Below are 72,089 nucleotides of genomic sequence, written 5' to 3' on the forward strand. Positions count from 1 at the left end.
TAGATAGTGGTGATGGCTGCACAACATTGTGAATTTACTAAAAGCCACTTAATTGTACACTTTAAATTGGTTAAAATTGGTGAAGTTTATTTATGTGAATTTTATCTAATTAAAAAAAGAGAAGCAACTCGGGGCCAGCCCGGTGGCACAAGCAGTTAAGAGCGCGCATTCCGCTGTGGCTGCCCGGGTTCGCGGGTTGGGATCCTGGGTGTGCACTGACACACCACATGTCAAGCCATGCTGTGACGGCGTCCTATATAAAGTGGAGGAAGATGGGCATGGATGTTAGCCCAGGGCCAGGCTTCCTCAGCAAAAATAGGAGGATTGGCAGATGTTAGCTCAGGGCTGATCTTACTCACAAAAAAAAAAGAGAGAGAGAAGCAACTCATTCATTGTACAACATTCCTGAATAACAGCTGATTTTGCATCAGAGGCCAGAGGCAATGGAATGACATATTCAGAGTGCTGAAAAATACTGTCAGATAAGAATTCTTCATCCAGTAAAACTATCCTTTGAAAATGAAGGAGAAATTAGGACATTCTCAGATAAATAAAAACTGAGATAATTCATTACTAACCAACCTCTTCTTCAATAAAAGCTAAAGAGAGTCTCTTTCAGAGTTAAATGAAAGGACATAACACTAAAGAGTAGTTGAATCCATATGAAGACATAAAAACATAAGTATAAATACATAAGTAAAAATAAAATATAGAAAAAATGTATTTGGGGCAATAACTGCTTTTCTCTTATGTGATTTAAAAGACAACTGCATTAAGCAATAATTATAACACTGTAACTATGGGCATATAATGTATAAGGATGTAATTTGTATGACAATAACAGCACAAAGGATGGGGAATGAGTGGAACTGTATAGGAGCAAATTTTTATAAATGAGTGATATTAAGCTGGTATTAACCCAAACTATATTATCATAAGTTATTAATTGGAATACCCAAGGCAACCACTAAGAAAATAACTCCAAAAATGTAGTAAAATAAGCAAAAAGGAAATTAAAATGGTATACTGGAAAATATGTATTTTACACAAACAAAGGAAGTAATGGAGGAACAAAGGAATAAAAAAATAACATGTAGAAAAAATATCTAAATGGTAGGCATAAATCCTATTTCATCATTAATTATATTAAATCTAAATGGATTAAATCATTTAAAGATAAGATAAAAATTGACAGAAAGGATAATAATATGACCAAATTATATGCTGTGTACATGAGACACACTTAAGATTCAAAGATGCAAATAGTTTGAAAGTGGGATTTATCCCAGGAATGCAAAATTAGTTCAATATATGAAAATCAATCAATATAATATACCATATAAACAGAATAAATTAAAAAAACACATGATCATTTCAATAGATACAGAAACAACATTTGACAAGTTTAAACACCTTTTCATGATGAAAACACTCAAAAAAACAAAGAATAGAAGAGAACTTTAACCTGATAAAGGGCACCTATGAAAACCCCACAGATAAGATCAGACTAATGGTGAAAGATTGAAAGCTTTCCACCTAAGATCAGGAACAGGACAAGGATGTCTGTTCTCACCACTTCTATTCAGCGTTGTTCTGGAGCTTCTTGTCAGGGCAATTGGTCAAGAAAAAAAATCCTAGATTTAAAAATTAATAATAATACTATCTTTATTTTCAGATGGCATGATCTTGTATATATAAAATCCTATGGAATAAACACACACACACAAAATTACTTAGAGCTAATGAGTTCAGCAAGCTTGCAGTATACAATATTAATGTTTTAAAAATGAAATGTATTTTTATACACTAGAAATGAACAATCTAAAAAGAAAATTAAGAAAACAATTCTACTTACAATAGCATCAAAAAAAAATGAAATCCATGGGAGTAAATTTAACAAAATAAGTGCTAGACTTGTACACTGAAAACTAAAAAACATCATTGACAGAAATTAAAGAAGATTTAAATAAATGGAAAAATATCCTGTGCTCATGAATTGAAAGACTTATTTATTGTTAAGGTGTCAATACACCCCAATTTGATCTACAGATTCAACAGAATTCCCATCAAAATCCTAGCTTCATTTTTTTTCTGCAGCAATTAACAGGCTGGTCTTAAAATTCATATGGAAATTAAAGGCACCCTGAATAGTCAAAACAATCATGAAAAGAACAGACTTGGGAGCCTCACGCATCCTGGCTGTGATGTTATTTTGTCCTAACACTTCTTTGGAATTGTGGAAGAGTAGAACACATGAGAAACTTAGAGTCCAATTAATTCAGCTTTGGAGGTACTAAAGGAGCTACTCATTTCAATAAAAGATGTGACAGGCTGAATGAAATTGCTGAAAAAGAAAACCTAGACTCTACTCAACCATCTATGCAAGACTTTCCTGGCTAAATCTGAACAGAATCATAGATTGGGATGAGATAATTTTCTATTTTAATTTCATTGACATATTAATTTCCTTCTGGGGAGAAGAAATTTTATTTTTCACCATAATTTCTCTGTAGCATTTTAATAATTCAAAGTGGTTCATACTCAAAATTGTTCACATTCAAATTGTGGGCCTTTCTATATTGCTGTCAACGTATGATTTGGGCTATGTCATCACGTGGTTCTCATTATAAAACCTATGGTAAAATAAGTTGGACAATATAGTTTGGCAAAATTTTAATAGGAAAATAGAATTGGTGATGAGTTTTTGGTTTTCAAGGCATGACCTTGAAGTTAACTCCTATTTTGTTTCATTTTAGAGTCCTCTGGGAGTCAACTCAATGGGACTGAGGAACTTATCTGCTGGCCTCGTTTTCTGAGAGGCATAGTCAAATCTTTGTTTTCCCATAAGCTTGATTATTAATCCCAACATATTAAGAGAAAAAAATATATTGATAGAATATAAGGAAAAAGGAACTCTCCGAAACACCATTTTGTCCAGACTAGGTGTCTCTCATCTCCCTCTTGCAGCTTTCTCTGCTTCTAAGCCTGAGGGTCTGACTGAGACTCATATTTACTAGCTCTGATCACAATATGTTGAAAGGCAAGAACGCTACTCTTGGCTCACACTCTTCCACATCTGATCTTCTATGGACTTGACTCAGTAAATGGACATGTAGCTTACACTTATCAGGACCTCTCAGTTCTCTTAACTCCTTTATCCATGCAGCTGGCCAAAACATGGCAAGATGCAACAATTTGAATTCTGCTTTTAGGGATATGTGAATATTCTGCTTAACCTTTTACTAAGTTACATACTTCAGCCCATCTTTTAATAGAAATCTCAGAATTGGAGTAATAGGCCCTGGTAGTTTTACGTACTTCTTTCTATATACATAGCTCTTTTTATATATGTAGCTTTTTTTATATACATAGATAGCTCTTTTGTATATATAGCTCTTCTTCAGGATCATCATAGGGATAGCAGATTGGAGAGGATGTAATTGTCAGGGTATGAACCAAACATTCCTGGAATTTGTGGCCAAATACGATCTGTATTAATTTGCTAGGGCTATATAACAATGTACCACAAACTAGGTAGCTTAAAAAATAGAAATTTATTGTCTCACAGTTGTAAAGGATAGAATTTCAAAATCAAAGTGTTGGCAAGGTTGCTTCCTTCTCAGGGCTGTGAGGGAGAATCTGTTTCATGCCTCTCTTCTAGCCTTTGGTAGCCTCAGGTATCCTTTGACTTGCAGATAATGTTCTCCATGTGTCTTCATATCATCTTCGCTCTGTTTGTGTCTGTCTCTTCATCTGGCACTATTTTTTATAAGGAAAGCAGTCATATTGGATTAGGGGCCCACTTTACTCCGATATGACCTCATCTTAATTATGTCTGTAATGACCCTATTTCCAAATAAAGTCACAGTCTTTAGGTATTGGGGTTAGGACTTCAACATATAAATTTGGAGTGGGTACAATTCAACCCATAGTAGTCTGCCCTTTGGCCCCCTAAATTTCATGTCCTTCTCACATCTAAAATATATTTGCCTAATCACAACATGCCCAAAAGTCTTAACCTATTCCAGCATCAACCCTAAGGCCAAAATAATCTAATATTATCTAAATAAGATATGGGAGATACTTGGAGTATAATTCATCCTGGGGCAAAATACCTCTCCATCTGTGAACCTGTGAAGGCAGACAACATGTTATCTGCTTCCCAAATACAGTGGTGGGACAGGCATAAGATAGACATTCTGATTCCAAAATGGAGAAATCAGAAAGAAGAAAGGGGTAATGGGTCCCAAGCAAGTCTGAAACTCAGCAGGGCAAATTCTATTCGATTTTATGGATCAAGAATAATCCTCAATGACTTGATGCTCTGTGCTCTGGGCCCACCAGACCAAGGAGGTGACCTTGCCCTCTAGAACTGAGATGGAGACAGTCCTGGCCCCCAGGCCTGTGCACTCTGGGCCTTCGGTGGCATGAGCAGCCCCATTGGTCTCTGAACTGCATTTAGGGTCATTCTTCCTTTTTCTTGAAGGTTAACACACGCTTGCACTTGAATAGTTCTATCAGCTTGTTTTCTGCCTATAAAATCCCTGAAGCCCTACAGCTTTCACTCATTTCATCCTGTCTCTGTCCCTTTCACTCAAACCCGGTAAATGTTTTTGCTGAGACCTTTGATTAGATCCACAAGTCACGCATCTAATCTCTATAACAAATAGTTGTCCAGCCACATCCTTGGAGCTTTCTTGAGAGCATGCTTTTTCATTTTTTTGTGATATGGATAGGCTGAGAATTTTCCAAATCCTCAAGTTCTATTTCCTTTCTGCTTAAGAATTCCCTCTTCAATTTATCTATATCCTCTCAAATTTTACTGTAAGCAGCTAGGAGAACTCAGGCCGCACATTTACCACTTTGCTTAGAAACCTCCTCAGCTAAATATCCAAGTTCACTGATTATAAGTTCCACTTTCCATCCAACAAAACACAATTCAGCCAAGAACTCTGTCACTTTACAACAAGGATTGCCCTCTTCCAGTTTCCAATACAGGCATACCTCAGAGATATTGAGGGATCAGTTCCAGGCCACCTCAATAAAGCTAATATCACAATGAAGCAAGTCACACAAAATTTGGGTTTCCCAGTGCATATAAAAGTTATGTTTACACTGCAACCTATTAAGTGTGCAATATCATTATGTCTAAAAAACACAATGTGCATACCTTAATTAAGAAATACTTTATTGCTAAAAAATGTTAACCATCATCTGAGCCTTCAGTGAGACATAATCTTTTTGCTGGTGGAAGATCTCGCCTTGATGTTGATGGCTGCTGACTGATCAGGGTGGTGGTTGCTGAAGGCTGGGGTGGCTGTGGCAATTTCTTAAAATAAGACAACAATGAAGTTTGCCGCATTGATTGACTCTTCTTTTCACAAACGATTTCTCTGTAGCATGTGATGCTGTTTGATAGCATTTCACCTACAATAGAATTTCCGTCAAAATTGGAGTCAATCCTCTCAAACTTGGCAGCTGCCTTATCAACTAAGTTTATGTAATATTCTAAATCTTTTGTTGTCATTTCAATAATCTTCATTTCATCTTCTCCAGGAGTAGATTCATGTCAAGAAACCCCTTTCTTTGCTTATGCGTAAGAAGCAACTTCTTATCTGTTAAAATTTTATAATGAGATTGTAGCAATTCAGTCATATCTCCAGGCTCCACTTCTAATTCTAGTTCTCTTGCTATTTCCACCACATCTGCAGTTACTTCCTCCACTGAAGTCTTGAACTTCTCAAAGTCATCCATGAGAGTTGGAATCAACTTCTTCCAAACTTCTGTTATTGTTGATATTTGAATCTTCCCATGAATCACAAATGTTCTTAACGGCATCTAGAATGGTGAATCTTTTCCAGAACGGTTTCAATTGACTTTGCCCAGATCCCTCAGAGGAATCATTATCTATGGTAGCTATAGCCTTACGGAATGTATTTCTTGAATAATAACATTGAAAGTCGAAATTACTCCTTGATCCATGGGCTGCAGAATAGATGTTTTGTTGGCAGGCAAAAAAACAACATTAATCCCATTGTACATCCCCATCATAGTTCATGGGTGACTAGGTGCATTGTCAATGAGTAGTAATGTTTTGAAATGAATCTTTTTTCTGAGCAGTAGGTCTCCACAGTGGGCTTAAAATATTCAGTAAACCATGTTTTAAACAGATGTGCTGTCATCCAAGCTTTGTTGTTCCATTTATAGAGCACAGGCAGAGTAGATTTAGCATAATCCTTAAGGGCCCTAGGATTTTCAGAATGGTAAATGAGCGCTGGTTTCAACTTAAAGTCACCAGCTGCATTAGACCCTGACAAGAGAGTCAGCCTGTCCTTGGAACCTTTGAAGCAAGGCATTAACTTCTATTCTCTAGCTATGAAAGTCCTAGATGGCATCTTCTTGCAATGTACGGCTGTTTAATCTACACTGAAAATCTGCTGTTTTAGTGCAGCCGCCTTCGTTAATTATCTTAGCTAGATCTTTGGGATAACTTGCTTCATCTTCCACTACAGCCCTTGCTGCTTCGTCTTTCACTTTTCTGTTATGGAGACGGCTTCTCTCCTTAAACTTCATGAATCAACCTCTGCTAGCTTCAGACTTTTCTTTTGCAGCTTCCTCACTTCTCTCAGCCATCATAGAATTGAATAGAGTTAGGGCCCTGCCCTGCATTAGGCTTTAGCTTAAGGGAATGTTGTAGCTGTGTTGATGTTCTATCCAGACGATTAAAACTTTCTCCGTATCAGCAATAAGGCTGTTTTGCTTTCTTATCATTCATGTGTTCACTGAAGTAGCACTTTCAATTTCCTTCAAGAACTTTTCCTTTGCATTCACAAGTTGGCTAACTTTTTGGTGCCAGAGTCCTAACTTTTGGCCTATCTCAGCTTTCGACATCCCTTCTTCACTAACCCTAATGATTTCCAGCTTTTGATTTAAAGTGAGAGACATACAACTCTTCCTTTCAATTGGACACTTAGATGTCATTGTAGGGTTATTAATTGGCCTAATTTCAATATTGTCGTGTCTCAGGGAATAGGAAGGCCAGAGGAGAGGGAGAGAGATGAGGGAATGGCCTGTCAATGGAGCAGTTAAAACACACACAACATTTATCGGTTAAGTTTGCCATTTTATATGGGCATGGTTTGTGGTGCCCCAAAACAATTACAATAGTAACATCAAAGATCACTGATCACAGATCACCATAACAAATATAATAATAATGAAAAAGCTTGAAAGATTGTGAGAATTACCAAAATGTGAGACAGAGACCTGAAGTGAGCAAACCATGTTGGAAAAATGGCACCAATAGAATTGCTTGATGCTGGGCTGCCACAAACCTTTGATTTGAAAAAAACAGAATATCTGCAAAGTGCAATAAAGTGAAGCAAAATAAAATGAAGTATGCCTGTAATATGTTCCCCATTTTCAATTAGGACCTCACCAGAAGTACCTTCAACATTCATATTTTTAGCACCATTCTGTTCATGATGATGATAATGATATAGATGTAGATGTAGATGTAGATGTAGATGTAGATGTAGATGTAGATATAGATATAGATATAGATATAGATATAGATATAGATATAGATGGTATAAACATAGATTCTCTAAGATGAAAAAAGCTTCCTCCCCTGCTCTCCTCTGTTCTCTCTGAGTCCTCGCCAGAATCTACTTTAATGTCCATATTTCTACCAATAATCCTTTCAAGGCCATCTAGGCTTTTTCTATCAATCACCTCAAAACTTTTCCAGCCTGTACGCATTATTCAATTCCAAAGCCATTTCCACATTTTAGGTATTTGTTATAGTAGCATCCCACTCCATTTCCCAGTGCCAAAATCTGTATTAGTTTTCTAGGGCTGCCATAACAAGATACCACAAACTGGGTGGCTTAAAGACTGAAATTATCTCATAGTTCTGGAGACTAGAAGACCAAAATCAAGGTGTCTGCAGGGTTGGTTCTTCAGAGAGCTGTGAGGATGAATCACTTCTAGGCCTCCTTCCTTGGCTTATAGATGGCCATCTTCTCTCTGTGTCTCTTCACATCGTTTTCCCCCTTTGTGTGTATGGGTCTGTGACCAAATTTCCTCCTTTTATAAAGACATTAATCAGATTGGTTTAGAGCTCACTCTAATAACCTGATTTTGACTTGATTACTTCTATAAAGACCGTATCTCCAACTAAGGTCATATTCTGATGTACTGGGAGTTAGGACTCCAGCACATCATTTTTGGGAGACCCAATTCAACCCATGACAGTTGCTCATTGCTTATAATCCTTCAGTTGGTATCCACTAACATTAGAAGATTCGAAAGTCATGATCCACTCTATCTGCCCCTCTGGTCTTCTCTCACGCTGGATACCCCACCACATCCACTTCAGCCTTTGATCTTAGATTTGAGGCATATTGAAGTACTTTCAGTTTCACATATATGATGAACATATCACGATATCTCAGACCTCTTTTCATTTTCCCTTTGCTCCCTCTCTCTTTTCTACACTATGTTGGGCAAATATTTACACTTCTTTCAAGAATAAATTACAATGTCATCTCCTTTTTGAAGCCTTTCCTGAAGACATCTATACATTTATTCTCTTTCACTCCCACCATCCAGGGAAATTTTTACTTATTTTTTAATCCAAATTTTTCAGTTCTTACATCTGCTATAAAATGTGAAACCCTTTTTTGTACTTATTTTTGTTCCTTTGAATGTTTTCCCCTTCTAGAATATAAGCACCTTGAGGTCAAGGTTTCACAAACTGTTTACCTTTGTCTCCCTGATTTCTAGAGCAGTTCCTGACACATAATATGTGCTCAATGGATTTTCAGGAATTAATAAATTATTATTTACAGGAGAGGCAGTATGTTTAAGACTCATTGAAAAATTTACATTTTAGTGCCAATGAAGGTCTGAGAAGCAGAATCATTTAGAATATGTTAGAAGGGGGAAAAGAATATTAGGATTCTTGTTGACTGAGACGTGTGTACCCAATTCCAGGCATTGAATATAATATTCCTTTTTATCATTTTTCAGAATCAATCTTGGCAGCAACCTAATAGTGAGTATATTAAACAACAACAACAAATATATATTCATAAGATCAAACTAATAACCTGGCCCCTCAAGTTTGAGAGGTAGAAATCACCCAGTTTATACCATATCTGGTTTACTTCATACTTCTCAAAATATAATAGCATAAAACAGCCATATTAATACAAAAACATCCCCTTATCTTAATGAGAGTTAATGATTTATCATAAATTAAATAGCAGTGCATGAAAATTCTGTAAAGTATAAAGAACACTTCTTAAATCAGTCAAAACACCAATAGTAAAGAATTTGTATGTGGGGAGAGGGGGAATTAACTCAGATTCCTCACACTGCTGTAGTCCAAAGTGAACAAGTCTCCAATAGGCATGGAAAAGCATTACACCTTTAATTTATTTTCAATTTTTTACTTTTTAAAACTTTTTTATTGAGGTGAAATCCACGCAACAAAAATTTGCTGTTTTAAAGTGTAAAATTCAGTGGCACTTACTACATTCATAGTGTTGTGCAACCATCACCTCTATCCAGTTCCAGAATTCTTTCATGACACCCCAGAGACCTCATACCCATTAAGCAGTCACTCACCATTCCTCCTGCCTCCCAGCGTCTGGCAATCTCTAATCTGCTTTCTGTCTCTATGAATTTACCTATTCTGGACATTTCATATAAATGGAGTCAATCAATATGTAAACTTTTGTATCTGACTTCTTTCACTTACCATAATGTTTTGAGGTTCATCCACATTGTAGTATGTTATCAGTACTTCATTCCTTTTTATGGATGGATAATATTCCATTGTGTGGATATACCACATTTTGTTTATCCATTCATCAATTGATGGACATTTGAGTTGTTTCCATCTTTTGGCTATTATGAAAACTCACTAGGAATATTCGTGTATAAGTATCTATTTGAATACCGGTTTTCAAAACTTTGAGGTGTATAACTAAGAGTGAAACTGTTGGGTCACATAGTAATTCTACGTTTAATTTTTTGATGAACTGCCAAACTATTTTTCCACTGTGTTTGCACCATTTTACATTCCCACCAGTGATGTATCAGGGTTTTATTTTCTCCACATCTTAGCCAACAACACTTGTTACCTTCCGTTATTATTATTATTGCCATCTTAGTAGGTATAAAGTGGTATCTCATTATGGTTTTGATTTGCATTTCCTGAATGACCAATATGCTTTTCATGTGCTTGTTGCCTACTTGTATATTTTCATTGGACAAATTTCTATTCAAGCCTTTTGTCCACTTTTTCATTGTGTTGTTTGTTTTTCTGCTATTGAGTTTTAAGAGTTCTTCATATATTCTGGATGCTAGACTCTTATCAGATATGTGATTTGTAAATATTTTGTCCCATTCTGTAGGTTGTCTTTTCACTTTCTTAATAATGCCCTTTGATGCAAAAAAGTTTATAATTTTGATGAAATCCAATTTATTTTTTATGTTGTTGCTTGTGCTTTTGGTTGTCTAAAAATCTATTGCCAAATTCAAGATCATGAAAATTATTCATACGTTTTCTTAGGAGTTTCATAGTTTTAGCTCTTACATTTATGTCTTTGATCCATTCTGAGTTATTTTCTGTATATGGCATGAGGTAGGAGTCCAAATTCATTCTTGTGCATATGTGTATCCAGTTGTCAACGCACCACTTGTTGAAGATGGTATTATTTTCTTATCCTTGTCAAAAATTAATTGACCATAGATGTGTGTTTCTTTCTGGACTCTCAATTCTATTCCATTCACCTATATGTCTATCCTTATGCCAGTGCCACACTGTTTTGATTACTGTATCTTTATAGTAAGTTTGGAAATTAGGAAGCATGAATCTTCCATCTTTGTTATTTTTCAAGATTGTTTTGGCTATTTAGTGTCACTTGCAATTGCATATGAATTTTAGGATTAATTTTTCTAGAAACCATCCTGTTGGGGCTTTGATAGGGATTGCATTGAATTTGTATATCCCTTTGGATAGTTTTGCTACATTAACAATATTAAGTCTTTTAAGCCATAAACATAGTATGTCTTTCACTTTGTCTTGGTCTTCTTTAATTTCTTTCAGTGATATTTTGTAGTTTTTGGTGTGTATGTCTTGTACCTCTTTGGTTAAATTTATTCTCAAGTATTTTATTCTTTTTGATTCTTTTTGATGCTATTATAAATGGAAATTTTCCTAATTTCCTTTTTGGATTGTTCATTGTTGATGTATAGAAATAGAACTAATTTTTGTGTTAATTACTCCTTACTTTTAAAATTAGTGCTATATAAGTAACTGGTCTTCAATTCACCAAGACAACGTAACTGTATTCTTACCTGCTGGTGATTAATTGCCTCATAAAAAATACTTAGACTTTTATCGTTTACACATAATTAAATGGCCAAATTATAGGCAAATGTCAGAAGTAAAATATTTTAAATGTTGTATGTGCACACACCATAATCACTCTTTCAAGGTATGTTAATATAAACCTAAATATTCATTTTAAGATTAGAAGATGAATGAGCAATTTTAATAAAGATCTCCAAGGTTTTAAATTTACTTTCTATATAGCAACTAATAACCTGGTTACTAAATCCTTTTTAAAAAATAAGATAGCCCTAAAAATAAAAGAAGTTAGTCCAATATTACCCAAGATGATCATTAGAGTAGATCATACTCTGATAGCCCCTGTACAGCCCTCATAAGAAGTAGCTGCAAAGTCATTAAGCATACATACCCGTCAGAGACATGATGACCACAAAAGCAGGTAGCAGGAGGAAAATGTTCAAACTTCCTGACATGGTTGGCAATTTCCTGCATAATCTTGCTGTTACCTTCCTCTTGCCGCTCTTTACATCACAATTCACGCTACAGTCAAATCTGTTAGGTCGCAGTTCCTAGAACATGTCATGCTCTCTCTTGCCTAGAGATTTTTACACACATTCTTTTTGCTACCTGAAACACTCTCCTTGACCGTTCTTTCTCTAGCTTCTTTTTATCCTTTAGGTTTCATCCTAAACATCCCTTCCTCAGGGGCATATTTATGTACTCTAGACTAGGTTTAGTCCCCTGGCTGTGTGTTCCCATAGCACTCTGTCATTCCCTAGCATTACACTCATCATACATTATTATAATCATATTTATTGTCTGTCTCCATTAATAAACTACAAGCATCATGAGATCAGACATTGAAAATGTCTTGTTCACTGCTTTATCACTGTCTTGACATGAGTACAGCCATGTTTGGTCGCTCCATTGACCTACAGCCACCAGCACAAAAAGAAATATAAAAGCTGCTTTCTGCGTGGTGGGAACTGGCCCTTCTCCCACGGAGAGAGTTGCAAGTTGTAACATTTCAAGGCTCTTGGAGCGTCGTAGCACAGGATGGACTGGCCATCTGTGCCGGGCTAAGACGATAACCAAAGAGAACAATGCATGTACACAACTACTGGGCTGGGACGTTAGCCAAGGGGCTCAGTGCACGTACGCCACTGATAACCATTTTGTGCGTGGGAACACTAGATGCTTGCTCTGCAAACTCTGTAACTGCTTATATAAACTGCTGGAGACTGAGACCCGGTGAGAGTTCCACCTGTGGAAGGGGCGCCTTGCCCAGGACGTGTGATCCTTGCCCAGCCGTGTCGATTGACAGGACTCTCCCGGCAGTGGGGCGTGGATGTTGTGAGTAATTGATTTACTGTGAAGTAACTGATTTGATGTGTTCTCTTTTCGGTCAACCTGGTGTTTCTCTTTCCAGTTGATTTGTGTCATTTCCCTTCAGTCGATCTGGTGTTTCCCTTTCCGATCGATCTGATGTTTTTCCCTCTTATTATATGACCTATTCGGATCTGCTGCTATCTCAGCCGATGTGGATGTTTTCCCTTTCCAGTCGAGCTGGTGTTTTTTCCCTCTTATTATTGGACCTATTCAGATCTGTTTGTGTACTATCGCCTTTACTATCCTCTATATAATAAAATATGCCTTCAGTCCATTTGTTTGGAGTGGAAAGTTTCTTTTACGTCTCCGATCGAATCCCCGAACCTCTCATAACAATCACCAATGCCTAACACAGTGCCTGGCACATGGCAGGTGCTGAACAAAGAAGTGAATGAATGATAGAATTATATTAGCCCCGGTAACAGTCCTGTGCCAACATTACTGTTCATTTACCCAATAAGAATTTCTGATGAACAATAACTTTGCGCATGTAATCACTAGTTGATAGCTCAGAGAGTCAGATTTTTTATTAAGCAATGTGGTTATGTATGATTAGTAGTAGCATAGGTATTTGTTTTCCCTAAGCAGTTTCTTCAGTGCCTTGGAACCCAAAGACAAAAGAGTTCAAGAGAAAAGTTCACAAATTGAGAATCAAATTCATTTAACATCTAAATTTCCACAAAGCACCACACATGGTGAACAGAATGATTATTTTAGGTAAACCCTTTAAAATTTTAGGAGATATCCTGAAAGTTAATTCCTCTTTGGTCTCTAAAGGCACTGAGTCAAGCTGAGGTCAGAGAAAGGGAAGTAGGCCCTGCAGGTTGCCAACTTTATCTCCCCACATGGGAGTAAATACTTTGCTAGAAATGTTCATGTTAGAAAAGGGCTTGATAGCCCATTTCTTTTTTGATTAAAGAAATAGGAGTGTTTTTCTGGAGCTTTTTAGATACTCAGACTCAAGATTTCTAACTGTATCAGTTGGATCAGTGAGATTTGAGAAGAACATTGCTTACTTCCTGTTCATATAAATTCAGTTTCATAAAACTTTGACAAAACCCCTGAGAGTTTTTAGTTCAAGTTTTAGGATGTAAGAAGGGCCTTTGCTGCTTTCCACTTGAAAAAGCATTTTAAGCATTTATAACAATCTCCCTCACTGGGTTTTGATATAGATAAAGAAGATACATAAAGTGCTTTGGGGAAAAATATTACTGTCATTGCCATTCTTTTCCTGTGTAAAAAATAAATTTTTATCACAGCTGCAGTTTATCTACTGACTTCTGAATTTCTATAAATCTGGCTGCGGACTTTTTACTCTGGGTGACCATGCCTAGAAAGTTGGCCATGTACTTTATTCTTCCCCTCACACAAGCAAATTTTCCTAGAGCATACATTCTGATATTATTTTACAGGTACTAGGAAGACTACCTGTTTAATATAACAGCTACATTCTATTAAATGAGAGATGAATAAAGTAGCCAAAAACCATATCAAGCAACCTTGTTACAGACAGACTTCAGATAATATAATTTTTACCCCTTTGAGGTGTTTCACAAAGTCAAAATTTTGCTCAGAAGCTGAAAGAATAGAATTAAGTCAATGCCTTAGTGTCCGTGGCCTACCTGGTTAGAACAAAGAGGGCATGAGACGTAGTGAAGAGGCAGAGATAAGAGAAGAGTTACTCAGTGGATGTTTAGTCCTCGGGTATTTATCCAAAGAATATGAAAACACGAATGCGTAAAGATATATGCACCTCTATGTTCATTGCAGCATTATTCACAATTGCCAAGACTTGGAAGCAGCCTAGGTGCCCATCAAGGGATGAATGGATAAAGAACATGTGGTATATATACACAATGGAATACTACTCAGCCATAAAAAGGATGAAATCTTGCCATTTGCAACAACATGGATGGACCTAGAGGATATTATGCTATGTGAATAAGTCAGAGGGAGAAAGTCAAGTACTGTATTATCTCACTTATAAATAGAAGATAAAAACAACAACAAACAAACACATAGAGACAGAGATTGGATTGGTGGTTACCAGAGGGGAAGGGAGAAGGGAGAAAGGCAAAAGGGATGATTATGCACATGTGTAAGGTGATGGATTGTAATTAGTCTTTTGGTGGTGAACATGATGTAATCTATACAGAAATCAAAATATAATGATGTACACTTGAAATTTACGTACTATTATAAACCAATCTTACCTCAATTAAAAAAAGGCAAGTTAGCTTGAGCAATCTTACTTTTCTATACTGAATATTAAATTTTATTTCTTTATATTCCAGGACTTCTAGATCAGGCACAGAAACACCATATATAAGGAAATCACAACAGTACTTTTTTGCTTGAAAAACAATGCTTTGACTCTTATGGTTCATTCTGATTATACTTCTTCACCTTTAGCTTCATAAGGATCAAGATAAATGTCTAAATTATTGGCAGAGTGAATAGCAAGCAGTAGGAGAGAATAAAGATAGTGGATAGTAAAATAAGGAGGGAGGAAGAAGGGTGAAACGACTAAAAAGAGGAGGTAAAATAAGGGGAGGATGGAGGAATTAGTGTAATGGAGTGGAGATAAAACAAGAAAAGTGCTGGACCCTTGCTTTTACACTACCTTTAGTGTTCAGGCTACAAGAGTACATTACAAGGAAGATCCTTTAAAAGTAAGAAAATATCAGAAACTATTCTTTGAGACCCTATTCTGGGGTGAAAAATATTATGGTGAGCTTCCTAATCTGGTACCAGATTACTTTTTTGTTTGTTTGTTTGACAGTAAAATTTGCAAAAATATTCTTTCTCCTATACTCTGCTAGTCATCCTTAATTCCCTTTCCTCAACTTTTCACACTAGGCTATGGGAAGCAATCTTATAGCCCATCCTACACCCTATGCTGCTAATGGGAAATCACATAGTTAATGATTATGCAGCGAATATTGTTACTGAAATGTATTATACCCATTACTTGTTTCCAAAGCTATACCATAGTACTATGCTGTAACATATGATACCAAATTCTCAAGGGATATGTATCTGAACCACTTGATCAATTTCATAATTTATCTCATTTATACTTAAAAATTTACTCACAGTATATCTGAATCTTAAATTTTCATTAACTTTCTACAAAGTGGAGGTGAGGTGGCTAAAGCCTCCTAACATTATGCTAAACGTCAGAGGTTGTGCTCAGTGTTTTTCAGGATGCGTGAAAAAAAAATTTTATGTAAAGATTTATCATACTGTACAGCAAAGGAAACAATCCAAAAAATTTTTAAGGAAACCTATGATTTGGGAGAAAATATTTACAATCTCTATATTTGATAAGGAGATAACATCCAAAATATATAAGGAACCCCTACAACTCAATAGCAAAAAAAAAAAAAAATGCACAACTAGCCCAATTTAAAAGTGAGCAAAGGTCTTGAATAGACATTTCTCCAAAGAAAACATACAAATGGCAACTAGGTATATGAAAAGGTGCTCAACATCACTAATCATCAGCAAAATGCAATTCAAAACCACAAGGAGATATCACCTCACACCTGTTAAGATGGCTATTATCAAAAAAACAAGAGCTACTGAGTGTTAGTGAGGGTGTGGAGAAAAGGGAACCGTTGTGCACTGTTGATGGGAATGTAAATTGGTACAGGCATTATGGAAAATAGTACGGGGATCTGCAAAAATTTAAAAATAGAATTACTGTATGATCCAGCAATCCCACTTCTGGGTATATATCCAAAGGAAATGAAATCAGTATCTGGAAGAAATATCTGCATTCCCATGTTTATTGCAGCATTATTCACAATAGCCAAGACATGGAAACCTCCTAAGTGTCCATTGACAGACTAATGGATAAAGAAAACGTGGTGTAACATATAATGGAATATTATTCAGCCTTAAAAAAGGAAATATTTCCATATGAAACAACATGGATGAACCTGGAGGACATTATGCTAACTGAAATAAGCCAGTCACAGAAGGACAAATACTGTATGATTCCACTTAAATGAGGTATCTAAAATAGTCAAACTCATAGAAGCAGAGAGTAGAATGGTGGTTGCTGAGGGCTATGGAGAGGGGGAAAAGAGGAGTTGTTGCTTAATGGGTATAAAGTTTCAATTATGCAAGATTAACAAGTTCTCGAGATCTGCTGTACAATATAGTGCCTATAGTTAACAACACTATACACTTAAAATTTGTTAAGAGAATAGATCTCATATTAAGTCTTTTTACTACAATAAAGAAAAGAATAACTCACGTAAATTATCTATAAAGGAGCTGAGAGGCAAAGTGCTATAGGATAGATGATCATTTCTCTAAGATAAAGAATGCACTACCATTCTCTGGATTCAAAATAAAAATTTAAAATTCTCTTCCCTTGATGGGCAGTAGGTGGTATAACATTCTCCCTTTCCCTTTCTAGACCCCTACCTTCATGTGCTTGTCCCATGCAGATCACTAGATCCCCAAGATCCTAACTGATCTGGTCTGCCTTATCTGGATCTGCCCCTTCTTGCCAGTGACCTCACCCCAACTTCCTTCTCCTCTCAAGCCCCATCCCTCTAATCAAAAATTCCCTGTTCAGTGTCTTGGAGTGGTGAGAGAAGGAGGGGCATTAAGAAAGACGGATTTTTGTCTTTATAAAATCTAGGTGAGATCATTTCTTAACAAGGGAATCTTGACAATATTACGTACTAAAACCTCAAAGAAACCTCAGTGACTTGCCATTGACTATCTAACCATGTACTGACTCCTTATCTTGTCATTTAAAGTCATCTACAATCTGCCCTGACTGATCCTTCTATTGTGAATCCTGTTTCATCAGTTCATAAAGGTTTCTGCTTCAGTCACACTGTTCCACACACCTATACACTCAATGCACCAAGCTCTTTCTCACTCCTGATATCTCACTTCATCCTAATACTACTATCTCTTCCAAGAAGCCTTTACCAACTGCACCAGCTCACTATGATATGGTCATCCATATCAAAATAACCACCTGCGATCTGTTTACAGAAAAGCTAGAATGACAATGACATCACTATAGAAAAAGTTATATGATGGCAGTAGAATACTAGTTCAATCGAACAGGTATTTACTAAGCTCTTTCTATATGTCCAACATATTGTTAGCATCATGGAAGGACAAAAAGTGGTTATTTCCTTCAAAGAGATTAAAGCATCATTAGAGAGAGAAAAAATGTTACAGCATGCCATGCATGTGTCTACTTAAGAGAGTATGTGTGTGACTTATCTATGAAGGAATAGTACCTAGAATGACAGCTGACTTTTTGGCAGCAACAGATGCCAGAAGACAATGGAATCATATTTTCAGAATGCTGAAGGAAAATAACTGTCAACCTAGAATGCCACAACCAGTTAAACTACCATTCAAAAGTGAGAGTGAAACAGACATTTTAAAACAAAAACTTATTTTATCACTTACAAATCCTTGCAGAAAGAGCTATTAACAGATATATTTTAGCAAAAAGGGAAATTGAACTTACAAGAAGAGCTTAAGATGCAATAATACAAATATGAAAAAAGTCTTGATAAATACTAAAGAATCCATGGAATAAAGACCAATTTCCTTAAATAGTTGAATAATAAAAATATATAATCAAATAAACCTATTGCCTTCAGAAAAAAAAGAAAAGTTCTAAGTAACTCATCTGTCAAAGTAGAAATCATAAAAATATAAAAATACTCAAATCTGAATTTTATTTAAAAAGAAAATGCAAAATATATGGAAGTGTAGCTATGGCTATAATTAGAAAGAAATATATAGCTTTAAATGCATGCATTAGAAAAAAAATTAAAAGATTAAAGAACTAATGAGATTGAAATTTTTTTACATATGTATATGTACCTAAATGATATATTGATTAGTTTTATTGTTTTGAGCCTTGGTGTATAATTGTATTGTACACTATTGTAAGTGTAAAATTGTATCTTAGTGTATAATACATAAAATATAAAGTAACAATAAAAACAAAAATCAGGAGAGTGTAGAAGTATGTGTATTAACCATGCTTTTTCATTTCTGTATCTGATATTTTGCCATCATGGGGCCTTGCTGACTAGAGAGGGACTACCTTTCCCAGAGTTAGCAGATTCTTACAGATAACAACTATCTAGTGAGCATGGCTTTCATAAGCAAACTAACCAATCCAGAGCCCATACCCCCAAGACACCTGGTTTATCGTGTACTAACACTTGTGAGACACTAACTTCCTGCCCTAATCACCCTAGGGTCAGGCATCAGACAACTACAGGCAGCTCCTACACCCCTGAGCACGCTGAAATTACTCAAACTAGCCAATGCTAAATCTGGTCAGCCCACTTATACCACCTTGCCCATTCCTTCCCAAGAAAATCATAATAAAAGCTTTCCCACAGTTCTTGCTCTCTCTCTTCCTATGACTGACCTCAGTGTTCTCTCTTGTGACCTTGTGTGGCATGGCATACCCCCCGTCTCTTGGGAACTTTGAGTAATAAACTATATTTTCAATGGTCTTCATCTCTTAAACTGTTGGTCTCACCATACGTGAATGAAACTTGGGTACATTTTAAATAGGAGGAAGTGATGTCACCAAGATGGCAAAGTAGCAGACCCCAGCCTCCATCCTCCCACAAAGATCAATGGTTAGACAGCTATCCACAAGCAAAAACAGCTCTGGAAGAGCTCAGGAGTCCACTTAAGAAACTTCAGCAGCACAATAGAAAAAAAACTCTGAGAATAACAGCACAAAATGGCAAGGAAGAACAGCTTGATTTTGCCTGCATCATCCCATCTCCCAGGCCAGTACTGCTAACCGCCAAGAGGGAACTCCTCAGGTAGAAAGAATTCCCCTCCCAGAGAACGGGAGAGTGGGATGAGTGACCAGGTTCCCCAGCCTTTTGGGGCACTGCACAAAGGACACTCTTGAGTTTCAACCCACCCCGAGACTGACAAAGCTGAGACATAGAGATGGCTAGGAACAAAGAAGAAGAGAAGGGGCTACCAATATCATCCAGGCAGCAGGAGGAAGTGCAGTTCCCAGTGACCTGCTTTGCAGAAGATCCCAGTAACTTTCACCACTTAAGGAACCAATGGCCAGTACAGCCTTTGGGGACCTCCTGCAGATTTCACCAGTTTTCACCCCACAGGTATTCACATTCCCAGATACCACCTGCCTATGTCCCTCCATACTCCCCCCATGCTGTCCCCTCCCGAGCCTAGGATCTGCACCAGCAGCCAACCAAGGGCTCTGCAGTTGCACAAGTGCAAGATGTCAGTCTAGACCCCCGTGGCTGACTCCTATAACTATGTGTGCACTTGAGGCTAGTCTCTCCAGCTGTAGACCTGCACACCACTAGCCTAACAGTTGTCACCAGCCTCTACTGCTGCGTGCATACCAGAGGCAAGATCTTGCAACCACGGAAGTGAACGCTGACAGCCTAGGTCCCCACAGCTAGTTGTGGGCCCAGAATTGGTCCTATCTCCAGACCCTGGTCTACACCACTGGGATCACCTGCAGTTAGCCCCCAAACTGTGCACCTGCACACTCCCAGCCTGACCCCCATCACTAGCATCCATAGCAGTATGCACACCTGTGGGAGATTGCAGCCACAGGCATGTGTGCTGACAGCCAGAGCCCCACAGCTGCTTGTGAGCCTGGTTGCGGGCCCTGTCTCCTGTCACTGACCAGCACTGCTGGACTTGTTTGCAACTAGGCCATCCAATTGTGCACCTGCACCCTGCATCCCAAACCCTGTCACTGGCCTCTACTGCTATGTGTGTGCCCAAGGCAAGACTCTACAGCCACAGGAGTGCATGCCAACAGCCAAGGCCTCCAGAACTAGTAATATACCCACAGTTGGCCTTGGGCCTTGCTACTGACCCAGCCCCTCACCAATATGTGTGTGTCTGAAACCGGACCCTGCCACTACACAGGCACCTGCAGCTGGCTCTGCAGCTGAGTGTGTGCATACCATTGGCTCTTTCTACCACTGCTGCCTACCCTGGTCCCTAGATGCTGGACCTGGAAGCACTGCTGAGGACCCCAGATGACCTTGCAGCCATTGTTGAACCCTCACAGAGCTTGCCAAGTACCTTGCAGTAGTCAATGCTGTGAACCTCAGCAGCCTGAGTCAATGAGACATCACACTCCCCAGAACCAGGGCCACCACATATCCCTCAACTTGGCACTCTGCACTACTATACCTGAGGCCAAAGCATGCTCTGCATGCCACTACCTGCAAGTGAAGGTCTTTCTTTACTGACGTCAGACCATAAAGTCTAGAAGAAGTGACTGTTTCTTCCAATGCACAGATATCTATGCAGGACTACTGGGATCACAAAGAATCAGAAAAACATGAAAGCACCAAAAGAACACAGTAAACTTTAATGACTGACCCCAAAGAAATCGAGGTATATTAATTGCCCAACAAAGAATTCAAAATAATTGTTCTAAAGTTGTTCAGAGAGCTATAAGAAAGCATAGATAAACAATTTAACAAGAATTTATCAAGAATACAATACGAGAACAAAATGAGAAGTTCAAAAAAGAGAAAGAAAAGATGAGAAAGAACAAAACAAATTTTGGTGCTGAAGAATATAATTGAACTGAAGGAGAGAAGTCAAGATGGCGGCATAGGCAGACTCGGAACTCACCTCCTCCCGCGGACACAGCCAATTTACAACTACTCGTGGAAAAATTATCCCTGAGAGAGAACTGAAAGCTGGATAAGAGGAACTTCTGCAACAACGGACAATCCTAACCGAGGGAGAAGTGGCAGAAACTCCCTTCTGGAGAGGAAAAACGCCACCTTCACAAGCCGCAGCGCCTCACGGCCGCCCCAGAAGCCCACAGGTACTCAGCCCTCCACGGAGGTGCGGGGCCCTGAGCCGGGGAGCGCCCCCGCTGGGGGCATTTTGTGGACCCAGCACAATCGAAACAAGTGGCATAATATCTGACTTTGCCTGCTACTAAAACATTGGGGAATACCCCCAGAAAAGCTGCTTCACAAAGACATAAAAACCGGCTCTTAAGGGGCCCACACGCAAACTCACCCATTTCATAAAGCAACCTAAAATCACCAGAAAGAAAGGTGCACCGTGCTTTGCTGAAAAGAGAATCACCTGATAGGCCCTGAGTGCATCTCGGTGAGAGGTGAGACCTCTCCAGGCACTGGGACATTGGCGGTGGCCATTGTTGTGGTCTGGTGTGGGCGTGCTGACACAGACGCCATTGGAGTTCTCCCTGAAGGCTGCTAGCCCAGGTCTGCCCCACCCTCTAGAGCACCGATTTAATCCAGCTCAGCCAGGGCAGGCAGCCCACCCTAGAGACTGGCCCCACCCAACAACAAGCCCTCAGGCAACTTGTGGGCCTGCATAGATTGGTGACTGGATTCTCTGCAGCCTGGCAACTGAGCCGACTTCAGTGGGGCAGGGGGTGCACAAGGAGCAGGTGGAGAGTGTGGGGCGGCGGTGGAGTGTGTGGGGCTCCCGCCGTGGAGAGACTGAGTCTGCTTCGGGAGGTTGGGGCGCGCACACGGGGCAGGACTGTGTTGACTCTGTGTGTGGACCTGTGGGCAGCAGGGCTTGTCAGCTGCAGAAGATTTGTGCTTCTCAAAGACCCATATAGGGGGTTTGCCCCACCTTCCAAAGCCTGAAACAATTGGGTGCTCCCATGCCTGAGGCCAGCCCCACCCAGCTGCAATCCTCAGAGAACTGACAAGAGACCTAAAGGCTGGAGGCTTATAGCAATTGTAAGGCCCTGAGGCTAACAACCTGCCACGCTGGGGGCCTACTCAAATAAAAGGAATACTGCAACACAAATGTGGTATTAGAACTTGAAGCCAACTGTGCAGGGTCTCCAACCACCTGATAAAGAGACTGAAGGGCCCACAACAACTACAAGCAGCTGAGCAATACAACAGCTGGCCAGGAGGATAACTCGGCCTCCCTGGACGCCTACAGGGAGAGCAAACAGTCCACAACAGAAGGACACATGTAGCCCACAGAGGGGTCACCCCTGGAACATTGAGAACTGAGGGAAGCACACGGCAGGCCTCCTAAGACGTCACTTACATAAGATCACCTATCCAAGAGCAGGAGACGTACCTGAGCTACCTAATACGTAGTCACAAGCACAGGGAAAGAGGCAAAATGAGGAGGCAAAGGAATACATTCCAAGTAAGGGAACAGGACAAAACCCCAGAAAAGCAACTAAGTGAAACAGAAATGAGCAACCTACCCAACAGAGAGTTCAAACAAAGAGTGTTAAGGATGCTCACTGATCTGGGGAGAAGAATAGATGAACTTAGTGAGAATGTCAACAAAGAAATGGAAGATATAAAAAAGAACCAATCAGAAATGAAGAATACAATACTGGAAATGAAAAGTTCACTAGAGGGACTCAAAAGCAGAGTAGAGGATACAGAAGAATGGATCTGTGAGCTGGAAGAAAGACTGTAAGAATTTATCCAAGCTGAACAGGTAAAAGAGAAAAGAATTAAAAAGAGTGAGGACAGTCTAAGGGACCTCTGGGACAACATCAAGCATACTAACATCCGTGTTATAGGTGTCCCGGAAGGAGAAGAGTGAGACAAAGGGGCAGAGAATCTATTTCAAGAAATAATAGATGAAAACTTCCCTAACCTAAGGAAGGAAACAGACATCCAGGTACAGGAAACACAGAGAGCCCCAAACAAGATAAACCCAAAGAGGCCCACATCAAGACACATCATAATCAAAATGTCCAGAATTAAAGATAAAGAGAGAATCATAAAAGCCGCAAGAGAAAGTCAGTTACATACAAAGGAAACCACATAAGGCTATCAGCTGACTTCTCAGCAGAAACCTTACAGGGTAGAAGAGAGTGGCACGATATATTTAAAGTGCTAAAAGGAAAAAACTTACAGCCGAGAATGCTCTACCTAGCAAGGTTATCATTCAAAATGGAAGGAGAGATCAAAAATTTCCCAGACAAGCAAAAATTAAAGGAGTTTGTCACCAAGAAACCAGTGCTACAAGAAATGTTAAAGGGACTGATTTAAGGGGAAAAGAGAAGACCGCAAATAGGAAAAATTATCTATTTCCATGATAACAGGGTAATGGATGCAAATGCACAAAAAAGAGGTTAGATATGATATCAAAAACATAAAAGGAAGGAGGAGGGGAGTTAAAGAGTAGAGCTTTCAGACAGAGGGCAAATTAAAGAGACCTTCAATTCTGTATATAAGAAGGAAGAAACAGAGAAGGACTACTAAAACACTGAGGAAAAAAGTTAAAAAATGGTAGTAAGTACATACTTATCAATAGCTACTTTAAACGTCAATGGACTAAATGCTCCAATTAAAAGGCACATGGTGTCTGACGGGATAAAAAAACAAGACCCACATATATGCTGCATACAAGAGACACACTTCAGACCTAAAGACACTCACAAACTGAAAGTGAAGGGTTGGAAAAAGATACTCCACGCAAATGGCAATGAAAAGAAAGCTGGGGTAGCAGTACTCATATCAGACAAAATAGACTTTAAAACAAAAACTGTAAAAAGAGACAAAGAAGCTCATTACATAATGATCAAGGCAACAATCCAACAAGAGGATATAACACTTGTAAATATCTACACACCCAATGTAGGTGCACCTAAATATATAAAGCAATGATTAACAGACATCAAAACAGAAATAGTAACACAATAATAGTAGTGGACTTTAACACTCCACTTACACCAACGGATAGATCATCCAAACAGAATATCAATAAGGAAACATTGGCCTTAAATGATACACAAGAACAGATGGACCTAGTAGGTATATACAGAGCATTCCATCCAAAAACCAATGAATACACGTTCTTTTCAAATGCACATGGAACATTCTCCAGGATTGATCACATATTAGGCCACAAAACAAGTCTCCATAAATTTAAGAAGATTGAAATAATACCAAGCATCTTTTCTGACCACAACGATATGAAACTAGAAATCAACAATAGGAACAAAATTAGAAAAGCCACAAATATGTGGATATTAAACAAAATGCTACTGAACAATGACTGGGTCAATGAAGAAATCAAAGAAGAAATCAAAAAATACCTGGAGACAAATGAAAATGAAAATACGACATGCCAGAATTTATGGGATACAGCAAAAGCGGTTCTAAGAGGGAAGTTTATAGCAATACAGGCCTATCTCAACAAACAAGAAAAATCTCAAATAAACAATCTAACAATGCACCTAAAGGACCTGGAAAAAGAAGAACAAACCAAGCCCCAAATCAGTAGAAGAAGGGAAATAATAAAAATCAGAGCAGAAATAAATAAAATAGAGACGAAAAAACAATAGAAAAAATTAATGAAACCAAGAGCTGGTTCTTTGAAAAGATCAACAAAATTGACAAAACTTTAGCTAGACTCACCAAGAAAAAAAAAGAGAGAAGGCACAAATAAGTAAAATCAGAAATGAAAGAGGAGAGGTTACAACAGACACCTCAGAAATACAAAAGATTATAAGAGAATACTATGAAAAGCTATATGCCAACCAATTTGACAATCTGGAAGAAATGGATAAATTCTTAGAATCATACAACCTTCCAAAACTGGATCAAGAAGAAGTAGAGAATTTGAATAGACCAATCACCAGTAAGGAGATCAAAACACTAATCACAAACCTCCCCAAAAATAAAAGTCCAGGACCAGACGGCTTCCCTGGTGAATTGTACCAAACATTCCAAGAAGACTTAATACCTATCCTTCTCAAACTCTTCCAAAAGATTGAGGAGTGGGAAGCTCCCTAACTCATTCTACGAAGCCGTCATTACCCTGATACCAAAACCAGACAAGGACAACACAAAAAAAGAAAATTACAGGCCAATATCACTGATGAACATCGATGCAAAAATCCTCAACAAAATACTTGCAAATTGCATACAACAATACGTTAAAAAGATTATACACCATGATCAAGTGGGATTTATTCCAGGTATGCAGGGATGGTTTAACATTTGCAAATCAATCAACGTGATAAACCACATTAATAAAATGAAGAATAAAAATCACATGATCATCTCAATAGATGCAGAGAAAGCAGTTGACTTGACAAGATACAGCATCCATTTATGATAAAAACTTTGCATAAAATGGGTATAGAAGGAAAGTACCTCAACATAATAAAGACAATATATGAGAAACCCACAGCTAATATCATCCTCAATGGTGAAAAACTGAAAGCTATCCCTCTAAGAACAGGAACCAGACAAGGATGCCCACTGTCACCACTCCTATTTAACATAGTACTGGAAGTCCTAGCCAGAGCAATCAGGCAAGAGAAAGAAATAAAAGGGATCCAAATTGGAAAGGAAGAAGTGCAACTGTCACTATTTGCAGATGACATGATTTTATATATAGAAATCCCTAAAGAATCCACCAGAAAACTTTTAGAAGTAATAAACGAATATGGTAAATTTGCAGGATACAAAGTCAACATACAAAAATCAGTTGCATTTCTATACACTAACAACGAAGTAGCAGAAAGAGAAATTAAGAATACCATCCCATTTACAATTGCAACAAAAAGAATAAAATACCTAGGAATAAACTTAACCACAGAGGTGAAAGAGCTGTACACGGAAAACTATAAAACATTGCTGAAAGAAATATATTCCATACTCTTGGATTGGAAGAAGTAACATAGTTAAGATGTCCATACTTCCGAAAGCCATCTATAGATTCAATGCAATCCCTATCAAAGTTCCAACAACATTTTTCACACAAATAGGAGAAAGAATCCTAAAATTTATTTGGAACAACAAAAGACCCCGAATAAGTAAAGGAATCCTGAGAAAAAAGAACAAAGCTGGAGGTATCACACTCCCTGACTTCAAAATATACTACAAAGCTATAGTAACCAAAACAGCATGGTACTGGCACAAAAACAGACACACAGATCAATGGAATAGAATTGAATGCCCAGAATCAACCCACACATCTATGGACAGCTAATCTTTGACAAAGATGACAAGAACATGCAATGGAGAAAAGAAAGTCTCTTCAACAAATGGTGTTTGGAAAACTGGACAGCCACAGTCAAAGAAATGAAAGTAGACCCTTACTTTACACCAGATACAAAAATTAACTCAAAATGGATTATAGAGTTGAATGTAAGACCTGAAACTATGAAACTTCTAGAAGAAAACATAGGCAGTATGCTCTTTGACATTGGTCTTAGCAATATATTTTCAAGCACCATGTCTGACCGGGCAAGAGAAACAATAGAAAAAATAAACAAATGGGACTACATCAAACTAAAAAGCTTCTGCACAGCAAAGGAAACCATCAACAAAACGAGAAGGCAACCTAACAATTGGGAGAAGATATTTGCAAACCATACATCTGATAAGGGCTTCAACTCCAAAATATGCAAAGAACTGATGCATCTCAACAACAAAAAAACTAACAACTCAATTAAAAAATGGGCAAAAGACCTGAACAGATATTTGTCCAAAGAAGATATACAGACAGCCAACAGGCACATGAAAGATGTTCAAAATCATTAACTATCAGGGAAATGCAAATCAAAACTACAATGAGATATCACCTCACGCCCGTCAGAATGGCTATAATTAACAAGACAGGAAACAACAAGTGTTGGAGAGGATGTGGAGAGAAGGCAACTCTCATACACTGCTGGTGGGAGTGCAAACTGGTGCAGCCACTATGGACAACAGTATGGAGATTCCTCAAAAAATCAAGGATAGAACTACCATATGATCCAGCTATTCCACTGCTGAGTATTTATCCAAAGAACTTGAAAACATCAATGCATAAAGATACATGCACCTCTGTGTTCATTGCAGCATTATTCACAATAGCCAAGACGTGGAAGCAACCTAAGTGCCCATCAAGGGAGGAATGGATAAAGAAGATGTGGTATATATACACAATGGAATACTACTCAGCCATAAGAAACGATGAAATCCAGCCATTTGTGACAACATGGGTGGACATTGAGGGTATTATGCAAAGTGAAATAAGTCAGAGGGAGAAGGTTAAATACCGTATGATTTCCTTCATTAAGTAGTAGATGACAACAACAATAAACAAACACATAGAGACAGAGATTGGATTGGTGGTTACCAGAGGGGAAGGGGGGAGGGAGGAGGGTGAAAGGGATAATTTGGCACATGTGTGTGGTGATGGATTGTAATTAGTATTTGGGTGGTGAACATGATGTAATCTATGCAGAAATAGAAGTATAATGATGTACACCTGAAATTTATACACTGTTATAAACCAATGTTACTGCAATAAACAAAAAATTTAAAAAAAGAATATAATTGAACTGAAAAGTTCAATAGAGGTTTATAAAATTATAAAGGAAGGCAGAGACATTACAACTGATACCACAGAAATACAAAGAATTATAAGAGACTACTATGAACAATTATACAGCAAAAAAAACTGGTCACCTATAAGAAATGGAAAAATTTGTAGAAACATAGAACCTACCAAGACTGGATCAGGAAGAAATAAAATATCTGATCAGAGCAACAAACCAGTAAGAGAATTGAATCAGTATTCAAAACACTCCCAACAAAGCAAAGGACCAGATGGCTTCAAAAATGAATTCTATCAACTAATAAAAGAAGAATTAACACCAATTATTCTCAAACCCTTCCAAAAAATTGAAGCAGAGAAACCACTCCCAAACTCATTTTATGAGGCCAGCATTACCCTGATACCAAAGCCTGATAAGGATACTAAAAGAAAAGAAAACTACAGGGAAATATATCTGATAATCATAGGTGTAAAAGCCCTAACAAAATACCAGCAAATCAAATTCAACAGCACATTAAAAGAATCATACACCATGATCAAGTTGGATTTATCCCTAGGATTCAAAGATGGTTCAATATACACAAATCAATAAATGTGATACATCACATTAATAGAATGAAAAATAAAATCATATGATCATCTCAACAGATATGGAAAAAGCATTTGACAAAAATCAACATTCTTTCATGAGAAAAACTCTCAACAAATTGGGTTTAGAAAAAACATACTTCAACGTAATAAAGGCCATATGTATAAACCCACATCTAATATATTCAATGGTGAAAGGTTAAAAACATTCCCTCTAATTTCAGGAATAAGACAAGGGTGCCCATTTTCTCCAATCCTATTCAACATAGTACTAGAAGTCCAGACCGGAGAAATTAGGCAAGAAAAAGAAATAAAAAGCATCGAATTCAGAAATAAGGAAGTAAAATTATTTCTGTTTACTGTTGACATGATCTTGTAAATAGAGAATCCTAAAGTATCCAACAAAAAACTGTTAGAAGTAACATGTGAATTCAGTAAAGTTTCAGGATACAAAATCAACATTCAAAAATCAATTGCATTTCTATACACTAATAATGAACTATCTGAAAATAAAATAAATAAAATAATCCCATTTACAATACCATCAAGAACAAAAATACTTAGGAATAAATTTAACTAAGGAATTTAAAGATCAGTACACTGAAAGGTGTAAGACATTGATAAAAGCAATTTAAGAAGATGCAAATAAATGGAAACATACCCCATATTCATGGATTGGAAAAGTTAATATGGTAAAAGTGTGCATAATACCCAAAGCCATCTATAGATTCAATACAATCACTATCAAAATTCCAACATCATTTGTCACAAAAATAGAAAAATAAAAATACCAAAATTTGTATGGAACCACAAAAGACCTCAAATAGCCAAAGCAATCTTGAGAAAGAATAAAGCTGGAGGCATCACACTTCCTGATTTTAAACTATATTACAAAGCTGTATTAACAATCAAAACAATATGGTACTGGCATCAAAACAGTCACATAGACCAAAGAAAGAGAATCAAAAGCTCAGAAATAAACCCATGCGTATACGGTCAACAAATATTTGAAAAATGAGCCAAGAGTACTCAGTAGGGAATGAATAATCTCATCAATAAAGGATGTTGGGAAAACTGGATATTCACATGGAAAATAAAGAAATTGGACCCCAATCTTACAATACACACAAAAATTAACTAGAAATGGATTAAGGATTTAAACACAAGACCTAAAACCATAAAGCTCCTGGAAGAAAACAGGGCAAAAGCTCCTTGATTTTGGTCTTTGCAATGATTTTTTTGGATATGACACCAAAAGCACAATTAAAAGCAAAACTCAACAAGTGGGACTACATGAAACTAAAAAACTTCTGCACGGCAAAAGAAACAATCAACAAAATGAAAAGGAAACATATGGAATGGGAGAAAATATTTGCAATCCACTTATTTAATAAGGGACTACTATCCAAAACGTATAAGGAACTCTTGCAACTCAATATCAAGAAAATAAATCCAATTAAAAAATGGGCAGAGGACTTAGACATTTTTCCAAAGAAGATCTACAAAGGGCCAGCAAGTACATGAAATGGTGCACAACCCCACTAATATTAGGGAAATGCAAGTCAAAACCACAATGAGCTATCTCCTCACACCTGTTAGAATGGCCATCATCAAAAAGACAAGAGATAGCAAATACTAGTGAGAATGTGGAGAAAATGGAACCCTGGTGTATTGTTTGTGGAAGGGAAATGGGCATATTCACTATGAAAAACAGTGTGAAGTTTCCTCAAAATATTAAAACTAGAACTACTATATGATTTAGCAGCCCCACTTCTAGGTTTATATCCAAAAGAAATGACATCATTAACTATCAGGGAAATGCAAATCAAAACTACAATGAGATATCACCTCATGCCCATCAGAATGGCTATAATTAACAACACAGGAAACAACAAGTGTTGGAGAAGATGTGGAGAGAAGGGAACTCTCATACATTGCTGGTGGGAGTTCAAACTGGTGCAGCCATTATGGAAAACAGTATGGAGATTCCTCAAAAAATTAAGGATAGAACTGCCATACGATCCAGCTATTCCACTGCTGGGTATTTATCCAAAAAACATGAAAACACCAATGCGTAAAGACACCTGCACCTCTGTGTTCATTGCAGCATTATTTACAATAGCCAAGACTTGGAAGCAACCTAAATGCCCATCAAGGGATGAATGGATGAAGAAGCTGTGGTATATATACACAATGGAATACTACTCAGCCATAAGGAATGATGAAATCCAGCCATTTGTGACAACATGGATGGACATTGAGGGTATTACGCTAAGTGAAATAAGTCAAAAGGAGAAAGTCAAATACCGTATGATCTCATTTGTAAGTAGTAGATAAAAACAAAAACAAACAAACACATAGAGACAGAGATTGGATTGGTGGTTATCAGAGGGGAGGAGGGGAGGGAGGAGGGTGAAAGGAATGATTAGGCACATGTGTGTGGTGAGGGAGTGTAATTAGTATTTGGGTGATGAACACAAGAACATGATGTAATCTATGCAGAAATAGAAGTATAATGATGTACACCTGAAATTTATACAATGTTATAAACCAATGTTACTGCAATAAAAAAAAGGGAAATGAAATCGCTATCTCAGAGAGATATCTGCACTCCCATGGTCACTCCAGCACTATTCACAATAGCCGAGACATGGAAACATCCTAAGTTTCCACTGATGGATGAATGAATCAAGAAAATGTGGTATATATATATATATATATATATATATATATATATATATATATATACATACATACAATGGACTATTATTCAGCCATAAAAGCGAAGGAAATCCTGCCATTTGCAACAACATGGATGGGCGTTGAGGGCATTATACTAATAGAAATAAGTCAGACAGAGAAAGACAAATACTGTATGACCTTACTTATTTGTGGAATCTACAAACATCAAGCTCATAGAAACAGACAGTAGAACAGTGGTTGCTAGGGGCTGAGAGTTGGGGAAAATGGAGAGATGTTGGTCAAAGGGTAAACATTTTCAGTTATATGATGGATAAGTTCTAGGGATCTAAGGAACAGCGTGGTAACTAGAGTTAATAACGCTGCATTATATACTTGAAAGTTGCTATGACAGTAGTGCTTTAATATTCTTACCCTGAAACAATAAAAAAATGGTAATTATGTGAGGTGAAGAATGTGTTAACTAACTTTATTTTATTTATTTATTTATTTTTGTGAGGGAGATCAGCCCTGAACTAACATCCATGCCAATCCTCCTCTTTTTGCTGAGGAAGACCGGCCCTGAGCTAACATCTATTGCCAATCCTCCTCCTTTTTTTCCTTTTTTCTCCCCAAAGCCCCAGTAGATAGTTGCATGGCATAGCTGCACATCCTTCCAGTTGCTGTATGTGGGATGTTGCCACAGCATGGCCTGACAAGCAGTGCGTTGGTGCCCGCCCGGGATCCAAACCCAGGCCGCCAGTAGTGGAGCACGCTCACTTAACCGCTAAGCCACGGGGCCGGCCCCTAACTTTATTTTGATAAACATTTCACAATATATACTTATATCAAATCAACCATCATACACCTTAAACTTACAAAATGTTATATGTCAATTATATCTCAATAAAGCTGGAAAAAAAGAAAGTATAAATCTATACCTTTGTCTGTATATTTGAACTATTTCCTAATAATTACTTAATGAGCGATGGAGATAAAAGCCAGATAGAACTTTTTTCAACCTTATTGATTATTTCTTTCTTTTTATTTTTAATTGCTAGGCCTTTAATATGCATTCTATATATCCAAAAAAAAGGATATGCAGTGCATTCCACACATTTTTAACCATGGAATCATTTTCTTTTTTTGTTTTTGTTTTTGTTTATTGCAGTAACATTGGTTTATAACATTACATAAATTTCAGGTGTACATCATTATACTTATATTTCTTCATGGATTACATCATGTTCTCATGTTCACCACCCAAATACTATTTACAATCCATCACCACATACATGTGCCTAATCATCCCTTTCACCCTCCTCCCTCCCCGCTTCCCCTCTGGTAACCACCAATCCAATCTCTGTGTCTATGTGTTTGTTTGTTGTTGTTATTATCTACTACTTAATGGATGAGATCATACCATATTTGACCTTCTCCCTCTGACTTACTTTACTTAGCATAATACCCTCAATGTCCATCCATGTTGTCACAAATGGCTGGATTTCATCATTTCTTACAGCTGAGTAGTATTCCATTGTGTATATGTACCGCATCTTCTTTATCCACTAGTCCCTTGATGGGCACTTAGGTTGCTTCTGAATCTTGACTATTGTGAATAACGCTGCAAAAGTCAAGCTATAAAAAATGAACCCATAAGAGACTAAAAACAAAAGCATAAGCAGCTGACCACCTTTGCTGGTGCAGCTAGGTAAGAGTTCTCTGAGCTTCATTTCAAAGCTTGCCAACAAACCTAGATCTCACCTAACTTTAACCAATTGGAATCTTACGTGATGTACAATTATTAGTCAGCCACTCTGGGTTTTGGAGATCACAAATGTATTTCATAATTTCATCATGACAAAGTTTTTTAACTTGGGTATGTTCCATTAAACTCTGGTTCTAGGCCAAATCTGCCTTCACATGATTTGTTTTCTACTAAGGAAATTGACTCATTGGCAACAGAGCAGGTCCGTATTGGACTATTACATCATCTTCCACTACCATCACCTCATCCTCACTCCCATGCCTAAATACACACTGTTTTACAAACCCAGAGCTCTTTCCCATCTTATCTGAACCTATGATACAGCATCAAATAATGAGGAAAGCTGTGCTTATAGAGATTAAGCAACTTTTCCTATCACAGAATTTACGGGTGATAGAGCTTAGAGCAGAGGCCAAAAAAAATGCCCAGGGTCCTGAGTCTTAGTTTAGTTCATATTTCTGGCTAATTTTTTGAGAAAGGCAAACTTAGCTAAAGCACAGTTCCTGAGCTACATTTTTCTTAGGGGATAGTATCTGTGGCTTCTGTGAGCTAGACTTGTAATGTAAGTCATAAACATGAAAAGAGCAAAAAACCTAAGAATAGTGTCATTAGTTGTTCCACTCTTTAAAATCTCTCATATTCCTTGAGCAAGATCTCATATTGAATGCTAGAGCCTGGTGATTATCTGGACTGGTATGTTTGATTAGGGACTGCCTTTATCCACTTTCTAGATCTACTACATCCTCATTGTTCTTTACAGAGCTTTTAAATAACTACAAGGTCAACAGTTCAACTATGGAAAACTGCCTAAGAAAATACAGCTAAAAGGCTTTGTTTTTTTAATCTAATTAACAGAAGGTCTAAAAGTCAAACACAAAAATATATATTCTAGGCTGAAATATTCACACTTTTGTGTGAAGACACTATTTAAGAGAAGATGAAGAAGAGAAATTCCATCAAGAATATTCAAGCAAAAATAATAGACCATTTTCAGTATGCCTAACCTGAAGGAAACTACAGAGTACTTCTATAATCAATGAACCATTGAGGTTTAAGGACAAGATTTCCCTCACAGAGTGGTATTTGTAAAAGCTTATTGACATTTTATTTATATTTTCCTCCACACATGCAATAAACAACTTTCTATTTGAATTACTTATCAGCATAAGGAAAAGAAAGCAAAAACACATCATTAATGTATAGATAATGGAAAATGAAAATGAATAATAAGCCAAATATTTTCTTTGGGGGACAAAAAGGAATCTGCAGGAAACAAAATTCTTAAGTTCTTATTGAGGCTCAATCTTCATGGGTTAAAAGATATAGTTTGACTTATCAGAGTGAGTTTTTATGTAGTCAAATTACATTATTTCTCCTGAAAACCGCTGTGACAAACATCTGCAAAAGAAAAATTAACCTTCTTGTCTATTTAACTTAGTTTATGAAAAGGCAAAAGATCATCCTGTGGAATAAAATCCCATTTGATCCATGTTTCTTCATTTTTGTGTAGAAATTCTATAGAATTGGAAGAATTTGAGAAAACATTAGAAGAATCTCAAATAAACAACCTAACAGTGCACCTAAAGCAACTACAAAAAGAAGAACAAGCAAAGGCCAAAATCACTAGAATGAAGGAAATAATAAAAATCAGAGCAGAAATAAATGAAATAGAGACTTAAAAAAATAGAAAAAATCACTGAAACTAAGAGCTAGTTCTTTGAAAAGATCAACAAAATTGGCATACCTTTAGCTGGACTCACCAAGAAAAAAAGAGAAGGCTCAGGTAAATAAAATCAGAAACGAAAGAGGAGAAATAACAATGGACACCTCAGAAATACAAAGATTATAAAATAATACTATGAAAAGCTATACACCAACAAGTTGGATAATCTAGAAGAAATGGATAAATTCATGGAATCAGACCACCTTGCAAAACTGAATCAAGAAGAAATAGAGAATGTGAATAGACCAATCACCAGGAAAGAGACTGAAACACTAATCAGAAACATCTCCAAAAATAAAAGTCCAGGATCAGATGGCTTCCCTGGTGAATTCTATCAAATATTCAAAGACTTCACGCCCATCCTCCTCAAACTCTTCCAAAAAGTTAAAGAGGAGGGAAAGCTTCCTATCTCTTTCCACAAGGCCAACATTACCCTGATATGACAACTAGACAGGCACAAGACAAAAAAAGAAAATTACAGGCCAATTTCACTGACAAACTTAGATGCAAAAATCCTCACCAAAATACTAGCAAATTGAATACAACAGTACATTAAAAACATCATACACCATGATCAAGTGGGATTAATTTCAGGGATGCAAGGATGGTTCAATATCCATAAATCAATCAATGTGATACACCACACTAACAAAATGAAGAATAAAAATCACATGATCCTCGGGACTGGCCCAGTGGCATAGTGGTTAAGTTCATGCACACTGTTTTGGTGGCCCGGGGTTCATGGGTTCAGATCCTGGGCAGAGTGATGTACCAGTTGTCAAGCCATGCTGTGGCAGCATCCCATATAAAGTAGAGGAAGATAGGCATGGATGTTAGCTCAGGGCCAATCTTCCACAGCAAAAAGAAGGGGATTGGCAACAGATGTTAGTTCAGGGCTAATCTTCCTCACACACAAAAAAATCACATGATCCTCTCAATAGATGCAAAGAAAGCATTTGACAAGATACAGCATCCATTTATGATAAAAACTGAATAAAATAGGTACGGAAGGAAAGTACTTCAACATAATAAAAGCCATATATGACAAACCCACACCTAATATCATACTCAGAGGAGAATAACTGAAAACTATCCTTCTAAGAACAGGAATGAGACAAGGATACCCACTTTCACCACTCTTATTTAACAGAGTATTGGAATTGCTAGCCAGAGCAATCAGGCAAGAAAAAGAAATAAAGGGGGTCCAAATTAGAAAAGAAGTAAAACTGTCACTATTTGCAGATGATATGATTTTATATATGGAAAACTCTAAAGAATCCACCAAAAAAACTATCAGAAATAATAAATGAATACAGTAAAGTTGCAGGATACAAAATCAACATACAAAAATCAGTTGCGTTTCTATACACTAATAATGAAGTAGCAGAAGAAGAAATTATGAACACAATCCCATTCACAATTGCAAAAAAAAGAGTAAAATACCTAGGCATAGCCTTAGCCAAAGAGGTGAAAGTTCTGTACACTGAAAACTATAAAACATTGTTGAAAGAAATTGAAGAAGAAGCAAAGAAATGGAAAGATATCCCATGGTCTTGGATTGGAAGAATTAACATAGTTAAGATGTCCATACTTCCTAAAGCAATCTACAGATTCAATGCAATCTCTATCAAAGTTCCAATGACACGTTTCTCAGAAATATAACAAAGAATCCTAAAATTTATATGGAACAACAAAAGACCTCAAAAAGCCAAAAGAATCCAAAGAAAAAAGAACAAAGCTGGAGGTATCACACTCTCTGATTTCAAAGTACACTACAAAGCTATAGTAATCAAAACAGCATAGTACTGGCACAAAAACAGACACACAAATCAATGGGACAGAAATGAGAGCCCAGAAATAAACCCACACATCTATGGACAGCTAATTTTTGACAAGGGAGCCAAGAACATACAATGGAGAAAAGAAAGTCTCTTCAACAAATGGTGTTGGGAAAACTGGACAGCCACATGCAAAAGAATGAAAGTAGACCATTATCTTACATCAAACACAAAAATAAACTCAAAATGGATTAAGGACTTGAATGTAAGACCTCCATAACATTCCTAGAATAAAACATAGGCAGAATGGCTTTTTGACATTGATCTTAACAGTATCTCTTTGAATATATCTCCTCAGGCAAGGAAAACAAAAGAAAACATAAACAAATCATACTACATCAGACTAAAAAGCTTCTGTATGGCAGAGGAAACCATCCACAAAATGAAACAAACAACCTATCAATTGGGAGAAGATATTTGCAAATCATATATCCAATAAGGGGTTTATATCCAAAATATACCATGAACTCATACAACTTAACAACAAAACCAAACAATCTGATTAAAATGGGGAAGAGGATCAGAACAGACATTTTTCCAAAGAAATATACAGATGTGCAGCAGGTACATGAAAAGATGTTCAACATCACTAATTATTAGGGAAATGCAAATCAAAACCACAACGAGATATAACCTCACGCCCATCAGAATGGTTACTAAAAAGATAAGAATTAACACATGTTGGAGAGGATGTGGAGAAAACAGAACCCTTTTACTCTGCTAGTGGGAATGTAAATTGGTGTAGCCACTATGGAAAACAGTATGGAGATTCCACAAAAAATTAAAAACAGAACTAACATATGATCCAGCTATTCCACTTCTGGGTATTTATCCAGCGAACATGAAAACACTAATTCAAAAAGATAAATGCACCCCTATATTCATTGCAGCATTATTCATAATAACCAAGACTTGGAAACAACCTTAGTGTCCAGTGATGGATGAATGGATAAAGAAGATGTGGCGTATATATAAAATGGAATACTTTATTCAGCCTTAAAAAAAGATGAAATCTTGCCATTTGTGACAACATGGATGGATCTTCAAGGCATTAAGTGGAATAAGTCAGACTGAGAAAGACAAATAACATATGATTTCATTCATATATGGTAAACAAACAAACAAACAAACACATAGACACAGAGAACAGATTGGTGGTTACCAGAGGGGAAGGGTGCACGGTGGGAAGTAAAAGGAAAGTAGTAAAGGGGCACATGTGTACCGTGACGGATGGCAACTAGACTTTTGGTGGGGAACACAATGTAGTCTATACAAAAGGTGAAATATAGTGATGTACACCTGAAATTTATACAACATTATAAATCAATGTTACCTCAATAAAAGTAAAAGTAAATATAAACCAAAAAAAATATATATATATTATTAATACTCTATATGGTAGTCAACACACCTCAGAGTTTGCAGTCAAACTGAGCAATTGCCAGGAAACTAGGCAGGATGGGAAGACAAAGGTGAGGGGAAAAATATTAGGAGAGAAATCCAACAGTGGTAGGCAGACTTTTAAGATGGTCCCCATGATTATTGCCTCTTGGTTTTTGTGCCTTTGTGTAGTCCCTTCCCCTTGAGGGTGCTTCTAACAAACAGAATAGAGCAAAGGTGATCGGATGTCACTTCCATGAGTGAGTTAAAAAAGATTGTGACATATCTTGCCAGCAGACTTTCACTATTGTCTTCTTGGCTTACATGCTTTGATGAAGCAAATACCCACATAGCTAGAAGCTGAAGGCAGACTCTGGCCAACATCCTGTGAGAAACTGAGGTCCTCAGTCCAACAACCCACAAAAGATGGAATCCTCCCAAATACTACTAAGTAAGTGAATCATTTCTCAGTTAATCCTTGGCCAACACCTTGATTTCAGCCTTGTGAGAAACCTTAACCCACAGAAACTATGAAAAAAAAAAATGTTACACAGTGATAGATAACTAATACAACAAAATTTAATTTTAGGAAATATTAAAATTATTAGTAAATTCACAATGTTGCACCTCAGAGAATATCACTGGGAAATGAGAAGCTAAAGCAATGAGAGGAGACCTTTCACAAGCTTCCAATATCGAAGCAACCACCTACCAGCAATACTGCTTATATACTTAGCCTTCCCTACTATTACTATGGATGAATTGTCTACATTCCTAGCTTAGGCCAATCTCTCCACTCATTTACTAGATCTCATCCTCTCTCACTTACTCAAAGGCGTTGATCTAGCTGTTCTCCTCTCTCTCATCTGTATCACTGCTTTTTCACTCTACCACATAATTTCCATCAATATTTAAATTTATTATCTTGAACATACTAAAAACAAAACATAAAAAACAAGTGAATAACAGTAACAAAAACACTCTCCCCATTTGCCCCTGTATTCATACTTGTGAAAGTATTAGCCATTCAACGTTTCAAATTATTTCTTCCTGTACTTTCTGGAACCCATTTGTTATGAGTTGAATTGCATCTCCCGAAAAAGATATGTTGAAATCCTAATCCCTGGTACCTGTGATAGTGACCTTATTTGGAAATAGGGTTTTACAGATGTAATCAAGTTTAGATGAGGTGATTAGGGTGGGCCCTAATCTAGTATGATTTCTGCCTTTATAAGAAGAAGAGAAGAAACACAGACAGATACACATTGGTAAGATAACAGAAAACACAGAGAGAACACCATGTGAAGACAAAGACAAATATTGGAGTGGTGTGCCTACAAGCCAAGGAACACCAAGAATTGCCAGCAATCACTGAAAGCTAGGAGAGAGGCAGAGAACAGATTCTTCCTCAAAACCTGCAGAAGGATTAAACTTTCCCAACACTTGGATTTCAAACTTTTAGCCTCCAGAACTGTGAGAGGATAAATTTATGTTTTTATATGTCACCCAAGTTTGTACTAATTTGTTATGGCATCATTGGGAAACTAACACACCATTCAAACTGGACTTTCATTCACACCATTCCACTGAAACAGTTCTTGTCAAAGTTATCAATGACTCTATGTTGCTAAATCCAAAAATCAATTCTTACTTGTCATCTTAAACTATCAGCAGCGTATGAAAGAGTTAATCACTCACTCCTCCTTAAAACAGTTTCTTTTCTTGGTTTCCAGACCACCACACTCTCTTGGTTTTTATTCCAACTCACTAGTCATCCCTTTTCTGTTTTCTTTTGCTGGTTCCTCCTCAATATTGGAGTGCTCTAGGACTTAGTCCTTAGATTTATTTCTCCTCTATCTTTCACTTTCCTCTTTTATGATATCATCCAGTCTTATGTATTTGTGCTATCCATATGCTACAGACCTTCAAATTTATATTCCAAGCCTTGACATCTTTCCTAAACGCAGTTGCCTACATTTGGATGTCCAATGGGCTTCTACAGTTTAATATTGGCAGGATGACTCAGTCATCATGAAATCAGGTAGGAGGGCAAATGGTAACCCTATGTACCATGTGATTAGCAATTCTTCCCATCTCTCCAGGGCCAGTTATAACCTGTGAGTTATGTAACTAATGCTAGGAAGGGCTGCAATAGTACAGTTTATTACCAGGTAGGAAAGCTTACTTTTAGATGATCAAGCTTAAATATAGAGTCTGAACAATGGTACAAAATACTATTTATATTTCCAATACAGTTGTCTATCAAGCTACATCCAGTCCACTCCTGATGGTCATCAGGAAAGGGGGACCTCTCTCTATTATCCCTCATTATTTTCCTCCTCCCCCATAATTCATTGGTTTCATTAATTTTGTTTTTTTTTTTTTTTTTTTTTTTTTTTTTTTATTGCAGTAACATTGGTTTATAACATTGCAAAAATTTCAGGTGTACATCATTGTACTTCTATTTCTGCATAGATTACATCATGTTCACCACCAAAATACTAATTATAACCCATCACCACACACATGTACCGAATTATCCCTTTCACCCTCCACCCTCCCCTTCCCCTCTGGTAACCACCAATCCAATCTCTGTCCCTATGTGTTTGTTTATTGTTGTTATTATCTACTACTTAATGAAGGAAATCATACGGTATTTGGCCTTCTCCCTCTGACTTATTTCACTTTGCATTATACCCTCAATGTCCATCCATGTTGTCACAAATGGCTGGATTTCATCGTTTCTTATGGCTGAGTAGTATTCCATTGTGTATATATACCACAGCTTCTTTATCCATTCGTCCCTTGATGGGCACTTAGGTTGCTTCCAAGTCTTGGCTATTGTGAATAACGCTGCAATGAACACAGGGGTGCATGTACCTTTGCAAATTGGTGTTTTCAAGTTCTTTGGATAAATACCCAACAGTGGAATAGCTGGATCATATGGTAGTTCTATCCTTGATTTTTGAGGAATCTCCATACTGTTTTCCATAGTGGCTGCACCAGTTTGCACTCCCACCAGCAGTGTATGAGAGTTCCCTTCTCTCCACATCCTCTCCAACACATGTTGTTTCCTGTCTTGTTAATTATAGCCATTCTGACGGGCGTGAGGTGATATCTCATTGTAGTTTTGATTTGCATTTCCCTGATAGTTAGTGATTTTGAACATCTTTTCATGTGTCTGTTGGCCATCTGTATATCTTCTTTGGAGAAATGTCTGTTCAGCTCTTTTGCCCAGTTTTTAATTGGGTTGGTAGTTTTTTTGTTGTTGAGATGCATGAGTTCTTTATATATTTTGGAGATTAAGCCCTTATCAGATGTATGGTTTGCAAATATCTTCTCCCAATTGTTAGGTTGTCTTTTCGTTTTGTTGATGGTTTCCTTTGCTGTGCAGAAGCTTTTTAGTTTGATGTAGTCCCATTTGTTTATTTTTTCTATTGTTTCTCTTGCCCGGTCAGATGTGGTGTTAGAAAAGATGTTGCTAAGACCGATGTCGAAGAGCGTACTGCCTATGTTTTCTTCTAGAACTTTCACAGTTTCAGGTCTTACATTCAAGTCTTTAATCCATTTGGAGTTAATTTTTGTGTATGGTGTAAGGTAAGGATCTACTTTCATTTTTTTGCATATGACTATCCAGTTTTCCCAACACCATTTGTTGAAGAGACTTTCTTTTCCCCATTGTATGTTCTTGGCTCCTTTGTCAAAGATTAGCTGTCCATAGATGTGTGGGTTTATTTCTGGGCTTTGGTTTCATTAATTTTGTATGCTTCCCTCTAGGGTATAGACTCTCCTCCTCCTCCTCCTCCCCTTCCCCCTCCTCCTCCTCCTCCTCTGGTTTTTCACTGTTAGGTAACCAGTTGCATCTAGTTTCTCTATTGATAGAACTGGGGCAGAAGGAGGTGCTTTTACTTCAGGTCCTGTGAGTCATGAACACTGGAGGAGAAGGGAAGAAGTGGTGCCCCCATCCAGTCTTAAGCAAAACATCTATAAGACAAACCTTTCACTTGCTAATATTAACCACCTCCTTGAGCAATACAGCATGCTTTCATTATAAAACACTCAACAAACTAGGAATAGTAGAGAACTTTCTCAACCTCTAAAGGGCATTTATGAAAAGCCCACATCTAACATCATACTCAATGGTGAAAGACTTAAAGCTTTCCCCCTAAGATCAGGAACAAGACAAGGATGCACATTTTTACCACTTCTATATAACATGATACTGGAAGTTCTAGCCAGAGCAATTAGGCAATAAAAAGAAGTAAAAGGCAGCCAAATTGGAAAGGAAGAAGTTAGATTATCTCCATTCACAGATGACATGATCTTATATATAGAAAATCCTAAAGAATCCACCAAAAACCTATTAGAGCTAATAAACAAATTGAGCAAAGTTGCAAGATAGGAAATCAACACTCAAAAATTAGTTGTATCTCTATATAGTAGAAATGAATAATCCAAAAAGAAAATTAAGAAAACAATTCCATTTACAATAGCATGAAAAAGAATAAAATACTTAGGAGTAAATTTAAACAAGAAGGTGCAAGACGTGTACACTGAAAACTACAAAATATTGCTGAAAGAAATTAAAGAAGACCTAAATAAATGGAGACACATGCCGTGTTCATGGACTGGCTGCTTAAGGCCAGAATAGATATAATGACAAACCAAAGTCACATGAGATCAAAGAAGTCATTAGTAAACAGAAAAAATCAAGTTTGCAGTGCAATACTGGGGAACAGAGCTTATATGCAGATAACAGATCATTTGACTCCATAAAAGACTGAAAGAGTGTCCTCAGTTCCTGACTTTCCAGTTCCAGTCCCCACGTGGCAAAACTATACTTTGGTTTTCTTTCCTCTTATGTCTAGGCAATTGCCTCCTTGTATCCTTTATATCATGGGTCACAAACTTGCTACCCACATGTTAAATTCAGCCCACAGAGTGTTTTGTTTGGCTTCACACAGCGTTGTTTTTTTTTTTTTTTTTTTCAGAATTAGTGGTCAACATTAAATAATCTGGACAAATAAAACAAAAATCAAGATTTCTACCTTTTCTGGAATAGCTGGAATATCTGGCAACACTGAATATGCATTCATGCATGGCAGTAATTGACTAGAGCCGAGCCTGCTTACTTTGTACAGCCCCCACCACTTCCCAGTGCCATACAAAGGCCAGTTTTATTTTATCTGTCTGACCTCTGTATGTCATTTGCATTTGCAATCCAATTTTTAACATAAAAAAAGTTATGAGGATTTCTGTTCCTTTGAACAGAACTGGTTATCTGTCTTTTGCTCAAGTTTTAAGCAGCCCATTTTGTATGAGCAGTTAAATGCCGATAGGAACAGCAGAGGGCAAGGCTGTGCAAATAATGGGGATTATAGTCCAGACATAGTAGTAGGGACTCTGGAAAATTCTACTAATCCTTTTTTTAAATAAAAATTGTATATATTTAGCGTGTACAACATGATTATTTGATATACATAGTGAAATGATTACTACAGTCAAGCTGATTAACATTTCCATCTCCTCACATAGTTACCTGGGTTTTTTTGTGGTGAGAACACCTGAAATCTACTCTCTTAGCAAATTTCCATATACAATATAGTACTATTAACCATAGTCATCATGTTGTACATTAGATCTTTAGAGCATATTCAACCTGCATAACTGCAACTTTGTACTCTTTGACCAACACCTACCCCTTTCCTCCACCTCCCCACCCCTGGTAACCACCATTCTCTCTGCCTTTATGAATTCAACTTTTTTAGATTACACATCAAGTGAGATCATATAGTATTTTTCTTTCTGTGTCTGGCTTATTTCACTTAGCATAATGTCCTCCAGGTTCATCCATGTTGTCATAAATAGCAGAATCTTTTTTTAGGACTGAATAATATTCCATTTTATCTATATACCACATTTTCTGTATCCATTCATCCACCAATGGACACTTAGGTTATTTCGATATCTTGTTATTGTGAATAATGCTGCAATGAACATAGGAGTACAGATATCTCTTCAAGATAGTGATTTCATTTCTTTCTGATATACACCAAGAAATGGGATTGCTAGATCATATGATAGTTATATTTTTAATTTTTTCAAGAAACTCCATACTGTTTTCCATAATGGCTGTCACAGTTTACATTCACACCGATGGTGTACAAAAGTTCCAATTTCTCCATATCCTTGCCAACACTTGTTAAAAGATTTTTTTTATAATAACCATCCTAACAGATGTGAAGTGATATCTCACTGTGGTTTTGATTTGCATTTCCCTGATAACTAGTGATGCTGAGCACATTTTTATACACCTGTTACCCATTTGTATGTCTTCTTTCGAAAAATTTCTATTCAGGTCCTTTGCCCATTTTTTAATCAGGTTATTTTTTTGCTATTGAGTTGTATGAATTCACTATATATTTTGGATATTAACCCCTTATCAGATATATGGATTACAAATACTTTCTCCCATCCGTAGATTGCCTTTTCACATTGTTTCCTTTGCTGTGCAAAAGCTTTTTAGTTTGATGTAGTCCTATTTGTTTATTTTTGCTTTTATTGCCTTAGCTTTTGGGGTCATATTCAAAAAATCATTGCCAAGGCCAATGTCTAAAAGCTTTTTCCCTATGCTTTCTTCTAGGAGTTTTACAGTCTCAGGTCTTATGTTTCAAACTTTAATCCATTTTGAGTTGATTTTTGTCTATGGTGTAGATAAGGGCCCAATTTCATTCTTTTGAATGTGGATAGCCAGTTATCCCAAAACCATTTATTTAAGAAACTACCGTTTACTTATTGTGTATTCTTGACACCTCTGCCAAAAATAAGTTAAGTGTATATGCTTGGGTTTATTTCTGGGTTCTCTATTCTGTTGCATTGGTGTCTGTCTATTTTTATGTCAGTGCCATACTGCTTTGATTTCTATAGCTTTGTATAATAATTTCAAATAAGGAATTGTGATGCCTCCAACTTTGTTTTTCTTTCTCAATATTGCTCTGACTATTCAGGGTGTTTTGCAGGTGCAGATGAATTTTAGAATTGCTTTTTCTATTTCTGTGGAAAATGCCATTAGAATTTTGATAGAGATTGTATTGAATCTGTATGTAGCTTGGGTTGTATGGACATTTTAATGACATTAACTCTTCCAATTCGTGAACACAGAATATCTTTCCATTTATTGTGTCTTCTTCCATTTCTTTCATCGATGTCTTATAGTTTTCACTGTAGAGGTTCTTCATCTCCTTGGTTAAATTTATTGCTAAGTATTTAATTCTTTTTAATGCTATCATAAATGGGATTGTTTTCTTGATTTCCTTTTCAGACAGATTATTGCTGGTGTAAACAAATACAACTGATTTTTGTATGTTGTGTTTTTTTTAATTATTTTATTGAAGTCATATTGGTTTATAACATTGTGTAATTTCAGGTGTACATTATTATATATCAGTTTCTATATGGACTGCATTGTGCTCCCCACCACTAGTCTAATTTTTATCCATCAGCATACATATGTGCCACTTTAACCCTTTTGCCCACTCCCCAGCCCTCTTCCCCTCTGGTAACCACTAATCTGTTCTCTTTCTCCATGTGTTTCTTTACCTTACATATGAGTGAAATCATGCAGTATTTGTCTTCCTCTGTCTGGCTTATTTTGCTTTGAGTAGTATTCTGTTGTACATATATACCGCATCTTCTTTATCCATTCATCTGTAGAAGGGCACTTGGATTGCTTCCACATATTGGCTATTGTGAATAATGCTGCAATGAACATAGGGGTGCATAAATCTCTTTGGATTGTTGATCTCAAGTTCTTTGGATAAATACCCAGTAGTGGGATAACTGAATCATATGGTATTATTATTTTTAATTTTTTGATCAATCTCCATACTGTTTTCCATAGTGGCTACACTAGTTTTTCTTCCCACCAGCAGTGTATGAGGGTTCCCTTTTCTCTACATCGTCTCCAACATTTGCTATTTTTTTGTCTTGGTAATTATAGCCATTCTGACCAGTATAAGGTGATATCTCATTGTAGTTTTGATTTGCATTTCTCTAATAATTAGTGATGCTGAACATCTTTTCATGTGTCTGTTGGCCTTCTGTATATCTTCTTTGGAAAAGTATCTGTTCATATGTTCTGCCCATTTTTTCTTTTTTTTTTTTTTTTTTTTAAAGATTTTATTTATTTATTTTTCCCCCAAAGCCCCAGTACATAGTTGTCTGTCATAGCTGCACATCCTTCTAGTTGCTGTATGTGGGATGCGGCCTCAGCATGGCTGGAGGAGTGGTGCCTCGGTGCGCACCCAGGATCCGAACCCGGGCCGCCGGCAGCGGAGAGCACGCAGTTAACCGCTAAGCCACGGGGCCGGCCCCTGCCCATTTTTTCAATCGTGTTATTCATTTTGTTGTTGTTGAATTGTATGAGTTCTTTATATATTTTGGAAATTAACCCCTTGTCGGATATATGATTTGCAAATATTTTCTGCCAGTTGGTGGGTTGTCTTTCTGTTTTGTTCATGGTTTCCTTTGCCTTGAAAAACTTTTTAGTCTGATGTAGTCCCATCTGTTAATTTCATCTTTTGTTTCCATTGCCTGAGTCAACATGGTATTCAAAAAGATGCTGCTAAGACCAATGTCAAAGAGTGTACTACCTATATTTTCTTCTAGGAGTTTTATGGTTTCATATCTTACATTCAAGGCTTTAATCCATTTTGAGTTAATTTTTGTGTTTGGTGTAAGATAATTGTCTACTTTCATTCTTTTGCATGTGGCTATCCAGTTTTCGCAACACTGTTTATTGAAGAGACTTTGCTTTCTCCATTGTATGTTCTTGGCTTCTTTGTTGAAGACTAACTGTCCATAGATGTGTGGTTTTATTTCCCGGGTTTCAATTCTATTCCATTGACCTGTGTGTCTATTTTTGCACCAGTACCATGCTCTTTGGTTCACTATGGCTTTGTAGTGTATTTTGAAGTCAGGGATTGTGATGCCTCTGGCTTTTTTCTTTTTTCTCAGGATTGCTTTGGCTATTCAAGGTCTTTCTTTGTTCCATATAAATTTTAGGATTTTATGTTCTGTTTCCCTGAAGAATGTCATTGAGATTCTCATTGGTATTGCACTGAATCTGTAGATTGCTTTAGGTAATATGGACATTTTAACCATGTTTATTGTTCCAATCCATTTACATGGAATATCTTTCCATCTTTTTATATCTTCAATTTCTCTCAATAATGTCTTGTAGTTTTCAGTGTATAGATCTTTCAACTCTTTGGTTAAATTTATTCCTGGATATTTTATTCTTTTTCTTGTGATTGTAAATGGGATTGTATTCTTGACTTCTCTTTCTGCTAGTTCTTTATTAGAGTGTAGAAATGCTGCTTTTTTGTAAGTTGATTTTGTACCCTGCAACCTTGCTGTAGTTGTTGATTATTTCTAATAGTTTTCTGAGGGAATATTTAGGGTTTTCTATATATAGAATTGTGTCATTTGCAAACAGCGAGAGTTTCATTTCTTCCTTTCCAATTTGCATTCCTTTTATTTCTTTTTCTTGCCTAATTGCTCTAGCCAAAACCTCCTGTACTATGTTGAATAGGAGTGATGAGATTGGGTACCCTTGCTCTGTTCCTGTTCTCAGAGGGATAGTTTTCAGTTTTTCCCCCATTGAGTATGATGTTGGCTGTGGGTTTGTCATATATAGCCTTTATTATGTTGAGGTACTTTCCTTCTATACCCATTTTATTGAGAGTTTTTATCATAAATGGATGTTGGATCTTGTCAAATACTTTATCTGCATCTATTAAGATGATTATATAATTTTTATCCTTCATTTTGTTAATGTAGTGTATTACATTGATCGATTTGTGGATGTTGAACAATCCCTGCATCCCTGGAATAAATCCCACTTGATCATGGTGTTCGATCCTTTTAATGTATTGTTGTATTTGATTTGTTAATATTTTGTTGAGGATTTTTGCATCTATGTTCATCAGCAACATTGGCCTGTAATTTTTCTTCTTTGTGCTGTCCTTGTCTGGTTTTCGTATCAGGGTAATGTTGGCCTCATAGAATGAGTTGGGAAGCTTCCCTTCTTTTCAATTTTTTGGAATAGTTTGAGAAGAGTAGGTATTAAATCCTCTTTGAATGTTTGGTAGAATTCTTCTGAGAAGCCATCTGGTCTTGGATGTTTGTTTTGGGGAGGTTTTTGATTACCGTTTCAATCTCTTTACTTGTGATTGGTCTATTCAGATTCTGTGTTGTTCTTGATTCAGTTTGGGGAGGTTGTATGAGTCTAAGAATTTATCCATTTCTTCTAGGTTGTCCAATTTGTGGGCATACATTTTTTAATAGTATTCTCTTATAATTCCTTGTATTTCTGTGGTATCCACTGTAATTTCTCCTCTGTCATTTTTAATTTTATTTATTGGAGACTTCTGTCTTTTTTTCTTGGTGTGTATGTCACTAAGGGTTTGTCAATTTTCTGTATCTTCTCAAAGAATCTGCTCTTAGCTTCATTCATCCTTTCTACTGTTTTTTTAGTCTCCATTTCATTTATTTCTTCTCTAATTTTTATTATTTCCCTCCTTCTTAGTGATTTTTGTTCTTTGTTCTTATTTTTCTAGTTCTGTTATCTGTAGTTTAAGACTACTTATTTGAGATTGTTCTTGTTTGTTGAGGTGGGCCTGTATTGCTATAAATTTCCCTCTTAGCACTGCTTTTACTGCATCCCATGAGAGTCGATATGTTGTATTTTCATTTTCATTTGTCTCCAGGTATTTTTTATTTTCACCTTTGATTTCTTCATTGATCCAATGGTTATTTGGTAGCATGTTGTTTAGTCTCGACATATTTGTGACTTTCCCAGCTTTTTTCTTGTAGTTGATTTCTAGTTTCATAGCATTTTTGTCAGAAAAGATGTTTGATATGATTTCAATCTTCTTAAATTTATTGAGGCTTGCCTTGTTTCCCAACATATGGTCTATCTTTGAGAATCTTCTATGTGCCCCTGAGAAGAATGTGTATTCTGCTGTTTTTGTATGGAGTGATCTATGTATATGTATTAAGTTAATCTGCTCAAGTGTTTCATTTAAATCACTGTTTCCTTGTTGACTTACTGTCTGGATGATCTATCCATTGATGTAAGTGGGGTGTTGTGGTCTCCTACTGTTATTGTGTTGCTGTTAATTTCTCCCTTTAGGTCTGTTAATAGTTGCTTTACATACTTTGGTGCTCCTGTGTTAGGTGCGTATATATTCAGAAGTGTTATGTCCTCTTGGTGGAAAGTCCCTTTTATCATTGTATACTGCCCATTTTTGTCTCTCACTGTCTTCTTTATCTTGAAGTCTGCTTTGTCTAAGTATGGCAACACCTGCTTACTTGTTTGCCGTTTGTTCAGAGTATCATCTTCCATCCTTCACTCTGAGCCTATGTTGGTCTTTAGAGCTGAGATGTGTTTTCTGGAAGCAGCATATTGTTGTGTCTTGTTTTTTAATCCATCCAGCCACTCTGTGTCTTTTGATTGGAGAATTCAACCCATTTACATTTAGAGTGATTGTTGATATATGAGGGCTTAATACTGCCATTTTATCTCTTGTTTTCCAGTTGCTTTATATGTCCATTATTTCTCTTCCTTTGTATTTCTGACTGCCATTTCAATTTGGTGGTTTTCTGTGGTGGTTTTTCTCAGTTTTCCCTTCATTTATGAATTGTGGTTCTGCTCTGATTTTTTGTTTAGCAGTTACTGTGAGGTTTAGATAAAAGATTTCATAGATGAGATAGTCCATTTTCTGATAGCCTCTTATTTTCATTAGCTTAAGCAGGTTCCATCCCTTTCCTCTTCCCCTTCTGAGTTATTGTTGTCACAAATCATTCTCTTTTATGTTGTGAATTTGTGACTAAGTTGAAGTGTTTATAGTTACTTTTGATAATTTCCTCCCCTTTATCTTTTAAGTTATAATTAAGTATTTGCTACCTTGTTCTGAAAGAGCAGTTTTCTGATTTTGTCTCTCTATTTATCTCCTTGCTCAAACTTGTAGACCTTTGCCTTTTTGTTTCAGGTATGAGAGCATTCTTGATCATTTCTTGTGGAAGAGGTCTATTGGTGATGAACTCTCTCTACTTTTGTTTACTTGGGAAAGTTTTTATTTCTCCATCGTATCTGAAGGATAGTTTCACTGGATACAGTATTATTGGCTGAAAGTTTTTGTCTTTAAGTATTTTGAATATATAATTCCACTCTCTCGTAGTCTGTAATGTTTCTGCCAAGAAATCCGCTGAAAGCCTGTTAGGGGTTCCTTTGTAGGTTATTTTCTTCTGCCTGGCTGCTCTTAATATTTTACCTTGTCATTGACTTTTGCCAGTTTTACTGTTATATGCCTTGGAGAAGGTCTTTTTGCCTTGACGTAATTAGGAGTTCTATTGGCTTCATGTATTTGTAAATCTAGTTCTTATTCCAGGTTTGGGAAGTTCTCAGCTATTATTTCTTTGAACAAGCTCTCTGCTCCTTCTCCCTGTCTTCTCCTTCTGGAACACCTATAATCCTTATGTTGCTTTTCCTAATTGAGTCAGATATTTCTTGAAGAATTCCTTCATTTTTTTTAAATCTTAGTTCTCTCCTTCTCCACCTGAAGCATTTCTATATTTGTATCCTCTAAATCACTAATTATTTCCTCCATAACATCTGCTCTGTTTTTTAAGGATTCTAGATTATTTTTATCTCATTAATTATGTTCTTCTTATCCAGAATTTCTGCTTTTTTTTTTAATAGTTTCGATCTCTTTGGTGAAGTATTCCTTCTTATTATTAATTTTATTCCTAGGATCATTGAACCATCTTTCTGAGTTTTCTTGTAACTCATTGAGTTTCTTTATGATAGCCATTTTGAATTCTCTGTCATTAAGATTGTAAATTTCTGTGACTTCAGGGTTGGTTTCTAGAGACTTGTCATTTTCCTTCTGCTCTGAATTGTTACTGCAGTTTCTCATGGTGTTTGACGAACTAATCCTTTGCTGGCACATTTGTGGTAGTATCAGATCACAGATTCCACCTGCTACCACTGTGGGGAAGCAGGAGCTGTGTTTCTGATCACACTCTGTCTGCTAGAAGTTGTGCGGGTACAGTGAGCACTCCTGCCAGCCAGGAAAGTGTTCATACATGGGCTCAGGGATGCTGTTGCCTCTTCTTACAGTTATGCGTAGGTGTGTTCCCACTTACGGGGCCACAGCGGCACTATGTGGACTCCTGCTGGCCAGGAAAGCATTCGCATGCATGCTCAGATCTGCTGCTGCCTCTTACAGTCATGCTACATGGTGTGCTTGGTGGGTGGTGCTTTTTAACTGGGCCCAAGCTGGGGCCACTTGTAGGGACCACAGTGGCACAGTGGGCACTCCTGCCAGCCGAGAAAGCATTTGTGCATGGGCTCAGGGCTACCACCACCTCTTACAGTCATACTGAGGTGCGTTCCCACTTGCGGGGCCACAGCAGCAGTATGGGCACTCCTACCAGCTGGGAAAGTGTTCATGTGCATGCACAGGACTGCTGGGGAAGTGTAGGGGAGAGGTCACCTATCTCCACTACTTCTTGGGAATACAGTCCATCCACCTTCAGATCTATAGCTGCATGGGTCTCTCATGCATCCTGTTGTGCTGTGTAGGTATCCTCCATTGGTCAATGAATGTCCATTTAGTTGTAGTCCAAAGGGGGAGAGATAAAATGAAAAGCTCACTTTTTCGTGTCCTGGTGTCACCCCTGTATGTTGTTTTTGTACCCTGCAACTTTATTGAATTCATTTATTAGTTCTAATGGTGTGTGTCTGTGTGTCTGTCTGTGTGTGTGTGTGTGTGTGTGTGTGTGTGAAGTCTTTAGTGTTTTCTACATATAGGATCATGTCATCTGCAAATAGATAATTGTACTTCCTTTCTGATTTGGATGCCTTTTATTCCTTTTTATTGGCTGATTGCTTTTGCTAGTACTTCCAGTATTATGTTGAATAGAAGTGGCGAGAGTGGGTATATTTGTCCTTTACCAGATGTTAGAGGAAAAGTTTTCAGTTTTTCCCCATTGATTATGATGTTAGCAGTGGGCTTTTCATAAATGGTCTTTATTGTGTTGGTAAGTTCCTTCTACATCTATTTTGTTGAGTATTTTTATCATGAAAGGATATTGAGCTTTGTTTAATCCTTTTTCTACATTTATTAAGACATTCATGTGATTTTTATCTTTCATTGTGTTAATGTTGTGTATCACATTGATTTATTTGCATATGTTAATATAAACTCACATCCCCAGGATAAATCCTACTTGGTCATGATATATAATCTTTTTCTTGTATTATTAAATTCAGTGTTTCATAGAAGATTTTTTCAATGATATTTATCAAAGATATTGGCCTGTAGTTTTCTTTTCATGTGATGTCTTTGCCTTGTTTTGATGTCGGGGTGATGCTCTCTCATCAAATGAATTTGGAAGTATTCCCTCTAGTTCTAATTCTTTGGAAGAGTTTGAGAAGTATTGGTATTAATTCTTCTTTGAATGTTCGGTAGAATTCAGCCATCAAATCATCTGGTTCTGGACTTTGTCTTGGTTGGGAGGTTTTTGACTACTACTTCAATCTCTTTATTTGTTATAGGTCTGTTTGGGCTTTCTATTTCTTTTGATTCAATCTTAGTAGGTTGTATATTTCTAAGAATTTATCAATTTCTTCTAGGTTACCCAATTTGTTGGCATCTAATTCTTTATAATAGTCCTTTATAATCTTTTTTATTTCTGAGGCAACCATTGTAATGTCTCCTCTTTCATTGCTGATTTTATTTGTTTGAGTCTTCATTCTTTTTTTTATTATTAGTCTAGCTAAGAGTTTGCCAATTTTATCCTTTCAAAATATGAACTCTTAGTTTTGTCGACTTTTTTTGATTGTTTTTCTGTTCTCTATTTGTTAAGACTTGTTTTGCCACCTAACGTGATCTATCCTGGAGTGGACTTGAAAAAAACGTGTTTTTTTTTTGCTGTTCAGTAGAAAGTTCTGTTTATGTCTATTAGATCCATATGGTCTATAGCATTGTACAAGTCTACTGTTTCTTTATCAATTTTTTTGTCTGAATGTACCATCCATTATTGAAAGTGAAGAATTGAAGTCTCTACTATTATTGTATTGCTGTCAATTTCTCCTTCCAGACCTGTCAATATTTGCTTTATATACCTATGTGCTTGATGTTGGGTAAATATATATTTACAATTGTTATATCTTCTGTTGGATTGACCCTTTTACAATACGTAATGACCTTCTTTGTCTCTAGAGACAGTTTTTTGACTTAAAATCTACTTTGTCTGATGTAAATATAGCCATTCCTGCTTTTTTTTTTGGTTACCATTTACATGAAATGTCTTTTTCCATCCCTTCACTTTCAGCCTATGTGAATCTAAAATGAGTTGCTTGTAAACAGCATATAGTTGGATCTTAGATTTTTTTTTATCCATTCAGTCACTCTGCATCTTTTATTGAGGAGATTATTCTATTTACATTTAAAGTAATTATTGATAGGGAAGGGCTTACTATTGCCATTTGTTAAGTGTTTTCTCTTTGTCCCTCTTTTCCTCTTTTTCTCTCTTGCTGTGTTCCTTTGTGTTTTAGGTTTTTTTTTTTTTTTTGGATTGATATATTTTGATTTCTTTCTATTTTTCTTTTGTGAACTCTATAGGTATTTTCTTTGTGGTTACCAAGAGGCTTACATAAAATATTTTATAGCAGTCTATTTTAAGCTATTAACAAATTAACTTCACTTGAATACAAAGTTCTTACTAATCCTTACAATTATTCCTAATATCTTTTACAATAGATATAAATTCTTGTTTGGGGGCATCAACGACATCTGCTCCAACCTTATTAGTCTTAATACTTTCACTTATTGCCACAACCTACTTTATGCTCTCTTCCTGGGTTGAGTAGATTATCATTCTCTGTTCTTTTTTACATGACTCCATAACCTCTTTGATAAAGCATGTCCCTTATACCTAAATTCCCTTCTATATGAAGCTTTCCAGCCCTGTATTCTAGCCCAAACTCTGTCACATGCTAACTGAGAGTCATTGGATAAGTGACTCCCCTTCTTTGGTGCAGAGTGTCTTTATCCATAAAATAAAAATCATTAGCTATTAAATGATATCTAAGGTTTCTAACAACTCTTGAATACTATATTTATATGATAGTCTTACCTGGTTTCAGTATCTCCAGCCACCTTGATAGAGCCCTATCTTCATCCTTCTTCCTATGTAGATCATCTACCATGTATGTGTATTTCTTCATATGATTGCTACTGTCACATATATATATTTCTACTACTGCTTTTTTTGATTATCTATTACACTTTAGTTTTTTAAAGACATTAGTGGCTTTGATTATCCAAAACAATAGATATCTGCAAATATTATTTATTGGGTTTTGGAATTAATGTATTCATCTTCCCAAAATTTTGCGTTCTTAATTTCTAGGATACAAACAATTCATCAGATTTTATTTCTATATTGCTCTAGACTACAGAATTAAAACTGATACATGAAATTTACAAAGAGGTATATTTTTAGCCAAACAGAAGTAAAACTTTTGAAAATTAAATATGTGGAATGAGTTGCTTCATGGGAGAGTAAGTTTCTCATCACTGAAAGTGTTTAAGTAAAGACTAAGTGACTACTTAACAGATGATGATGTAAAGGTAATTTATTTATACTGTACAGAGTAATCATCAAGGACTCAAGTTGTCTAAGTTCCCTTCAAATGGACATTCTGGAATTCTGTTTCCTTAGGCTAATATTAAAATTAGCTTACCTTTCCTGAAACACATATCAGCTAACAGAGAAGAGAGGCTTTCCAGAGGCATATTAGATAGAATTGGAAGAAACTAAATAGTGTAAAAATTGACCATGAATGTTGATAATTGATAGTTAATAATCATGGAATGATCATCATGACAGTACATTGAGGTATCATGGTATTCTGTCTTTGGAGTACATGCTGGTAATTATTCATAAAAGAAAGACTTCCTTAGAATGAGTCACTTGGGACATTTAAGTAACTATATTTTATTGAAGAGAGTCCAAGAGAGATATGTCCTACACAAAGTCTTCTCCATAACAAATAATAATATATTAAGATTTTCCTTATATTCTAATATATTTTATGACTGATGTACTTGGTTACTTTCAGAAATAAATACCATGCATTGTTTACAGCATGTCATCAATATATGTTGACAAACTAATAATATACTCAGGTAGGTTTTCAAGGTGAACTGATTTTGAAGGTATCATCCAGTTGATAAAAATAAGCTAAACTCTTAAAATTAGGCAGAATAAATGTATAGCTATTATAGATTTGGGTGGACACCATATGCTTTTCATTTTTAGTATTAATGGTGACTGTGACATGACCCACAAGACCTAGAGATAAGGAAAATAAGAAAATAAGATAGTCCTCCAAAATTCAGTAATTCAGTAAAATGCACTAACATTGTATGAATAACTGCCTTGGAATATAAATAAGGGACTATGTTTAAATGGGTGATTCAGACAAGTTTGGAGACACCAAAAACTCCAATCAGTATGACCCAAGGAGGCAAGGAAGGAATGTAATTTTAATTAACTTAAATGGAAACATAATCAACTGAATTTTATCTTGCTTAGAAACTTAATGAACTGTGTAGTACTCTATTTAAAGGGAGACTGGGTGGCCGGCCCTGTGGCTTAGCGGTTGGGTGCGCGCGCTCCGCTACTGGCGGCCCGGGTTCGGATCCCGGGCGCACACCGACACACCGCTTCTCCAGCCATGCTGAGGTGGCGTCCCACATACAGCAACTAGAAGGATGTGCAACTATGACATACAACTATCTACTGGGGCTTTGGGGAGAAAAAGGGAAAAAAAGGAGGAGGATTGGCAATAGATGTTAGCTCAGAGCTGGTCTTCCTCAGCAAAAAGAGGAGGATTGGCATGGATGTTAGCTCAGGGCTGATCTTCCTCACAAAAAAAAAGGGGGGGTGGAGACTGGGTGAACAAAAGAGTCACCTGAAATTACAGAATTGGTGAAGCCCAGAGAGCCAGATGTGGGCAGTACCTACCCAAATATTGTCCAGGGAAGAGAGTTTTCTATGGCACTCCTCTTGCTCTGATTCCATACTCTTCCAAAAAATTTTCAGTCTGACAATTTGTCTTGACTACAGGCAGAGACTACCTATATCTGAGGAAATAAGCATTCTAGGCTTCTTGATGGTTTTATTTCTCAGAGTAAATAGACATTCTGTGTTATATATCCATCTTTGCTACCTTGGCTAATGTTAATCTGAGCCTCCTCCCCACCGCTGCCCCCCAAGAAAAACAACTACTCTTGATGTGCTAAGAGAATCAAATTTCTGATGGTCAGACTCTAGAACATAGTGAATTTATCAAGGTAAATACTAAGATGCGAGCTCTTTCAGCACTCAACCAAGACTTTTGTTAGTATATTGCAGAAGGATGTTAGAGCAACTAAATTGATAAGTATGGTCCTTATTTATAATCCTTTCACCGAATATTTTCCAACTATTCTCAAAAATAAGCTTACTTTGTCACCTCAATATAGAAAATGGCATTTTATCAAATGAGTTGTTGAATTCAGCCACTGATTCTATTGTCAGTGCTTTCTGAAGTTTCATTTAGAATTGAGGAATAGAAAGGGTGAGTTTTTTTAAAAATCAAGGTCAGACTTATTTTGAAAAAATAAATTTGAGGAAAAAGAAATTAATCTATTTGGAATCTTTACAAATCACCCATATTTTGTTCATGTCTTCTAATAGCTGATACTTAATATGAGAGGAGAGATAGAAAAGAATTACTGACCAAGAGAGCAACTAACAGCACTACCTGCTAGTTTGACAACTAGCAAAACCAAGAAATTCATCAGATATATTTTCTCAGAGTGGTACTTTCAAATTGTCAGATCCCCAAAAAAGGTCCTGACTTGTACTGATATAGTTGAAGTAATAAATATTTTCAGCAAGGACTCTGGTGGTGAAAGTGCCATTTTATAGCCTCTCTATTGCAGGTCTTTGTACATGTAATATGATAATATCTCACTTGTTTGGAACTGAGTTCTGCAGCAAACAAAACTATCCATTATAGAACTGAGAACCGGAGGATAAAAAATGAATTGTTTCACTCAGAGAAAATAGTCCATATACTAGAAATCATGTATTTTACTCAAAGGAAAACTCCCCAGTCCTCTATTCATAGCCCATGTCTATATAATTCTAACAACCTTGGTCATATGCTTTACCAAGAAAAGTCTATATATTAGAATGAACGAAAAAATGTTAATCCAGGAAGTCACACACTGCAAGAAGTGACAGATGACAGCACAGAACGAGACAGAATATAGAAGTGGCATATGTAACCACCATTTCTCCCCACAAAGAGAAAAAAATGCTCTTGTCTTATGCCGCTTATTACTGGAGCAAATATGGATGCACATTTAGTGAAGTCCAGAGGGTATCACTACATGCCAGCATAATGCAAGCTTGATGCTAATAATGATGGTCCTGAGTTAAAGGTAGACTAAATGAAAGGGTAAGTTTATTCTCTTTAAGGTGATGGAAAGATCACCTTAAGATGGTGATGAAAAAGGTAGAAATAATATGTGGATCACATGTTATTAAAAAGATTTGCTAAAAATATTTTTAAAAAATTTTGAAAGGAATATGCTTAATGTGTAAGGTAAATTCAGCTATCCAAAATAGCTCATTTTCTGAGAATTTCTAAGTGGCTCAGATTTTACTGCAATTGTACCTAAGACTACTAGCAACCCAAGACTTCTGGGCAAGGGGTTTTGAATTAAAGTAAAATATCATATCATATCTACCTATACATCCAAATATAATTCTAGAAGTTAGACATTCTATATCAGAGGTTTTCAAATGAGAGCTCCATGAATCTTTTCAGAAATAAGATGGTAGGATGCCCCTGCCTTATTTTCTGTTTTATTTATTGAGCTTTGAAGTAAGAGATTATTTAAAGAAAAAGGTCTAATGCATTTTAAAAGCTTTATTGAGGTATAAATGACAAAATATGAACTGCACATTTTAAGTGTACAATGTGATAAGTTTTGATTTCTATACATTCATGAAACCAAAAACACAAGCAAAATAGTGATCATGTCCATCACCCCTAGCACTCTACCTATAGTCCTAATAAGCCCTCTCCCCTACCCCACTCAAGCAACCACTGACTTTCCTTCTGTCACTATAAATTAGTTTGAATTTTTTAGAATTTTGTATAAATGGAATCATAAACTTGTACTCTTAATTTTCTGGCTTCTTGCACTTCTCAAAATTATTTTGAGATTAATTCATATTATGGATGAATAGTATATTATAGTATACATATTATATATATTTATATACCTATACATTTATAGTATAGTATCAATAGTTCATTCATTTCGTTAAGGGGAGTAGCATTTCATTTTGTGATTCTACCACCATTTGTTCATCCATTCACCTTTTGAGAAACATTCGGGTTATGTCCAGTTTGGGGCTACTATAAATAAAGCTCCTGTGAACATTTGTGTACAAGTCTCTATGTAGACATGTTCTTTCTTTCCTCTTGGGTAAACACCTAGGAGTGGAATGGTTGGATTATGATAGATGCATGCTTAACTTTTTAAGAAACTGCCAAACTGTTTTCCAAAGTTGTGCCATTTCACATTCATACCAGCAATGTGTGAAAGTCCCAGTTGATTCACAGCCTCACCAAATTTTTATATGGTCAGACTTTTTAATTTTAGCCATTCTAATAGATGTGTTATGGTATGGCATTGTGATTTTGATTTGCATTTCCCTAATGACTAATGATATTGAGCATATTTTAATGTGTTTATCGGCCAGCTGTATATATTCTTCGGTAAGTATCTGTTCAAATATTTTGCCCACCTTTTATTGGGATGTTTCTTTCCTTATTAAGTTTTCTAAGTTGTTTATAAACTATGAATGAAAGCCCTTTATCAGAGGTACTCTGGACAAAGATTTTCTCCCATTCCTGTCTAGTATTGTCAGTCTTTTAACTGTGTCTTTTGAAGAGAAGATCACATTTTGATGAAGTATGTTTTATTAATTTTATTTTTGTATTGATTATGCTCTTGGTGTCTTAACTAAAAAATCTTTGCCTAACCCAAGGTCAGAAATATTTTTTCCCATGTTTTGTTCTAATTTTTTTATAGTTTTAGGTTATACAGTTAGGACTATGATCTATTTTGAATTAATTTTTATATATAGTGTGAGATACGGATTGAAGTTTGGGGGCTTTTTTTGCATATGGAAATCCAATTATTCCAGCACTGTTTTTTGAAAAGGCTATCCTTTCTCCACTGAATGGCCTTGCTCCATCTCAATCTTCCTTACTGCAGTATGCCTAGATACTCTCTCAGCACAGTCAATTAGGGAAATCATAGGGCTGACCTCATTTGTTTTCTGTCACTGGAGTTACTGCCATTCATTACCTGATGCCCATTATCTCAAAATCTGTTGTTTCATTTATTTTATGTTTGTTTGTTTTTAGTTTCTACACATAGGAGGATAAACCTGGTCTTTGTTACTACATCTTAGCTAGAATCGGAAGTTCTAATTGTTTATTAAACAATTTAAAACTCTTGATATAGAAATACATTTACTAGAAAATTTAAAATGAAAATGAGAATTTTTTCACTTTTTAACATTATTACTTTTACTCTTGATATGCCCTCTCTATAGAGAAAATGCTCACTGACGTTCTTCCAAGATGCCTCATGAGCTGTAACTTTGTCATTTGTAAATCCTTTGACCCTATGTTGAGTGACCTACATTGTCTCTGACCACTACTCAGATGGACCTGAATATTGCCACAGGTCAGTGTCTAAAATGCACTAGAATGCATGAGAAAATTTTGTCATATTAGAGAGTAAATGGGATGAATAGAAGTAGCCTTTTGGTCATATATTTTGGTTACCTAAAGATTAGTTGATGTCCCCTTGGTATTCAGAATTTATCAAAATGTGAATTCCTGGGACCAACTTCAGCGTGGTGACAGTGAGGTATGCTGTGTATCTCCATTTTAAACCAAGTCCCCAGATAATTCTTAGGCATACTAAAGTCTGAGCACCATCAGTTTTGTACTGGGCCATCTTTAGCTCTAATATTTGATACATAAAGGTTAAGACACAGCCTCATTCCTTAAAAGTAATTCAATGTATTGAGGCATATATATATATGCATACATATATATATAAATGTAATATATTGTATAAGTATTAAAACAGAGATGTGTACAAAGCGCTAAGTGAAGGCTCTGGAGAAGGAGTCACATGTGAATGGGGTCTTGAGAGATAAATAGAAATTCTACCAGGTAGTAACATGGTAAAGAAAGACATTGGAGGTCCAATGAAAGAATGAATACCTTTGCAAAGTCACGGCATTGCAGAAGGTAAAGAACATTTGAAAGGATGAGCAGAAATTCGGTGGAACAGAGAATAGGGCAGTGTGTCTGAAACTGAAGCATGTGAATATCCTGGGGACTTGTTAAAAATTAGTATTCCTGTGCCCTATTCTAGAACTACAGAAACAGAATCTTAGGGAGGACTTTAGGGATCTCATTGTCAACAAGTTCTCCTGGTGATTCTAATATGCAACAATGTTTGAGAACCACTAACAAGGTTGTTTTGCCGTTATTTTCCCATTAATCTTTATTGTATTTATTTTTATAATAAATAAATGTAAGGCAGTTCTTTAAGCATGGAAAATCCCCAGCGCTTACAAAAGCCATGTCAGACAAAAATCATCATTTATTAGCTTCCAAAATAACAAGGAAAAAAAACAGACACACTGCACTAATCCATTGTAGTCTGGTCAGTATTTAGATTCATTTGGCAGAAAACTTTCTACTTTATATTTATCTTTATATTTAGATTAAGCACTATCAAATGCTGGTCAAAGAGTTTAAAATTGTTGTCAGCATAGTTTTTACCAAATTTAGTTTAAGATATATTGAGGATTATAACATCTCATTCAAAACAGAACAACACACAGGAAAGCCCCTTCAAACAAAGCCTTAAGATAGGCATTGGTTGTACTCCTCAACACCTATTTTATACAATAGATTCACTTCAATATATGTAATATCAATTTTTCTTCTCACTGTGGAATTTGGGCCTTTTGAATGCAATTTTCAGATATATACCATTTAGTTAATACAAATGTAAATTTATGTTCCTATTTTTTCTGTAAATGTCTGATCACTTTATAATGTATATAGGCTAAAAACCTATAAGGTGTGTAGGTTCATAGTAAAGAGCAGAGTTCTTTTTTCCAGGAAGCAAAAACACACATATTATTTTGAATGTAACTATTAATTGATATTCTTGAATATTTCTATCAAAGGAACGAAATGCCAAGTATTTAAATAAAAGTAAATTTATTGCAAAAATCGCATTTATGTGTATACATTATAAAGTGATCAGACATTTACAGAAAAAATAGGACTTTTAAACATGTTAGTGTTAAAAGTTTTTAACATGTTTTTTAAACATATTAAATATAAAGTATCTGGAGGATATCACGGAGAGATATTTAGTGCACAGTTGGGTACAAGGATTTAGAGCTAAGGACAAAGGAGGCTACTGGAGATACAGATTCCTATGGATTCCATAGAAGCAGATAGGATTAGCTAGAGAGAATATGCATGTTAGAAAAAATAAATGACAAAGATGATGAATTGGAAAGCAACAATGTTCAAATGTTGGGTAGAGAAAGAGGGGCCAGCAAAAGTGACAAAGAACTAATGACAGAGGTAGAAGAAGTATGAGAGAACTGTGTCATAGAAGGCAGAGAGAAGAGGTTTTTGCATTTGTTTGTTTGAACACCAGGGCTAAATGCTGCAGAGAAACCAAGTACAATGAGGAACTAAGAAACAAAATTCTGGATTTGACAGTTTCAGGGAAATGATTGGGATAGAAAACAGAATGAAATGGGTTAATAATGTGAGAAAATGGAGGCAGCATGCATAGACTACTCTAATAAGAAGTTTGGCTGTAAAGAAAAGAATACTAATACCTGGCATAGTATAGGTGTCCAGTAAATCTTTGTGTAAGAGTAAAAGGAAGGGAAAGAGTAAAGAGGATGCTTGAGATATAGCCTGATGTATAAATGAGAAATGTTCCTTAACCTGACGATCTTACCAAAAAACAGAAACGATCTTACCAATTATCAGAAGAAACTTGTTTTTTGTTTGTTTGTTTTGCCAACAAGAAGCTATTAGAGCATGTCTAAATCTTTGAAAATTATGAATAGTTCACAAAATTATAAGCAGAGTAGTTGTTCCATGAATAAGTGATTAATCTATTTCCCATTCTAGACTCTAAGAACAAAGGTCACAGGGTTTCTGCATGCTGCTTTCTCTATCTGGAATGCCATTTCCTCAGAGAATTGTTTTCCAGTCCTCCAAATGAGGCCATATTCTTTCCATGATACCATCTCTACTATGGTCCCAAATGCTTTTCCGTCAAAATTCATACTTCAGTTTGTAATTACACATTCGTTTGTGGGATTGTTAGATTGCCTGCCTCCCCTGTTTGACTGCAAATTCTATGAGAGGATGTGATAGGCCTGTCTGTGCTCATCAAAGTGCCCCCAGTGCCCAGCACAGTGCCTGGCAAATAGTAGGCACTCAACAAATATTTGCAGAGTGAAGGGCCAAAAGAAAGGTCTAAATGATGAAAGAACTTCTTAAACTCAGAGCCTTCCACTGGAAAAGTGTCCACACTCTCTGTGGTCCTCTTCTTTGAGGCAAATGAAGATAAAGGTCAATCAAACTGAGATAACTTACATCAGACTCTTACTGCACAAGTGTCCTCCCCAAGGATTCATAATTCTTAGCTATGTTTGACAGATTTCTTGATGAACAGCTGAAACTTTCGTCTGGAATGTGGAAACTCCTTTTCAGTTAATGACACTTTTCAATAGCTTCCTAAAGACATTTTAATGTTAGTCCCCAATAAATGGGCACCATAGCTGCTCTATCCCCAGAAGCAACAGGGGTTTCATGTAAGACTAAGAAGGTTAAGATAAGAATGCTGAAGAAATGGAGACAGCAGAGAGCGCAGAAGCCAGGTGTCTGAGTTCAAATTCTAGCTTCATTTTCTAGATTTGCAGCTTTGACAAATTACTTAACCTCTCTGAGACTCAGTTTCTTCATCTGTGAAATATGAATATCAATATGAATATCAGTATTACCTAACCTTGTTCTGAAAATTAATTGAGTTAACATATTTAAAGGACTTAAACAGTGCCTGTCACATAGTAAGTGGTCAATAAATATTAGTTGTTGTTATATTATTATTATTATTATTGCTCAATATATATGACAAGTCTTGTTCCAAAATTCAGTATTTAAGGTCCAGAGAACCTACTGCCTAAACCATGTAGTAATTCAATCCATATTTGCCACTTTTACCTATTCAATCGTTTCCTAATTAAACAGAAATAAACTTACTTTGTAAGACTTTTTACCTTCATTTCCATGCTAGTAAACTAAAGGAAAATAAAAACATCATGGCTTACCTTTGTTCTCTCCTTTCGTACAACTCTCCCAGGCCTCTCCCTCCCACTTGTCTTCAGGAATACCCTCCAATCACTTTATCCATTTTTAAAGGGAGGATTCTGTTCCTCTGTATCTCCTGCAAGTACTGACAAGACAAACTGAGAAGTCTCAAGCAAATAAGCTTATGGGGGCCACCTACATAGGTTTGTTTAGCTTGCAACGAACTCATACCATTTACTGACAAAAGATATCTTTGGTGTTGCCTAGGTGTGTTTGAATCAGCTTAACTTCCAAGGAGGTTAAATTTTCACATTAAAAAGAAACATAATTCTTTCTGGATCATATTCAAAGAAATACCCACCTGCATGTCAGGCCGTGTAGACTACCATGAGAGGTAGGCCTAGAGATGCCTTTGCATATTGAAAAGCAGGGGACACAAAGCTAAGCCTTAGTGATTTTGTTGATTAAAGTTCTTAGGGACAGAAGGACAGTTGCTTTTTGGCACTTCCAATTTATATTTGTTAAGATAAGTAATGATAATATAGGATATGATGCCAAAAGAGAAGAATAAACAAACTGTTCTACCTTTATAACCCAGAGGAAACTATAACCAGGGCTTTCAGCATAGTTTCTTTTTTTTGTATTCTAATCCCAAAGCACAAACTTTGGAGTCAAAAATGTGCTTTCAAATAGGAAAAAGATTTATGTTGTTCTTCTCTATATTTCTGACATCAACGAAGAGTCTTCTCAGGCAGAGAGACAAACGTCATACTTTGTGAACAATTAATAGCAAAGAGTGTATTGGTCTTAGTGTCTAATGGTCTGAATTCCTGCTGACTTGATCTGTGACCTTGGCAAGTAACTTCACCTCCTTGGTATAGATATTCAACTTTGAAAATGTTTTGAGAGGGTCAAATTACATAAAATATGAAAGTCCTTTGAAAAAGTTTCAGGTCCGCTACCACTGCCTAGTGTTATTACCATATAGATTGAAGTCAAGAAAAATTTGCTTAACTCATAACCCTGTGTTAGTATATATACTGTTAATTAATTTTATTACTTTTTTATTTTAAAAGGTCATGCACATCAACTTCTGTTTCTACAAATATGGCAGATTGGATACCTTGAAAGAATTCATTAAAAACTCCAAGAAATTCTGGATAAAATATAATAAGCATGATATTAAATTCATAGCTGATCAAAATATAAAGTTAAAAATATTCGTGCATCAGATCGCAAGAAAGAGAGCAAATTTTTGAGCCAGGGAGAAAGGAAGAGAGGGATTGGGGGAAGGAGAGGCTGAGGGTGGAAAAGACAGAGATAGAGAGACAGAGAGAGAGAGACGGGTGGAAATCAGAGAGATAAACTGATTATGAAGTTGCAGCTGCTCAAAAGAGATTTACCAATAATAAAAAACAAAATTTAGGGTTTAATAGCCAAATAGGGAAAGAAGTTTGTATAGTGTGGAGAATGGGAATTGAGACACCACATAAAACTAGGAATCTCAAAGTTCTACACTTAAAAGAAATCGTGGACTGGAAAAAATCCACCCACCAGCAAAGGAAGAGAGATGAAAAGAATTCTTGTTGGTTCCAATTTAGTCTCTTGATGGAAAAATATCTCCCCTAAGAATTCAAAACGACAGGCCTATAACACAGGTTTGTGGTTAAATTTAAACTTTTTGCATCATCTTGAAAATCTCAATCTAAGAAATTAACTTAAAGTGGTCCTAAATTGGTAGCACCCTGATATGACTAGCAGAAGCAAATTCAAATTTCTGTGAAAGAAGAAACTATGGACCTGCACCTCCATGGATAAAGCCCCATGCACGTGATCACACAATCCCAAATTACAATGCATACAATCAAAAATAGCCACCACAGTGAGTTAGTAGGTAAAATAAACAATAAAGTTAGATCCTCAATGATATGAAATACTGAAATTAATGGACATAGAATAGAAAATACATGTTGAGAAATTAAAAAAAAACTTAATCAAGGAAAATTACATTATTTTTTGAAGGCCAGCTACATTTTGAAACCAAATAAAATATCTAGAAATGAAAAAAAAAAGTGACTAAACAATAGAATAGGCATTAATAAAGGAAAGATCTGTGAACTGTTAGATAGACCTGAAAAAATTACCCAAAAAATGTAGTCCAGAAAGACAAAGAGATGGAAAATACTAAAAGAGAAGTTTAGCAACATGGAAATAGAATGAGAAGGTCCAATGGGCATATGATAGGAGTCCTGGAAAGAGAATATTATGAGAATGGGGGAGATACAAGAGTCAGAGGTAATAACTAATACCTTCAGGTTGAGGAAACACAGTAAATCACAGGCAGGATACATTCAATTAATAGAAGTCCACATCTATGTCATAATACAAGTGCAGAACACCAAAATAAAAAGATGTTAAAAACAGCCAGAGAGTAAAGACAAAATACCTTTAAAGGAATGATTATTAAACTGACAGTAGACTTCTCCTGAGTAGTAACAGAAAACACGACACTGTAACAAAAACTTCAAAATGCTGAGAGAATATAACTCTTAATTTATAATTTGAAATTAAGATCAGCTCTCATTCAAAATTCACTTTTTTGGAAAACAAAGAATTTACATAAAACAGACCTTCACCAAAGGGAATTTTAAAGGATGCACTTTAGGAATAAGGAAAAGGAAGCCTTCCAAACAGGAAGCTTAAGACACAAAAAGGAATAATAAGAAGAAAGATGTGCATAAATATAGACAAATGTTAATTGAATAAAAAATAACAGTGTTAGAGGCCAGCCCTGTGGTCTGCCAGTTCAGATCCTGGGCATGGACCTACTCCACTCATCAGCCATGCTGTGGAGGCATCCCACATACAAAATGGAGGAAGATTGGCAAAGCTGTTAGCTCAGGGCTAATCTTGCTCAAGCAATAAAAAAAAAAAAAGAGGAAGGTTGGCAGCAGATGTTAGCTCAGGGCAAATCTTCCTCATCAAAATAAATAAACAAATAACAGTGTTATTAGGAACGTGAAAAGAAAAACAAGATAAAACTAAAACATATGACTGTAGTAACACGCAAGATGGATATGAAGTGATCAGAGTCAAAGCATTCTAAATCCTTAGATTGTTCAAAAGATGCCTAGAAATAGTGACTAATTTTAGATTCCAGTAAGTATGGGTCTTAAGTTTTTAATGATAACCACTAAAAGAATGGAAACAGAGTGTATTCCCTTCCAAATCATTAGAAGGAGCATGAAAAATACGTATAAAGGCAATAATAAATTTATGGCCATCTAGTCAGGAGCCTGGAAGAAAAAGGACTGGAAAATCAGAGACATAAATGTGTGGTGTAGAGGCATATGGACATATGGGAGTGGGCAGTAAATGTAAAAATTTCTTGTATTACACATTAATGTCCAGTAGAATGCATCCACCAAGGAAGAAACACTGAATAAATAAGTAAACAAAATAACTCAGCCAGTTGTCATTAGCCAGCCTTTGTCATTGGCCATCCTGGAAATGGCACAATGAGTATCTGAACAGAGTGGCCAGAGTGGCAAAGATGGAGGCTATATATAGACATAACAGCATGGACTTCCACTTTCCAAGGCTAGTTTAGCTAGTGTTGCCTGTGAATCTCAACCTGTCAGCAACAGAGACCAATGCTAAGCTCCTGCTGTGGCTCTACGCTTCAAGGAGATCAGCCAGCTACTCAATGGCAAGTCATCTATATCAGGTCCCATTTATCCAAGAAAGGTCAGTGGTTTGTCCTCACAGGGATATATATTTATTCCAGGTATGGGTTTGCCTTTTTTGTCTGAAGAGCCTCAGCCAACGCTACCCTTCAGGGGCTTAAGGAAGGCCAAATCCATGAGCATGGAATCCTACACAACATAGCATCTGACATCTGACCAAGGTACACACTTCAAAACAAAGGAGGTGCAGGAATGGCCCCACGACTATGGTATTCACAGTTGGTATCACATACTGCACCATCCAGAAGCAATTGGCTTCATAGAACATTAGAATAGTCTTTAAAGAGCACAGCTAAAGCAAAAATTTAGATGTGATGCTCTGTAAAGAAGGAGTGCCATCCTTCAATGAGCAGTAAATGTATTAAATTAGAGACCTCTATATGGCATTGTGTCCCCAAGAGGAAGACTATGTGAACCCAGGAACCAAGAGGTCAAAGCAAGAGTGGTCCTCTTACAATCACTTCCAAGGAGGAGGACTTTGAGCTTTCCATCTTCACAATTCTAGGTTCTGCGTAGTTAGAGGTCCTAGTCTCCAAAGGCAGTGAACTCTTGTCACTGAGCACTTTTTTTTTTTTTTTTTTTTTACTTTTTAAGACAGCTATATTGGAGAGGAATTTGGAAGATGGCAGCATAGGAGGATCCTTAACCCACCTCTTCCTGTTGACACAACAAAACAACTACTTGTGAAACAATTTCCTCTGAGATAGAACTGGAAACTGGATAAAAAGAACCTCCACAACAAGGGACAACACAGACAGGGGTGGAAGAGGCAGAGATACATCCCTGCTAAGGAAAACACCACACCCTAGCTGTAGGAAGCAATCACGGCAGGGAGCAATCTCAAAGGTATGGAGCTTTTCCCAAAGGAGTGGGGATTTCAGCTCCACATTAGGTACCTCAGCCCTTAGATCCAGCACAAGAGAGACGAGATCCCAAAACACCCGGCTTTTCTGGCTTTGAAAACCAATGGGGAATATGCCCAGGAAAACTATAGAACTTCAGGGAAAGAAAAACCTGCTTTAAAGGGCCCCCACACAGACTCACTTGACGTGGAAATCAGCACAAAAACACTAGATAGGAAAGTGCATAGTCCAGTGGTAAAGAGACTCACTTACTATGCTCAGAATACATCCTGGAGAGGCATGATGCAGCTGGGCCCACCCTCAAGGGACTGAGACACTGGCAGCAGCCATTATTATGACCTAGTTCAGTTATGCTGACACAGTCTGGCAGGTGCCATTGGAATCCTCCCTCTACTCTGTTAGTGCAGGGGTCTGCCCTGCCCATTAGAGCACCTGAGGAATTGAGCACAGCTAGGAAGCAGGCAGAGTGCCCCAGGGAAAAACACCACCCACCAGCGAGCCCATGGTGGACTTGTGGGCCTGTGGCAGACTTGTAGGTCTACAGTGGACTTGTGCTGCTGGACACTGCAAACAGCCAGAGAAGATCTGACCTTCCTTCCAAAGCCTGAAACAGTTGTGCACTGCAATGCCTGGGGCCTACCCCATCTATCAGTGCAGTGTAGCCAGTTCTTGCCAGAGGCCTGCATCACCCAAAAGAGAGCTGACAACAGCTGTGTGCCTTGTGGCTAGCTTCACCTGCAGCCTGTCCCACCCACCAATGTAGAGGCAGCCAAGCACCACAGGGAGCCACACTAGAGGCCTGCAACAATTGTGAGCCCCTGGTCTAGCAACCAGGCACACTAGGGGCAGGACTCACTTACCAGCAAAACTGCAGTAGTTGAGTGCTACTGATCTCACAGCTAGCAGTGCCAGGGGCTTGTCCTGCCCAATAAAGTGCCAGTAGCAGCCACATGCAGCCAAGCCTCACAACCAGCCAGCCCAGGAGCCAACCTAGCTTATCCATGTGCCCACAGCAATAGCAACCCTACCACAACACAAGGGCACATGCAGCCTACACAGGGGAAACCCCTGGAGCATTTGGCACAGGTGATGAGAGGGGAGCTGCCTGCTGGGTCCCACAAGGCATCTCTTATATAAGGCCACATTTCCAAGTTTGGGAGATGTAGCTGATCTACCTAATACACAGATATAAGCACAGAGAAGTAGGCAAAATGAGGAGACAAAGGGATATATTCCAAATAAGGAAACAGGACAAATCCTCAGAATTTAGACTGGACAATCTACCTGATAAAGAGTACAAACAAATAGTTATAAGGGTGCTCACTGATCTTGGGAGAAAAAGAGATGAACACAGAAAGAACTTCAACCAAGAGTTAGAAAATACAAAAAAAGAACCAATCAGAGCTGAAGAATACAATGATGGAAATGAAAAATTCAGTAGAGGCAATCAACAGCAGAGTAGATGACATGGAAGAACGGATCAGGGATCTGGATGAAAGAGTAGAGGAAATCACACAAGCTGAATAGAAAAAAGGAAAAAGAACTAAAAAGAATGAGGACAGTCTAAGGGATCTCTGGGACAACATCAAGCATACTAATATACACATTATAGGTGTCCCAGAAGGTGAAGAGAGAGACAAAGGGAAAGAGAACTTATTTGAAGAAATAATAGCTGAAACCTTCCCTAAGTTGGGGAAGGAAATAGACATCCAGGTACAGGAAGCACAGAGATCACCAAACAAGATGCACCTAAAGAGGCCCACACCAAGACACATTATAATTAAAATGTCAAGAACCAAAGATAAAGAGAGAATTCCAAAAGCTTCAAGAGAAAAGCAAGTTACATACAAAGGAAACCCCATAAGGCTATCAGCTGACTTTTCAGCAGAAACCTTACAGGCTACAAGGGAGTGGCATGATGTTCTTAAAGTGCCAAAAGGAAAAAACCTGCAAGCAAGAATACTCTATCTGGCAAGGTTATCATTCAGAATGAAAGGAGAGATAAAGAGCTTTTCAAACAAGCAAAAAACTAAAGGAGTTCATCACCACTAAACTGGCCTTACAAGAAATGTTAAAGGGACTTATTTAAGTAGAAAAGAAAAGGCCACAAATAGGAATAAGAAAATTAATCACTGGTAAAAACAAATATACAGAAAAGGTAATGGATCATCCATCTGTAAAGCTAGTAAAAATGTCAAAAGACAAAAGTACTAAAATCATCTATATCTATGATAAGTGGTTAAGAAATATGCAAAAATAAAACATGTAAAATATGATATTAAAAACAGGAAACATGGAATGGGACTAAAAGTGTAGGGCTTTTAGTAAGAGGTCAAACTTAAGAGACCATCAACTTAATATGGATTGCTATTTACATAGGTTATTGTATATGAACCTCATGGTAAACATAAACCACAAATCTACAATAAATACGGAAAAAATAAAGAGAAAGGAACCCAAATATAACACTAAAGAAAGTCATCAAACCACGAGGGAAGAGAGCAAGAGAAGAAGAAAGGAACACAGAAGAACTATAAAAACATTCAGAAAAAAAGGAACAAAATGGCCCTAAGTACATACTTATCAATAGTTACTTTAAATGTGAATGAACTAAATACTGCAATCAAAAGACATAGATGGCTGAATGGTTAAAAAAAAAACAAGACCCATATATATGCTGCATAAAAGACACATGCTTCAGACCTAAAGACACCCACAAACTGAAAGTGAGGGGTTTGAAAAAGATATTCCATGCAAACAAAAACAAAATTAAAGTTAGGGCAGCAAAACCTAGACAAAATAGACTTTAAAACAGAAACTGTAACATGAGACAAAGAATTGCACTACATAATGATAAAGGGAAGAATCCAACAAGAGGATATAACACTTGTAAATATTTATGCACCTAACATAGGAGTACCTAAATACATAAAGCAAATATCAACAGACAAAAAAGGAGAAATTCACAGTAACACATTAATAGTAGGGGAATTTAACACTCCACACACATCAGTGGATAGATCATTCAGACAGAAGATCAACAAGGAAACATTTACATTGAATGACACATTAGACTAGATGGACTTAATAGATATATACTGAACATTCCATCCAAAAACTGCAGAATACACATTCTTTTTGAATGCACATGGAACATTATCCAGATCAAAAACCAAGTCTCAATAAATTTAAGAAGATTGAAATAATACGAAGCATCTTTTTCGACCACAACAATATGAAACTAAAAATCAACTACAAGAGGAAAACCAGAAAAGTCATAAATATGTGGAGATTAAACAAAATGCTAACGAATAACTACTGGCTTAACGAAGAAATCAAAGGTGAAAGAAATCTAAAAATACCTGAAGGCAAATGAAAATGAAAATACGACATACCAAAATCTATAGGATATAGCCAAAGTGGTACTAAGAGAGAGGTTTATAGCAATACAGGCCTACCTGAAAAAAAAAGAAAAATTTCGAATAAACAATCTAGCAATACACCTAAAGGAACAAGAATTATACCTTCCAAAACTGAATCATGAAGAAACAGTAATCAAAAACCTCCCAAAAAACAAAAGTCCAGGACCAGGTGGCTTCTCTAGTGAATTCTACCAAATGTTCAAAGAAGATAGAAGATTTAATACCTATCCTTCTCAGAGAAGAAAAATTGAAAAAAAAATTGAAGAGGAGGGGACACTTCCTAACTCGTTCTACAAGGCCAACATTACCCTGATAACAAAACCAGACAAGAATAACACACACACACAAAATTACAGGCCAATGTCACTGAACATAGATGCAAAAATCCTCAGCAAATTACTAGCAAATAG

Source organism: Ceratotherium simum, chromosome X (assembly GCF_057802395.1).
Source record: "Ceratotherium simum simum isolate JZ-2026a chromosome X, ASM5780239v1, whole genome shotgun sequence".
Taxonomy (NCBI): domain Eukaryota; kingdom Metazoa; phylum Chordata; class Mammalia; order Perissodactyla; family Rhinocerotidae; genus Ceratotherium; species Ceratotherium simum.